General features: G+C 36.5%; 2 protein-coding genes and 1 pseudogene across 3 annotated transcripts; all 3 read right to left on the reverse strand.

Moving 5' to 3' along the window:
• Positions 1 to 20348: 20348 nt before the first annotated feature.
• LOC131876746 (uncharacterized) lies at positions 20349 to 21272 on the reverse strand. The gene is made up of 2 exons (XM_059222218.1): positions 21101 to 21272; positions 20349 to 20830 (listed from the first exon to the last, which is right to left on the reverse strand). Exons 1-2 carry the CDS (start codon positions 21270 to 21272, stop codon positions 20349 to 20351), a joined length of 654 nt encoding a protein of 217 aa, XP_059078201.1.
• Positions 21273 to 28266: 6994 nt separating this feature from the next.
• LOC131055012 (2-alkenal reductase (NADP(+)-dependent)-like) lies at positions 28267 to 50321 on the reverse strand (annotated as a pseudogene).
• A 6359-nt stretch (positions 50322 to 56680) lies between these two features.
• LOC131055024 (serine/threonine-protein kinase AFC2-like) lies at positions 56681 to 61070 on the reverse strand. 2 transcript variants are annotated; one of them, XM_059207526.1, is made up of 12 exons: positions 60796 to 61070; positions 60147 to 60366; positions 59874 to 59900; positions 59272 to 59425; positions 59033 to 59081; positions 58773 to 58887; positions 58469 to 58553; positions 58176 to 58342; positions 58011 to 58075; positions 57273 to 57370; positions 57072 to 57177; positions 56681 to 56980 (listed from the first exon to the last, which is right to left on the reverse strand). In XM_059207526.1, the coding sequence occupies exons 1-12, from the start codon at positions 60895 to 60897 to the stop codon at positions 56834 to 56836; spliced, it is 1335 nt and encodes a 444-aa protein (XP_059063509.1). In that variant the 5' UTR covers positions 60898 to 61070; the 3' UTR covers positions 56681 to 56833. The 2 variants fall into 2 exon arrangements, with proteins under 2 accessions (XP_059063509.1, XP_057845618.2); XM_057989635.2 differs by having other exon boundaries at positions 58176 to 58341; positions 58462 to 58553.
• Positions 61071 to 72089: the final 11019 nt, after the last annotated feature.

Below are 72089 nucleotides of genomic sequence, written 5' to 3' on the forward strand. Positions count from 1 at the left end.
CTTCTTTGTGGCACATAGTAAATGCCAGCATGAGATTGAACAAACACACAATTACAGTCTAAAATGTGAGTCTCTTAGAAGAATACAGCATAATATATACTTTTCTTTGCAATTAATGCAGCTTTGATATCCATATTTCCAGATGTGTTGGAAGCAAAAAACAACTAAGAATCTATTATTGATGAACTATTACAGCCCCTTCATCATAGCATTCTACAATCGGAAAATTAAATGGTATTGGACCAATCTAATCAGGAAATGTGTAGTTTCAACACTATACACCTGACCCAGTTCAATGGGCAAATTGAGGAATTGTTAAGACATAAATCAATCATTTTACTCTAAATTTGTTGCTAAGACAAAACTAACAAGGAGGATAAGGGCTTGAATGTTGATCCAATATGTTAGAAGTTTAATTATCTCACAACTACAAGGTCAGATATCATGTATGATGTTAGCTTGATTTTAAGGGTTATGGATTCACCTCAGGTCTCCTACTGGCAAATTGGAAAAAGGATGCTAAGATATGTTGTGAGAACAACAAGATATGAAATTTCATATTCCAAGAGTAATAATTTTGATTTGATTGGTTTTTCTGACAGTGATTTTGCAGAGAGCATTGATGAAAGAACACTTTTGGACATGTCTTTCAATAAATAATAGGTGCAGTCTCATGGGCATCAAAGAAGCGACCCATAGTGACACTTTCATCAACTGAAGCAGACTATATAGCAGCCACATCAGCAGCATGTCAAGAAATTTGGATGAGGAGAATATTGACAGAACTATTGCACTGTTGGCAAAAAAAACAACTTTCATCACGAAGCATAGAGGAGTAAACACCAATCTTTTGTGACACCAAATCAGCAATTAATTGCATTATCAAATACCTTGAATTTTGAAGATCAGTTGATAGACTTTTTTACTAAGACATTACCTAAGGAGAAATTTGAGTGTCTACAACAAAATTTGGATATTATTGATGCTGAAGCTGTTAATGAAAGATATTAAGGGGGAATGTTGGAATAAACTAATTTTTAAATTGCACGTATAACTAGTCATTAGACTGTTTCCCATGTTTTGGAAATCTGTTAGATTTTTGTCCAGGTCTCCTAATCTGTTCTCCACGTCTCATAAACTGTTATGTCATAGGTCTATAATTGGTTTATACTTGTAACTGCTAAATGTGAGTCGTATGCAGGAAAACCTCTATAAATGCAGAGATAACTGTAATTTATATGCATCAATAAAAAGGTTTTTTTGGTATGCTGAAGCATTCGCATCATTTTCTTCTCTGTTTTATTTTCTTCTCTGCTCTCATCTTTTGACCAACAGTATCTAATTGAAGAATTTACTGAAAGACAAGCAAATCAGAATAAAAGAACAGCAAATGAGACCTTTAAAGTCGAGCAAAAACCTAGAATTTTATGATGTATTTTGCAAGAACAGCCTAAAATTTAATGCTTTTATAGTATAAGTAATGACAAATACAATGTTTTCCTTTTATCATATAAGAAACTTTAAAAGCGTTCCAGAACCAACCATTTCTCATACTTACCAATATATAAGATACATATTTTTGCCTCCAAATTTTTTTTCCATGTTTTAACTTATGTTCCCTGGCCATCTCCTGTTTTCAGGAATTTCAAAGACGCATGCCTAAAATTTTCTAACTCTGCATCTCTGACCTTGGGACACAGATATGGCAAGGGAAGTTCCCTGGCCATCCCCTGTTCTCAAGAATTTCAAAGATGCATGCCTAAAATTTCCAACCTTAGAACACAGATGGCAAGGGAAGTTCCCTGGCCATCCCTGTTTCCAATAATTTCAAAGACGCATGTCTAAAATTTCCAACCCTGCATCTGTGACCTTGGGACACAGAGAAGGCAAGGGAAGTTCCCTGGCCATCCCCTATTCTCAGTAATTTCAAAAACACATCTAAAATTTCCTACCCTGCATCTGTGGCCTTGGGACAGAGATGGCAAGGGAAGTTCCCTGGCCATCCCATGTTCTCCAAAAATTTCAAAGACGCATGCCTAAAACGACAGGTAATGAAGCTGGCATCTTGGGGATATCTAGCCATCCCCAAGTGTTTGGTAAATGTCTAAAAATCTCCTTTGTTCCCGTTAAAAACTAAGTTCTTCTACTTTCTGTTTCAAGCATCTCTTTTTCTCTAATTAAAAATGAAAGTTTTTCTAATAAGCAGAAAAAAAGAGTGGGGAAGAGCTACAAGCCCTCCCGTGCTCCTTATGAAACCAATAAGATAGTTTCTAATGACTTTTACATATTAGTGTATTTCGTTTTCCTGCAAATCATTTTAGTGCATAGCTGGTTTTCTATTCTATAAATATTTCATGTTTCCATGATTGATATTCCAGTGATTTTAGACATAAAAACATCATGTTGATTCAATCTGTTCATTAAGTTCTTGTTCTATGAAAATGCACTGCTAGAGCCATTGCGCTCCATTATTTTACCTTTCATTGAAGAAATAAACTAAATTATTAGTTTTTACTCTTATGCTGCATTGCATTGAATTTTTTTAATCGGTTTTTGAACTTGTTAAATACTTTTGGAACTGTTCCAAGCTCTTACAAAAGAGTTAAAGGTCAACTCGTAAATGTGTCTTAATCAATATTATAAATTCATGCTTGAACCGAATTATGGATTCAGTGTCATGCATAACTTGTTTTAAAACAAATGATATCTGTACATTTATGAAAACTCATATACCAAAGTTAGCCATCCAAATTTTCTGGAGGCTCTACTTCCTGTTCCTTTCATACATCCTATACACTAGATTGACTATCTGATAGCCTTAGGGAAGTAACCAAAACATTGGAAGGATCACGAAATTATTAAGAGATTATTCTAACAGCTGTTGTCCATGTTCTTTATTTATCATTAGTAGAGGTCTTTGTGCATCTATAAAAGAAGGAAGATTCTTTCATATTTTACAATGTTGGACAGTCTATATATAGATCGATATATGACTTATAGTAATATAAGACTACTTCATATTTCTTTGAAAAACACCTAACTATATTACAAACTAAACGTACATACCTTAAAATATAAATCATTCTTAATGGTAACAACCCTTTCATCCCCAGTCTTATAATACTCAGTTTTAAAGTTTGATAAACAGATCTTCAAACTAGAATTGAACACATAAATCCAATAATTAATTCTACCACATATGCATTCTGATTCTATACAAATAAAATAATATAAGGACGTGCGATACTAAAATATTGAATTAGGAATCAAAAGAACACCATTCATTCAGGATATGGAAGAGAAATAAACATATATCTCATGAGTTATATTTGGAAATGCACCTCATTATATATTGTTGAAGATGGGGCATGGCTGGCTATGCAGCCGACCAACAGAACATGTCAGGAATCTACAGTCACCTGTGCCCACACTTAATTAAACATTATTTTATTCTGGATGGCTAGGAATGTTGGAATTCCAGCCCCACTATGTAAAACTTGATTGCAGAGTCATAGTCACCCAAAGACAGGGCGATATGGGTTCCAAATCAGGTTACTGGAGTGGCTGATACATCAGAAAATGTGGGTACATGATATGGGAACCTAATCCTTGTCCAATATAATTGTAGATCATTGAACTTTAACTTAGGTCTGGTTAAAAGCCCAAGCCCGCCAGAAGACAGTCTAGATTTATCACTCTGTCTACTATTGCAGACTGAGAAGACGATGGCAGCAGGTGCAGCAATCCACAGATCAGAAAAAAGTGCATTTCAGTTTATGTGACTATTTTTTTGGGTCAATTTGTATTGATTTCTATATCATAGCAATGGTTCATAAGAATTCATCTATAGAAATGAAGTATGAAACTTTCCATAAACTCATCCATAGCAATACTATTCTAAATTTCTTTCTAGATCAAACTTAACTTATGACCCAATTTACAAAACAGAAACTATCTTTCAGCAGACCAACAGTACAATTAATATTTATAACCTCCAACCTTTTCAGTTCAATTTATGCAAGCCAATAAATAGAAAAGAAGTGAATTCAGACTATGGAAATGTAATTGTACCGAGGATACTAACTAAAAATATAGCCCCAGCTCAATTGTCTGTACAGTGAGTGAATAACTTCAACCTGATGCAAGAAATATAAGATAGAGTTTGAAGTAATTCAGTTTAATACATGACATGGACTCATAACCTGGTTCAAAATTTTCAAGCAAAAAGAGTCTCGTCATAAATAAAATAGCGAGGATTTTATGAAAGAACAGAATGCAACTACGTAGTTACAGAAATCAGTTTGTACCAGATGTTTTAGCCATCGTACTTCTGATTATTGTTATAATGTTTTCATTTATTTTTTAGTGTTTCGTATATTCATACAAGTTCAAATTCTAGATAAGCAGAGTTAGATACCTCCTGTATATTGGGAATTTGGGAAGTATCATATACTGCAAGTGATATATACATCCTAAAACAGATTGTTTCTACTATAAAATAGAATTAATTTATTTATTTATTGAGTAATTCATTTTATTTTTGATGTAAAGGCAGAGTCATATTTATATTAATTTTGGTTAAATGCATAGATTATTCTCTGAGTTCCATAACATTTCAAAAACATTTTTTCTCAGAGAGCTCAACATAACATAGTTCCCTCCAAGGGCTGGAGACCTTTAGGCTTATGGTTTAGCCATTTTATTAGAGTCGTAAAAAATTTAATAGTCTAGAAAAATAAAAGGACTATTAACGATAATGGCAGATTTCCAACTGTCTAGAACCAGAGTATTTAAACATGAAAGTTTAAAGCCAAATAAAAATATACAGATATAATTAAGTATCCAGTAGGCAAAATGAAGTATCAACAAAAGGGCCTAATTTATTGAGTAATTCATTTTATTTGGTAGAAGAGAATAATTGTAGAGTGGAGTGAGGTTGTGAATGATACAAGCTAAAACACAACGTTTTTTCTTTCAGATTTTTTGTGGTTTAACAACACTGGAATTTTGGAAATTGTACGGCTTTTTGTGTGGAGCTTAGCCCCTTTGAATAAGATGTGTTTTAACCCTTGTGATTGGTTTCTCCCATATTTTATCTAATGGTGGTATAAAATAGAAAATCTTAAATAAATAAATCTATCAAATTTCAAATTTTCAAAAGTGCAACAGTTAAGCAATGAGATTAGGATTGTGCCTTAAAAAAAGATTGTTTATTACGTGACTTAAGCTCATGCTCTTTATAATAATATATAGCTAAAATAACTTAAGATCCTTATAAAAGATAACAAAAAAAAATTAATAATTGTATTTTATGAAATTATAACTAAATTTAACTTTAGAATTACTTAATCCACATAGAAAGAGCACTTCCCTTATTATTAGCATTCTCCATGTTACAAGCACCTAGATGAATTACATATAAATGACATGTATAGGGTGGTCAAGGTTGGAGGTATAATAATAATAACAGCATTTTAACATAGAGATGGATAGGTGTAATGAACCCAACACATACAATCTCTTATCAATTTAAAGTCCACACAAAAGACAAAAGGGCTTAACCCACTTCTTTCATTTTTTAAACTTTATAAATGTGTACATTCATCCATCTTTGTTCATGCACTTGATCATCAATTGATTGGATTCTTTTGTCTATTGGTCCACCACTTTATACTAGTGTCATCTTATTAGTCTTGACTTTAAATTAAAAAATTATGAAAAAGTGGAGTCTATGAGATATCATAAGAAAAAATAACAATAATTTTTTAATGTAGATTTTTTTTCAAATAGTTAATTTGATAAATATGTTAATTTTTTTTAAAGTCAAACTTCATCAAAAGGTCATATTTTTATAAAATGTTAGGTTTTTTTTCATTTTTTTATCACTCGCAAAAAAATGTCTTATTGGAGAGGATTATCTCCCTTAATGCACCATATATTTTAAAAATCAATAATCAACCTCATCTTTGAATATATCAACTTGCAATAATTTTTTTTAGAAAATCATGATAAACTAATCAAAATATTTTTAAAAATTGATTATAGATTTGGAGCTCTATAAAAGAGCATTTTTAGAATTTTTTTAAATGAAGCCAAATTGAAGAGTTTTAGCAAATTGTTGGAGAGGTTTTAAGTGTCAAATGAGATGTCACATAGGCAGTTTTAGCAAAAAACTATTTTGATCGGAACTATTTCAATCAATAAGGTTTCAAATGAAACCCTTTCTACCTAAACAGTATATATCAAAATGACGGTGTTAATTTTTTATAATTATTTTTAATTTGATTCTATAGACAAAAAAGTGAAAAAAAGGAACATAAAAAGATTATTTGTTTTCCTAAAATCCTATGAAATTTTAGGTAACAATATAAAAATTTGTATTAACAAATTTAATATAAATATGTAATTGTTGATTTTTTAAAAAAATTAATATAAATCTTTTATTACATTTTATATAATTTTTTTAATCTAATTTTCTTAACAAGGAAGTGAAAAAAAATTATATACAAGGAAGTTTTTTGTTAAAACCGTACAAATTTCTAGGTAAATATATAATGATTAGTGTTTAAAACATGTTATACATGTTTTTCAACAAAAAAAAAAATCATGTTGAGTTTCATCTACACATATGGTCATATAAAAAAGTTATGACAATATAGTTAATCCAAATATAATCATCCAAATACAATGTATAAAAAATACAGGTGTAAATTGTGGAAATTTGAAGAAACTTTTACTACTTAAAAATATAGATCATTTAATGGAAGCTATTTGAATATGAGAAATACACAATGAAGTTAGGAGTTGAATAGAAAATTTATTCTGAAAAAAAGTGAATTTCCCTACAATGAGTTTATGAATAAATATTGTAGTGTCATATATCCACATATCTAGTATTGTTATGGTGCAAGATAGTACGCTAAACAATTTTGTGATTCAAAGAATTGTTTTTTGTCAAATTGTATTTCCTCTATTGTGGATTCTGTTAGAACTATACATTTAGTCCTCAATTTAAGATTCAAAATCAATATTATCATTTAGAGCAAGTCACAATCTTTGTATAGGTTTGTTATAAACATGTTGAGTTACACATGTGGAAGATGTAAAAAGTAGCCTAGATGGATGAATTATCAAGGAAGAGGTTCACCTTTGTATTAATTAAGATACTTGATATGACAAAATCTATGTACCTCATTGTTTTTGAATGTTTTTTAAAGATTTAAGATGTTGTGACTATAAGATAATGAAGATGAGAAAAAATTATGGTTAAAAGCATAAAACAATAGAAATTAAAGCACAAAACTATATACCTTGTCCTCTTGCTTGAGCCAAAGTGAAGCACTATATTCACTTGATTTGCACTTGATTTTTAGTTGAATGTGGACTACTCTCCAAGTAGCATAACAATATGGATTCTATAAGGAAAATTATAGCATAATAATGCATGAATTCAAGTGATGATCCAATGAAGAGAGAGAAGGGTACAATTTATAGATTTCTTGATGGAATAATAAAGGGTCAAGATACAAAGTGACATGAAGTACATACATTGAATAAGAGGAGGTGAATGGGATTGAAGGCTTAGCCTTGTGACAAGTGTCACAAGGTGGGAACATGTGAGAATGACACTTGCCATGGGGAAGAGAAAAAGGTGTCCTCACACATGTGAGCACATATTGGGAAGAACAAAGAGTTGACAAGTAGAAACAAAAAAATAGAAAAATTGGAAGAGATGTAAGATTGGAAAGATGACAAATGGAGAAAAGAGTAAAGTGTAGGGTGGCTCTATTGAGAAGAGCGCTCCCACACGTGAGAGCGCCAAATAAAATATTTGGTCAAAGGATGACATGGAAGTGGGAAAGTGACATGTGCATGCAAGCATTTATGAAGGCTTCAAGGACACATGTCATATGACTACAAGTTGAGGATTTGAGAGACTTAAAAAATAGAGAAAATGTTAATGATGATTAAGGAAATAGATTAGTTAATTATTATATTAATTAACTAATTATGATTAGAAGAATTTAGGAGGTGGGACTAAGGTTGGATTCAATTTAATTAATCAACCTATAGGAAGAATAGTAAAAAATGTAATAAATTGCAAATTAATTATGAAAATATCATAATTTATTAATATAAATTAATTAATTATTGGGATGAGATGAATTAAGCTAAATGAACTTGAATTAATTAAAAGGTGTATTTTTAATACATTCAAGTAGTCGAATTTAAGGTGTCTATATTTTGTTAGACACAATGTACCACTGAGAGGGGGGTGAATCAGTGGTTCTCAATCTTTTCCCTTTAACTATCTTATGTGTGTATACTGGTTATCATCTTATTACCTAATGGGTTTAATGATAAGATAAATCAAGACAATGCAATGCAAGCATACACAAGGGCACATCCCATAACACCAGTATGTACGAGGAAAACCCAAGATGGAAAAACCCTTGATGAGCAACGTTGTTGGAGTTTGCTACTTCAATCCAGCCTCACAACGAAATCTGCTACAAAGTTTAGGGCACCAACCCAAGGAGCTACAACCCTTGATTTAGGGCACCAACCCAAGGAGCACCAACCCCTTACTGTTTAGGGCACCAACCCCTAACTGATTTAAGGGCTACAACCCAAGGAGAACCAGCCCCTAATTGATTTATGGGCTACAAGCCTTGCTAGTTTATGGGCACCAACCCAAAGGAGCTACAACCCCTGCACCGAGCTACAACTCAGTGATCACAATGATGGCATCAAAAATAGAAGTAGTTATGCTGTTACAAGTGAATCTTGTAACCATTGCATATACTTCACTCTATCGGTGAGACACCTTCCCTGCTGCACCAGTTCACCTCTCTCTACTGCTGCTTTACCAGTTTACACTCTACTGGTTACCTTGCTTTGCATCTGCTTTTTCGGATCTCTCCTTCATTGTTCTGCACTTTAGCACCCTATGTTTTCTTCCTACCGGTATAAGCACCTACCAGTTATCTTCTCTAATGCAATCTAGCTGCTTTACCGGTTGCTCAAACCATACCGGTTAAACCCTCTGTTAAACCTTATCACTGGTTTAACCTTCACTCACTCAGTCACTGTTATTTTCACTCTGACTAATCTAACTCTCTCATGCAGCTACACTTAACAATATCTTTGGCTTGCAAATTTATAGCCCAATCTTCCTGCCAAAAGCCACATTCAAACTTGGTGCCTTTGGGTTTTCTCCACTGATCACGAGGCACATTGAATCCAATCAAATATGATCGGATCACAACTCAAAGATGTCTGCCTACACAAATCCGCCATTTTCGTGCCTTCCAGAACACATTTTCCTTTTTCAGCAACCTGCAATAAATCTGTCGGCTCACCTCTTGGTTAATCACCAATAATGGCTCGATGGATTACTTCAACAACTTCGATCTACATCCAGACATTCTACATCGATCAATGCACGCCATGGATATGGTCATATTCATCCTGCCTCGAGCCGCAACCCCTCTGCAATCATCCCTCGAGCTTCGCAGTCAACATTAATGCTGGACCAACTGCCAACTACCTCATCGTCACTCTACACCAACTTGTGCAAGTTTGCCACTTCACCTCCACGTGGCATCATTATCGTTATCCACCTCGGCTAAGTCATCTGCGTCAATTCAGACAAGATCACCAACCATCATGCACTACCGATGCACATCTATCGATTCACCAAGCCCACCGATATAATAACCCTGTCGGTATATCATACTTTATCGGCTGACCTTCATGCCATCACCTTTTCTATCCTGTCAGTTTATACCTTTGTTCATTTTGCAGCAACATCATGCACATCTTCTCTTGATTGACAACATATTCTTTCCTTCATGTCGGTGAAACACCTTTGTAAATATGTTCACTTGCCGGAAACATAGCTACTTCGACAACTCTCCTTAACCTTTAGTTTGTTGCACTCCTCTCTATCAGGTGAGAACCTTATCTTCCTTGTCTCTTCTCTGATATTTCACCGGTTGTCATAACATGTCAACTATCACCAATGCAGATTCTAGTAGATGTGTGTCGGTGGACAACATACTTTCCTTCTTGCCGGTGAGACCCATTGATAACACCAAGTCATCAAACTCCAACTGGTCTGCACAAACCTTCATCTGCATCCTGATATCACCATGTATGTTCCTACAGACTCACTAGTGTCCTTCTTCATCTAACTGATTCTTCTCTCAATTGATTTGTCAAGATGACAAACACACCATCTCAACTCCTCATTCTTCCTTCACTGTCCCGATAGCACACCTTGTTTTTGCTTGCTTATCTAGTGTGCATTTCTAATCTCATGCTCTAGAGGCTTCCTCATCTTCCACTTGTTCATTCGGTCTCTGCATTCAATCACATGCCTATCTCAAGGAATCATTATGTCGGTACAAGTGTGACTTCACCGAGGGGAGGATACATCTTCATCTTGACATATGTCTCAGTCTCTTTCCATGTGTCAGCCTACTCACAGAAGCATCATACTCTATCAACCTATTACTTAACCTGTGATAGATTCTTCATCAGGTGGGAGTTCTGCTAGTTAACATCATACTAGCAATCCAGTGACCTACACAAATCATCTCTGGTGTTGATGTGATTCAAATAGCATTCCGCCTCTTCATCACAATTAGCCTCCCAGTATGCCTTATCTTTCATGTTGGTTGTATGCATCACTATGTCAACAACCTTTTACTCACCGGTCTCTTAACTACACCACTAGCATACCGGTACATACCGGTTCTGTACATACTGGTTCTTCCTTCTACATGAAGATGGTCACCTGGTTGTCACCAATGACAACACATCATTTCTTCCCCATACCGGTCCATCTTCCATTTCGGTTGACATCAAACTCTAATGCCAATAGCCTCTTGTTCACTAGTTGACATCAATGGCAGTGATACCGGTAACATCCTATACCGGTTGACATCAATGACAACACAATGCCAACATATTTTGCCCCTCTTTGAAGGTGTTGTGAAATAAAATCATGTCAAGAAAAGAAAAACATTGCCCCATTGAAGTATGAGGTAAGTTGGTTATGCACCCTCAAAAGGCCACCCAAAAAATTAGTTTTTGGGATGAGTTCTCAACAAAATAGAAGAAAATTAAAGAATGAAGGTAGCAAAGAATAAAGCATTTTGGTGAAGGAACATAAGGGAAAGATAAAAAATATGTAAGAATGGCAAAAAAAAGAGTAATTTAATTGGTGGGGCCAATAGAGGAGGGGGTTGGAGGAGAGAAAATGGGCTATAAATAGGCTATGGGGGGCCTATGAAGGTCATTTTTACTCTCTCATTTGCAAATTTTAGAGCTCTCTAGTGTGATTTTTTAGAAAAATGGTGAACATTCCACGCTATAAGCATCACATGAAGGAGGTTCACGCTTTCAAGAAACCAATGAGGTGAGGGCACCCAGTATTTATCTTAATCCATGCAATTAATTTCCTATTTTAGGGAAGTTATGGTAGGTTTTTAGGGGTCAAAGTGAAGGTGGTATTTCATGAAATGGTGCCTACTTAGGCGAAAGTGTCTGTGCAGGGTAAAGTGTGCAAACACCTAGAATGACGCTTGCGTAGGCAACACTTTAAGGAAGTGGCGTTGGCACTTATAATGGTGCATGCACGGATTAGCACTTGTGCAAAGGTAAATGGTGTTTGCAATGTTTAGTATGAGCATGGAAAGAAATGGTGCTTGCACCATGGAGGGATTGTTTTTGTTGACTAGATATTTGGTGTGTAGGAGAGATTATCCATTGTGTAGTTGATGGAGCATTGACCATTTACTATGAAGCTACAAGTGCAACTTACAGATGTTGACCAGGAGTCTCTGGTAGAAATCATTTTGGAGTGGGCAGGGAGATGACCACATATTAGGGCACATCGAGTGATGATGACGACATTAGTAGACTGTTGTCATAATGAGACCATTAACTTCCATCTCCCTACTGGGGAGGTCAGTATCACTTTGGAGGATGTTTGGACGATACTATGGTTGCTTATTTGGGGTGCCCCAGTGGAGTATGATATTGACACTAGCGACTATTATCTTCATTAGCCATTTGTAGGAGATGATATTCCAGTGAGAGTTACTTGTATGAGTTTGCAATTAGCAATGCAGAGGGGTTTGTTAGTATTGCCTTTATATGTTGCTATATTGATCAGTGGATTGCTAGTGCTAGATCTTGGTGGTCACGAGTTTCCTATGGGTTGGTTGCGGGTATTATATCAATTGTTTGAGTGAGGGACAATTTATGCATGAGGATATTGTACATTGACTCATCTCTACGGAGACATGCATGTAGTCATGTACCAGAAAGGAAAGAGCCTGGGATGTGGAGTCACTCTTTTGCATATTTGGAATGGGAGCACATTGTAGTGCTCAAGTCAATTTCACCTCGACAACAAGCGACAAGGGAGCCTTTTGTATTTTTATAGGATGGATCCATCAGAAACACAAAGGTGGGACAACTAGGATATAGGAGGAGGGTGATTGATGAGATGATTGAGATCACATGGAGGGCATGGAGACTTTGTGAAGCCTGGGAAGATGACGATGAGCACGTTCTGCATACTCATACACCATGTTTTTTGATCAATTGTATAGTTCATGTCAAGTATCTACCACACCAAGTGAGGTGATAGTTTGAGTTGCAGCAGGGGTGACAAGTGGATATATTATCTTTTCTCGGGTTACTCATGAGATTAGTCCATGGGAAGTGGTTATGGTTCAATTTGGGCTAGGTCATCCTGGAGCAGCATGCAGCCTGTACCATGGGATTTGAGGGCATATGTGGAGGATGCAAGTATGTTAGGAATTAGGATCTTAGGCTACTAATCATTATAAACAAGATATAAAACAATGCATTAAAAATCATACAACCATAAATTAACACATTACATAATATATATACATGGAGAAAACTCTTTCGGGTAAAAAAACTCATAAACATCATTTTATTAAAAACACTTACAAAATGTTGTCTATAACAAAAAAGACTTGAACCTGGAGATACTCCTCCAATACTTCCACATGGCCAATAATACATCTTGTGCATTGTGATGTAACTCACTATAAATCTCCAAATTCCCACATCTCTCAAATAAGAGTGAGCCTCCTTAAATATACCTGAAGGGTGGCTTCACTAGTCACACCTTTTCAATAACCCCCATCCATAAATAATTAATAATCTAGTAGTTATTAGATTATAATTATTTCATATGGGATATGCTTATAAAGCATATAATATATATAAGGTTTTATATTCTTATATTAGAACAATATATAAATGTTATAAGGTTGTGACCCCTAATAACATTATGTTCTAACAAGGTACTATTGTAGATTATGGAATAGAGTGAGTAACAAAGAGGCTACTATGACAGAGAGATAGGCATAGTAAAATAGACTCAAGCAACTGAGGAGAGAGATGATGGTGTTGAGGAGGAGGCGGGTGATGACGATGATGACAATGAAGATAAGGATGGTGATGATGGGGATGACAGTGGTGATGGTGGTCTCCATATGTAGAGATGGGGGAGGTGGAGGGAGAGGTTACCCAGGTATAGGCTTTAATGTGTAGGTAGATATTTTGCAGCTAGATAGGGATACGACTATAGCAGACAAAGATCAGGAGAGGGCTAGTGTCGATGGATTATAGGTGGAGAGGGATTTGGCTATAGCGAAGAGAGACTTATTCAGGACAAAATAAGACACCTTACAATCTCATTTAGATGGTATGGGGGATGATGGATAGGTACAAGAAGCTTTAGCAGAGTTGGATGTAGCTCGCATTTTACAATAGAGGGCAGAGATAGAGGTTGCTCATTTGAGAGAAGAGAGGGATACGATGACGAGATTAGTGGCAAGTCAGGGGTTATCGCAGGCCTCATCTGATATGCTCATGAGACACACACAGACAAATATATTGACTAGATAGCTTCAATATTATGGGTATTTATATTTTACGACAGTGCATGCAGACCATAGAGCTCCGAGTTATATAGAGAGCAGTAGGTCAGGGAGATCGAGATCAGCTCAGTCGGGACCATCAATAGGTATGGAACCTCCACGACCACCATCACCACCAAAAGGGGGAGCCATAGGAGGATCGGGAGGTGAGGAGCATCACTCGCTCAATTAGAGGGGGCGAGCACAAGATAGACTTTGATATGCCTTCGAGCCTTTATGTATTTTAGACATTCATACCTGCTATGTAAACATTTTTGGTGATGTTAATGTGTCATGACTTGTTTATATATATGAGATATGATTCTTTTGGTAACGATTATCTATGGTGTATTGATGGACATTATTTATTATGGGTTGTATATGTTTATGCATTTTATGATTATGATTATGATTATGCATTATGATGGGTGTGATTATTCTAATGTGTTTTATGTAGGTTGTGATGTTTTATTATGATGGATATTTATCTATTTGTGATGCATAGATATTGATATACATGAATGAAATGTTATGAGTGTCATGCATGGCTATTATGTATATTTATCATGATGTATTTAACTAATATTGTGCAGGACGTGATGTTGTATCATGTTTATGCTTATGATGCATGTGAGATGAGATGTTGATGTTTATGTAATCATTGTGCTAAATGAATCTAGTGTTTATGAGATGAATGATGCACAATCAAAGTGAACCCTAAAAGGATAATGATTCTAAATGTGTAATGATACTAAATGGATAATGGTACTAAATGTGAAATGATACTAACACTAAATGGGTAATGATTCTAGTGTAGTGGAAGTTTGTTAAAATACCTAATAAAGATGGTATTTGGAAAAAAAATGCCCTATATGATATAATTATGTCGAGAGGCATCTACAATGACGTACAAATCTCTATAAACAAAGAATTGATTTTGAATAAATTTGACGTGCAAATGGCAAGTAAATACATGCATGTTTCAGTTTCTCTAAGTATATGAAATTGTTACATCTTTAATGAGAGTGAAAGAGTGCAACATTATTCAGCTCCATGTCCTTGACAATTAATAAACATGCAAGACAATTATGTGATATCTCTCAGCATTATTTTACATATATTTTTTTTAGAGTATAGGTATACTAGTAATGGTTACTAATGGATGAAATGTGATGTCTAATTGTTCTTATATGGTCTGTCACGGGGCTAGGTTTTCCCATGCGGCACTGCCAATCTTTTTGGTACTTGTCTGTGAGATCCAAGCACTTCCAAGAACTTAGACTACGCCTGTAAGCACTCCCAAGCTCCAGAACCTGCACAACACGTACAAACTTGCACAACGGAATCCTTACACAATAACACAATGTTGGGGCAATAAGATAGCTTTATTGATCTGAAGAATGGCCCCTGGCCCGGTCTACAAACAATTCCAACAATATCGTTGGTCACTACCTGTTGTGACGTTTTCACACATTGCCCCATTGCAAATGGGGACCCCTGCTTTTTTCTTTTTAGGGTTTGTTTTTAGGTCTTTTAGGGTTTTGTCCGTTGGCCTTTGCATTTTGAGTGTTGCCAAGGGGATCACATGGATAGCAAGTCCGGCTTGAGTGATGTCCTAATCCTGAAATTTGGCTAAGTCTGAAAGTCCTAATCCTGAAATTTGGCTAAGTCTAAAAGTCCTGATCCTGAAATTTGACTAAGTCTGGAAACTGAAAAACCTCAAGAAATTAGATTTTGCAATATAACTCCTGGAGGTCTGAAACCACTCTCAAACATCCTGAAAGTATATATGACATTTCCTTCTATCTTTCTTCTTTCTTATACTTAAATGTTATATTCCATAAAAATTATCCTGATAGAGAGTTCAAAAAGTCAAATTTCGCTCCTGTCCTTCACTTAGGATCCAGAGCGAAAAGCGCTCCTGTCCCTCTCCAAGGGTCCAAGGCAAAGCGCTCTTGTCCCTCACCAAGGGACCAAGGCGAAAAGGCTTATTGGAGTCATTCCTGGCCTTGTTTGGTCAAATTGAAACATCAAAGGCATGGTGAAGGACGAAATGAACATGATAGAGCATCCAAACTTGATCGAAGACGATGGAATGATGGAGTTTTTGCCTAGAAGGTAAAAGCGCTCTTGTCCCTCTCCAAGGGACTAGAGCGATTTTCTTTATATGCACAATTTTAGACCTTTCTTGGACATTAACTTTTATTCATAGCATGAAGTAAGATGATATCTTCCCTAGCAAAGGAATTTCAAGATGAAAAATGAGGCACTTTGGCCTAGAAAGCAAAAAGCACTCTTGTCCCTCATTGAAGGACCGGAGCTTGAATTTCAAATTTGCACTATTTTTGCAAGATTAAAGTGATTTTATGATTTGAAGAGGTCAAGGAAAACATGATTTGTGCGTTGAATATAATTTGAGTGGTCCACAAACAAGGAAATATACCAAGATGACAAAAAGTGCTCCTGTCCCTTGCTGAAGGCCCAGAGCGATTTTCTAAAAAGTGCAAATTTCTTGCAAAGACAAGGCAAGTGTTGTGATCAAAATGAATGGAAGACGACATGATTAGCCCATTGAAGATAATTTGGAAGGCTAGCAAAGGACAGACAAGCTTGAAATTACAAAAGTGCTCTTGTCCCTCTCCAAGGGACCAAGGCGAAATCTCCAAATATGCCCTTTTATCTTACATTTTGAGATGCTATTTTTTGTTTCCAAGGCTCAAGAAGGAATGGGGAATGATGTCCTACGCCTTAAGGGTAATTTGAGGATCGAAACAATCAAGAATTTGCACAAGGACTCAAAAGCGCTCCTGTCCCTCACTGAAGGACCAGGGCGATTTTTATAAAATCAACAATTTCCTTCAAGATTATGCTAAGGCAAGGTTGTGCAAGATGGAAAAGGGTCTTTTAAAGTGTGGTGAACAAGGATTTGCCTTCAAAATTTAATAATCCTAGCCTAAAATGCAAAAAGCGCTCCTGTCCTTCACTGGAGGACCAAGGCGAAAATCTTTAGAACACCAATTTTGCCTTGCAAAAAACAAGTTAAACATGCATAGAATGGATGAAAGGGGATCATCACTTACCCCACATTGAGAGTTGGCAATTAAAAGGACGAAGGAATAAGAGCAAAAGTAAAAAGCGCTCCTGTCCCTCACCAAGGGTCAAGGGCGAAATTGGTGATATCCTTCATTTTGACATTGTTTGAGCGTTGATATTCTTAAAATTCGCCAAATTTGCTCACTTCGAAGCCTTTGGAAGATTAAATCAAATTCACATTAAATTAAAGGCATTTCAATTTAATAAATTAATTTTGTACCTTGAAATAATCAAAATAAACATCTTAGAGGTATTAAAATTAATTTAAATAAATTAAAAAATTTACAAGTTGAGCGCACAAGGCATTATTTTGTCTTTATTTATCAAGTCAGCCTTCTTCTTAGTGTTTTTTATATTTTATTTTAAGGCTTATTTGCTAGGTCGGCCTTGGAGGGAAGAGGGGTGAGCGCTCTATATATTGGAGGTGTGTTTTTTCATCATTCAAATCATTCAATCATCCTTTCAAGTGCGAATTTGGAGAGCTAATTGAAGGTGTGAAATCTAGCTAGAGTGGAGCGAATTTCTACTAAGTGTGGAGACTAAGGAGGGCGAAATTCATTTTGAAGGCTATTGGAGAGGCGATTTTCTTGCTAGATTGGAGGATAATTTCCAGATTTTTGAAGAGGCTAGTGGAAGGTGAAATTCTTTTGAAGCTAGAGGAAGCGTGATTCATCCAAGAGGGGGCTATGATCTACACTTTGCCTAGCGAAATTCATCTATTTTTGCATCGTTTCTTAGAGTTTAATACTCAAAGGAAGGTATGAAGAATTACTTTTTTGAAGTTCTTATTCAAGACTTATTATGATCCCATTGTAATTTTGTAAAATCTAAGTCTTGAAAATCCAATTTCCATTCATGATTAATTTGAAAATGTATAATTCTTGATTTATCATGACTTTTTTCAAGTTAATATCTTAAGTTTTACCTTTGAAAGGTCTTAAATTTCATGCTTTGAGGTTTGATGCTCAAAAGACTAACTTTAATATTTTGTGTAGGTATCAAATGGAGATCCCGGAAGTTGGAAAATCAAGCCAGATCAAGGACGATCTCCTCCAAGAAGATCAAGCAAGGATAAGGGCGACTCCCTCCAGTCTAGCATCGACCAGGACGACCTTCTTCGATCCAGCATCATCAAGATAAGGGCGACCTCTTCCAATCCAGCATTCCAAGGCGAGGTACATCAATCATCCTGCAAATCAAGGACACAAGAAGTCAGAGCAAGGGTTCGTTGAAGAAGCAGATAGTTTCAGAAGAGTTAATTAAAGTTAGCTTCTCAACGTTACCAAATTGAATATCAACCAAGTGTCAGATGAGTTGGCATCCCAATCATCACTCCTCCAGTCGGATTGATCCACCTCAGCATGTCCAGATTCAATGTACCTAACTCATGGGAGGTGGCACAAACTTCGATGTACCTACCCCAGCTATCCATTGGTTGAATTTTCCAGAGAAGACATGTGTCCAATTAATACAATTTTATCATTAGTCAAGCATTAAATGTTATGTAATGGTTGTAACAAACCCTAATTAGGGTTTTCATTATTGAATCTTGGCCATTGATCTCAAATTGATCTCAGCCATCGAATTGTATTAAGGGCACTATATAAGCCTCAGCTCTTCATTTTGTAAAGGCAGTTGGAAGGAGTTAGAGAGAAGATAGATAGAGAGTAGTTAGATAGCAAATTAGTCTAGCAATTAGAGTAGAATAGGAGGACAAGGCAAGAAATTTTTGCCATTGATTGTAAACAAACTCCATTTTCATTGAAGTAATGGTGAAATGTGTCGTTTCTTGCAATATGTATGGTTTCTTGTTGAATCTTCAATCCTATATGGTAGATGTTTAGATGAATGGAAGAAATGTGATTGATTGATGGTGGAATTCGTATATCCATACTACTAGCAGTTTGTTGATTGCAAACTTGCCTTGTGTAGTCAACTAGAATCATTCAGCTTAAGCTTAACTTCAATTGTCGCTTCTTCATTGATATGCATCAACCTGATGGTGTCTATGCCAGCAGTGATGATTTGAACATCATAAAGCTTTCCTTTGAAGATCGCACTAACCTTGTGGAGATGGTCCTGGGATGTCAAAACAAGACTTAGTTAGAATTTCATCAAAGCTCAATCATTGCTCCTACATTCCTTAGTATTAGGATTAGATTCTTTCCTCACCCTCATCTTTTTTCCTTTTTTTCAAATCTAAGGCAGTAAAATCCTGTGTTCCAGCAAATATTCAAAGCAAATCAGAAGTTCAGTCATCAAGTGTAAGTCCCCTTGTGATTCCAGCAAATCACATCATACCACAGAGAGCTTATCCACACGTAGAGATCCTACAGCAAAGAACCTTGAAGTCACCCTGATTGATCCTTTTCGCGATATCTTCAGCATTCAGAGGCTTTACTCAAGAGAGGATAAGGTACCCTTGGGTATTTTATTCTGTGTTTGATAGTGTACAAAATACACGTCAACACTACCCCAAGTACTTCCCAAGCATCCGATTACAAGTTCCCGCCCCTGGATCTGCGTCCACTCTTGAAACACCGATACAGATACCACTGCACCTCGCCCCTGGATGTAGCTTCTCACATAGACTCCAAATCCACGAAGACCCTGTCTCCTTCGAAACTCAACCTGGTGCACCACTGACTCTCTCGTGAGCCCGCGACGACTTACCTAGTACACGACCCAGGCCCCCTCCCTGAACGGGGACTCCAAGTCACACTGCTACTCTCCTGCTGCTCCTACTTCACCTCTGCTTTGCAATCGCTCTGAACACCTTTGCTCGCTGGAATGTTGTTTTGGTCCTCCTTGGATTTCATCGCCATGAACCTTCGCATGTGGGAAAGTAAAGCACAATGTAGATATGTTCTCTCGTGAACGGTCGGGGTACTCTACTTCCCCCTATATAAGTTTTTTGTCCAGTTCTCACACATTTGTAGCTTGGCAATAACCATATGTCAATCACAACAACTTCCACCTGCTTAGAATAACAAGGGACTTACAACCCCAGAAGCCTACTGATCTCCCCAAGACAGCAGCCCCTTACATCCTCCCCCACTTAAAATAGGCGACGTCATCGACACCGACAACACAATCCCAAACTCGTGCTGCAAAGGCCCCCAACCTTGTTTACACTTAGAAGAGGAGGCTGGAGTTCCGTTCCAAGAACTCCAAAACCTTAGCTTCATATTTCCAGAGGTTCTCAGCCTTCTCCCAAGTCACCTCTTCTCGGGACTGGCCCTGCCAATGAACTAAGAACTCTCTCCACTTCCTGTTTCCAAATCCTCACTCCTTTATAGCGATCACTTCCTCCACATCTAGTCCCGACCTATCCTTGACAAATGTTGGTCCTCGTGTTGGTATGTTCCTATTGTTGTCCTCTTTATCCTGATGATACAGACGGAGTTGGCTGACATGAAAAACATTGTGGACTCTAAGATGTGCTGGCAACTTCAACTTGTATGCAACTTTCCCAATCCGCCCTACGATTGTGAATGGTCCGTCAAATCTACGACCAAGTGATGCACTCAACCCCTTGGGTGTCTTAAACTGAACTAGGTCCATCCTGAGGAAGACCTTGTCACCAACTTTGAACTCCACATTGCTCCTCCCTAAGTCTGCATAATGCTTCATTCTTTCTACGGCCTTGACCAAGTTATGCCTCGCATGATCCACTCGATCTTGCCACTCCTTCAACCTATCTTTTGCATCCGGACAGTCCCCGACATATCCACTCAAAACTGTATGAGGAGTCAGTGGTTGTTGACCTGTAGCCAATTCAAAAGGTGAATACTGACTCAATGCACTCTTCTGCATGTTGTAACTAAACTGCGCTGGGTCCAACAACTTTGGCCAATTGGATTGGTCCGACCAAACAAAGTGCCTAAGATAGTCCTCCAGAACCCCATTGATCCTTTCAGTCTGTCCATCTATCTCTAGGTGATGACTCATTGACATGAGCAACTTTGTCCCTATTAGCTGGAACATCTCCTTCTAGAAATTGCTAGTAAAGAGAGCATCCCTATCACTAATGATACTCAATGGAACACCCCAATACTTCACAACATTCCTGAAGAAGTAGTCGGCAACGTCCTCAGCTCTGCACGGTGCCTTGCACGGTACAAAAATAGCATACTTTGAGAAACTATCAACCACGACCATGATACTACTGTACCCATCCACATCCAGCAACCCTGTGATGAAATCCATACTCACGCTTGCCCATGGTCTCACTGGCACGGGTAAGGGCTGCAACAATCCTCCCAGAGGCTTTGTTACTACCTTATCCTATTGACATATGAGACAGCTCCTGACATACTCATCCACATCTTTCCTCATGTTCTGCCAATAGAAGCCTCTCTCAACCAATGCAAGGGTCCTCTTTTGTCCCGGATGGCCTGACCACAGAACATCATGACATTCGTTGAGAAATTTCCTCCTCACATTCTTCCACTTCAGAAGGTAAACTCGATCCTGGGTGAACAACAACAACCCATCCTTGATGTTGAACTTCCAAGTCCTACCCTCCTTAGCCTGTTTGTATAGCTCCGTCGCCTGAAGATCCATCGGATAACCTTCCTTGATAGACTCCAACACCTCGCTAGATAGTTCCACTCGGCTAGCCCCGTGTCGTGCCTCTTGGTCCCCTTCAATAGCAGCTAACTGTCCCTACCTGCTTAGAGCATCCGCTACAACATTCTTCTTTCCTGGGTTGTAGAGAATCTCAAAATCAAACTCTGCTAAGAACTCTTGCCACCTGGTTTGCTTTGGAATGAGCTTCGCCTGAGTCTTGAAATACGTTGAGGAAACATTGTCTATCTTCGCCACAAAATGCGTTCCCAAGAGATAGTGCCTCCAAGTTCGAAGACAATGAATGATCCCAGTCATTTCTTCTCATGGGCAGGGTAATTCCTCTCCCTATCCTGCAACTTTCTCAACTCATAAGCCACTGGATGTCCATCTTGCATCAACACCCCTCCAACTGCAAAGTCTGAAGTATCGCTTTGAACCTCGAATGGCCTTGTGAAATCAGGCAATGCCAACACTGGCACCGACGGGAGTCTCTCCTTGAGTGTCTCAAAGGTCGTTTGACACTTGTCTGACCACTTCCACTTCCGGTCCTTCTTTAGAAGTTCTGTTAAGGGCGCAGCACATCTAGAAAACCCTTCAACAAACCTCCTGTAGTAATTCGCCAAACCAAGAAATGACCTCACTTCATGAACATTTTGTAAGGGTTCCCAATCCCGGATTGCTCTCAATTTCTCTGGATCTGGACAAATGAAACATTTTCCAATGATATGCCCCAAGAAGTGCACCTCTTCCTGAGCAAACGCACATTTCTCCTTCTTGACAAAAAGCTTGTTCTCCCAGAGCAACTGAAATACTTTTGCCAAGTGTTGCTTGTGCTCCTCCATATTCTTACTATAAACTAGTATATCGTCCAGATACACCACCATAGACTTATCCAACAGAGGTCGGAACACATCGCTCATGAGTGTACAAAATGTTGTGGGTGCATTGCATAGCCCAAAGGGCATCACCATGAACTCGTATGACCCATACCTGGTCACACATGCAACCTTCTCCTCGACTCTCGCTGCAATCCTTACTTGATAGTATCCCTGCTTAAGATCAAGCTTGTTGAAGACCTTTGCCCCAGACAATCAGTCGAAACAATCAACAATAAGAGGAAGGGGATACTTATTTTTGATGGTCAACTTGTTCAGGGCCCTGAAGTCGATACATAACCTCAATGTTCCATCTTTCTTCTTCTGGAACAACACGGGCACCCCATACGGAGAACAGGATGGCTTGATGTAACCCGCCTCAAGCAGCTCCTCCAACTGCCTCTTCAGTTCTACCATCTCTAGACCAGATAACCTATACGGAGCTTGTGATGGTGGCTTCGCCCCTGGTACCATTTCAATCTTGTGATCTATAGTTCTCCTCTCTGGGAGTTGAGCGGGTAGCTTGAATGGCATAGTGTCCTAAAACTCCAGAATGACTTCCTCTACTTCAGGTGGAATGGGTGTCTCCTGCACATCCTCAAGTTCATCCCAACCTCCAAGTAGTGTTGCTAGAAACATCAGTTCCTTACCATGCTTCTTGGCCTCCTTTTTCATTCCCAATGCTGAAATCATCGGAGCCTTCCCAGACTGTCGCTTCTCTGTCATCTTCACCAAGCATGTCTGCTTCGGATCTAAAAACACCAATGAATCTAGGTGAGGTATCACCGCAACCTTGTCGATCTTCAAGAACTCCTAACCCAAAATCAACTTGAAATCATCCATTTTGATCACTGTCAGATCCATGCGACCCTGCCACGAGCCGACTTTTAGTGGTATGTCCCGGACAATACCATATATCTTTTTGAACGGGGAATTCAATGCCTTGAAAGAGCATGCATCGGCCTACACCTTCAACCCCAGATCTCTATCTCTCCCGGCTGAGATAAAGTTGTGAGTGGCTCATGTATCCACCATAGCCACTGTGTACTTCCCACTCAACTAGGCCTCCACGTGACACAACTTGTTGCGGTTCTCAAGTTCGGCAGTCGTTGCCTTAGGCTGCTCAGTGGCATTAACTGCACCCAAACGCTGGATCACACCCATCGCTACAATCTGACCATCCTGGTCTACTGCCATCTATGTAGAGTTCAACCTCTGCCTCCACAGATGAAACACCCACGCCCTCTCTTGTCATTCTTTGACTCGCCATCTCTCAAACCTTTGCTGGAACCTGTACCAGATGAGGACTTCCCTGTCCCGCTCTGTTTGCTACTAGAAGAGTCCCCCTTTCCCTTAGACTTTCCATCATCCTTGGGTTGGAATTGCTTCTTGTCTTTCTTCGGCGGATAGGATCCACCTGATGCACCTGGTGCCTTCGGCAAATCCTTGTAGTCAACCAGTCGATCCGCGACTGAAATGGCCTCCTCGACATTTGGAACCTTCAGCTTCTGTAGCTCGTTCTGATCCCACGGTACCAGACCCTTCAAGAAGTGATACAACTTAAGATCTTGATCCATATTTAGAAATTCCAACATAAGGACCTGGAAAGCTTTGATATAATCTCGGATCTTCCCTGTTTGCTTCAGGTCTGAAAGTTGTTTGAAGGAGGTCCAACCTGCATTCTCTGGCTTGAACTGCTCCTTGAGTGCGTCCCGCAACTCATCCCATGTGTCTACCTTGACTACCAGCCTACCAGCCTCCATGTCCTGAAGTCTGGTCCTCCACCAAAGCTTTGCTGCTCCAGTGAGGAATCCTATGGCCGTTTCCACCTTTTCTTCGTCCGTCAATCCCCTCATGGATTTCAGGTACCTACCCATGTCAAAGAAGAAATTCTCCATGATCTTGTCATCTCGATCACCCTCATACTTTTCAGGTGGTGTCACTCTTGCACCCTTGGTAATCCCTGCTTGAGAAACACAACTCTTGACAAACTCGATCTCCTGAAGAGCCTTCTTCAACTCGTCTTCGAGTCTAACTTGTTCTTGCTATTCATGTCCATACAGGACCTGGAGATCCTTGATCTCACCTTCAGCAACATCCAGTCTTACCTCGGCGGCCTCCGCACGCACCGGCAGCTCCATCTCTTCCAAAGCCTCCAAACGGTTTCTCACTTCCAGAAGTCGCTCCTTTGTCTTGGACCTCTCAATAATGTGAATATGGGGTGAGCCCTTCTCTCCTTCTGACTCCTCGTCAGCATCCCCCACTCTTGGCTTCGTCATGACTGATGTAAACTGAACTCCCTCTTAGTGTGCTAGCTTGGGGTATCAAAACCTTGTGCTCTAATACCAACTGTCACGGGGTTGGTTTTCCCGTGCGGTACCGACGATCTTTTTGGTACTTGTCTGTGAGATCCAAGCACTTCCAAGAACTCGGACTATGCCTGTAAGCACTCCCAAGCCCGAGAACATGCACACACACACTTGCACAACACATACAAACTTGCACAGCAGAATCCTTACACAATAACACAATGTTGGGGCAATAAGATAGCTTTATTGAGCTGAAGAATGGCCCCTGGCTTGGTCTAGAAACAATTCCAACAATATCATTGGTCACTACCCTGAGTACTTCCCAAGCACCCGATTACAAGTTCCCGCCCCTGGATCTGCGTCCACTCTTGAAACACCGGTACAGATACCACTGCACCTCGCCCCTGGCTATAGCTTCTCATGTAGACTCCAAATCCACAAAGACCCTGTCTCCTTCGGAACTCAACCTGGCGCACCACTGACTCTCTTGTGAGCCCACGACATCTTACCTAGTACACGACCCAGGCCCCCTCCCTAAACGGGGACTCCAAGTCACACTACTACTCTGCTGCTGCTCCTACTTCACCTCTACTCTGCAATCGCTCTGAACACCTTTGCTTGTTGGAATGTTGTTTTGGTCCTCCTTGGATTTCTCCACCATGAACCTTCGCCTGTGGGAAAGTAAAGCACAATGTAGATACGTTCTCTCGTGAACGGTCGGGGTACTCTGCTTCCCCCTATATAAGTTTTTCGTCCAGTTCTCACACATCTGTAGCTTGGCAATAACCATATGTCAATCACCACAACTTCCACATGCTGAGAATAACAAGGGACTTACAATCCCAGAAGCCTATTGGTCTCCTCGAGACAACAGCCCCTTATAGTCTACTTGGGGTGATTATGCAAAATGGATAATGATTTATGTTTTAATTTAGTCATGATACACCATTTTGGTGGTTCCCAAAACTGCTACTCCAGTTCCTAAACCAAATCTCACGTACAAGGCCAAGGTTGTTGTTAAGTAAGTAAAATTAGCTCATCAACATATTGTGGAGGGTTGAAGGTCAAGTCTACGAGAGTGGGTTATATCTCCTACATTTTGAGCTCATCTTAGACTTGAAAGGGTATTTATACCTTAACAAGTATTGAGATCACATCAAATGAAAAAAAAAATTAATGACAACCAAACCCAACTTGATGTCTTGGTCCCAAAGACTGTCATTGAACCAAGAACAACTGGCTACCTAGAAACCCCTATATAGCTGACAACAATATACAATTATAACCCACACAAAATGAATTCATTTGAGGCTCGCTTAAGATATATCCTTAGTTATATCACGAGGTTATGAATGTACTAAAGCTACTCCTACTCCAACACTACTAATTTACATTTTGTTTGTTGTGAATGATTTGATATTGGTCAAGTGGACTAGAGATCAATGCCTATCTAATGGACTTAAAGTCACAAATAAGAATAAAGGAGATAATGAAAGAAAACATATAATAGTCTATCTAGACAAATATGCCATCAAACTACAAACATTACATAGAGCGCATACTTAGTAATCATAACTGGACTACATGAATTCATATGTAATAAACAAATGATTATTACAATACCTATTTTAATATCTTGGAATGTTGTCAAATTATCAAATGTACATTACATTCATGTCAGCAACTATGAGAAGAGAAAACCTTTACAATTACTAAAGATTTCCCTAGAGAAATGCAAACAATAATGAAGACATCCTCACACAATATCTGATACATATTATCCTTCACATGCCTCATGGATCCATTGCCCTTTTGCAACTAGACATAGCATGGTTAAAACCTTAGACGAATACTTGCACCTACATACCCTCCTATTGCCATCACAAGAACCAACCTCCTCCCAAAATTAGACTCGTAACAAAACATATATCCCTAGGTTGAAACAATAAACCATCACACTATGGCACATGCAAAACCAAATGTTGGAGAAGAGTCTTGCCTGTAATGGGCGCTCTAGATTGAAGTAGGATGTCTACACTTACTTTAGATAGTTGGGTGAAATGGATCCATGAATGCTGGTAGGTGGAGTAGGTCAATGAGGAAACATGTCATTGGGCCCCAAAAAATCATTAAAATAATTATACCTCCCTATGTCGAGCCTCTGAAAGATAAAATGTTAAAAACGCAAACCCTCGACAAAGGAACAAGAAGTCATTGGGGCTTAGAGGGGCAATAGGAACCTATTAAAGGTTCCAACAGTACCAAAAACCATTGGAACCACTTCCATTATCTTTACCTTTTATCGCCTTTACCTTTTCTCTCATCATTATGCGTTTCTTGTTGGGGCTTATGACTGCACTAGGAACCCATTGAAGGTTTTATAGGAACCAAGAACCAAAGGTTTCAGGTGCCTATGAAAGCTCCGAAAACCCCTACTTAGCCAATTTTGGAAATTTCAACTTAGGTATTTGACTAACATAAGAGGGGAGAAAGATAAAACATCCAAAGGTACAATCAAGCAATATGACCTAGCCCACTTAGAATCTCTTAGAATGATTATGATCAATGGGCTAACAAAGGCAAAAAGAAGACCATAACAACAACAAAAGGGCAAGAATGAGACAACAAAATGGGGTGCCAACATCGACAAGGAAAGAAAAATGATCTAGTTAGATCAACTTTGATACTTGGCTGACCATCTCTGGACTACTTCTGTAATAACTTCATGTGTGAAGAAAAATATTAATATACTTTAACTCCTTTATCTAGTATGCATTATTAATATTGTTCACTATTTTAAGTATTAGTTTTATGATTTTATCAGATAGGATAGTAAACATGTTTCTCTACGTGGCATGATTAATAACATAAATAATAGAGATCCATGATGAACATTGACAATGGAAGTGTGATTAACTATTGTATAAGAAGCAGTTGGATTTAAAAAAGAAGAAGCAATAGGATGACAAGAACCATTTTGGTCCATCCCTGCAATACATGTGTGTGTATGAGGGGGATGATGAGTGATTAATAGTGATTCTACACGCAGAATGGTGATTTACAATACTTGTGTGTGGGTATTATGGGGTGGGGTGTTATTTAAATCATCCTATTCAATATAGATTTGCTCAATTTCTATAACAGCAATGAATCCCATATAATAACTTTTCTATAATTGTTAGCGGATGTTAGGTTGTACCAGTCTCTAATCAGTGACTCGATATCTTGGAAGAGTGCTTAACTTTTCTTTTATAAGTTTGAAACCTTGAGAGAACCAATGCAGAGAACCTCCTCCCAACTTTTTGAAGTTCTAGACATCTTGTAGTGTCTACTTTTAGAAAATACACTATTATCAAATCAAGATCTGTACAGAAAATATTTCTTGAAACCTAACTTTTCAATCTAGAAGAAAAGGTTAGAGGGCGAGAACTGAGGGTTTATTATGGATTACCAAAGGAAAATTGATTCTATTTATACAAAGGATTGTCAACAAACGGGACCTTAGCAGGCATTATCCTCATTATAGAATAAATATGTTACATTGGGAGTCTTGAAAACAAATGTGTCTACACTAGACTATATAGCTTAAACTTCTTGATACCAGACAATTGCTCTCATCAGACAGCCATATTTCCTTTCCATTATTCGTCACATATGTGTACAATCTGTTTTCCAATGTTTTTACCATGAAAAAGACCGACAAACGCTGATGGTGCATTCTCCAAACCATCTGCAGTATCTTCAATATAAACTATTTTTCCTTCTTTCAGATAGCCTCTTACTTTCTCAACAAACTCAGGGTACATATGCAAATAATCAGGTTCACAGAAACCTTCCATTTTTATCCGCTTATATATAAGTTGTCTTAGATTCTTTATACCTTTTCCCTCCTCCAGATTATATTGTGAGATCATCCCACAAACAGCAATACGTCCATGAACATTCATATTTTCAAGAACTGATTCAAGGATATCACCACCCACATTCTCAAAGTAGATGTCGATCCCATTTGGAAGGTACCTGGATTACATAAAAAGACACTTTTATCAATGTTTCAGTCATAATAGCATCTTGTCCAGTGTTTTCTTCAATGTTGGAAATCATTGTTTATAATTTTCTTAGATACCTTTTCAATATTTGCTACAAGGTAAGGAATCATCATTTAAATTGAAAAAAACATATTTTTAATGTTTGCAGCAAAGGAATCATCAGTAACATTTAAAAAAAAAAGATGTCAGCAACTTCTTTATCAACAAGCCCATCTCATATGTACTGCTTTTGTTTAACTGGAGCATTGATGTGTATTTGCATGCATCGGTGAAAAATAATTCAAGTATGCCATAAGAAATTAGAAATGGTGGTGTTTTCTTTTCTGAAGAAAATAGGAAACTCTTCATTTTACTATCATCCAAGTCGTGTGAAACTATTAAGCTCGTGAGAGGAAACATTATTCAGATAGAATGAGCAATTTGACTCCATCATAAAGCAAAAGAACACAGTGCACCATAACATGGTTGTCATATCAAATGCAAGGAATGCCAAAGTGAATACAGTTAAAAATGTATAATGGTTGTAAAGTTGTCCATATGCTACATAGAAACGAACTGTGAAAAAGTAAAATGATTATAAATCTGATTAACAAATGAGAAAATCAAAATGTGGTCTAGACAAAGTTTCTCTTTTCAATCCTTTGTAATGCGGGATAACATTTTATAGTATATATAGAGACTATTTCAGATCATTGCAAAAATCAAACGGATGATCACTGCTAACTTCACAACATACAAAGTGTAGCATGGCAGATGGTAACATCACTTATGGCTGAAAAGGGGAGTTTTTTATTTTGGAAAAAAAACTGTGTATTTCATATGAAGTCTTTGGAAACATAAAAATTGCTTGTTTGTACAAGGTGCAGGTAAAATATGTAAAGAATCACAAACTTTAAAAAAATATACTCACAATCTATCAACGGTATAACTTGACTAGATCTGGCATACCTGATTCGAAGATAATGGAAAGTTACAAGATAATAGTTATCTCACTGTAATATTCACATCACCCCCATTATGACGAAATCAGAATATGCTTATCAAAGATATGCCACTCCACTGTCTCTCAGAAATGAAATGTTCTTTCACCAAAGAATTATACAAGTTCTGAAATATATTTTATTTTGTTTTCTTCTGGTTAATTTAATTTCAGTAGTACATTCAAATTTAAGAAAGGGTCAAGGGCTAATATAGGCTATGCATAAATAAATAAATTTCTGTTCCAAATCAAATCTGTCCTGTCATTGCATAGATAAGTTACTTCCTCAAAAAATAGTTAAAATAGTTTAGTGTTTTTTTCCTTTTTTATGTGGAGTGGGATGAAGGGGTAAAAGGGGTGGGTTTAGTAGTCTACAGTTTTCTGAAAACATATAGCTTTTACTTTAAAATGCCAGCCTCACATATCTGAATTATGAAATTATTTTTTCATCCTTGTATAACACTCAACTAACTGGATATGCATGGCCTTCACATCACTGGATGTCAACTTTTTCTCTCATAAAAAAGAAACAAGTACCAATAGGCTGCTAACATGCTCTGAGTCTAGTGTCCCCATGGATTGGGACAACATAGGTTGAGTAGGCTTCACAAGCTGTTATTGTCAAGGATGCAAAGGATAGTTGAATTGAGGATGATCATGATACTCTATAGGGTTGACACTCTACAGATGCTCAAGACTCTTCTCAAAAATATCTTGAGAAAGGCTTCTAGGTTAAAAGGTTACAAGATGCAAGTTGATTTTTTCATTGATGTCCATAGCTTAGGGTTCAAGATGTGAATTAGCCATAGCCTAAGATTCTAAGTTAGTCTGCATATAAATTTCTCACCCAATTTTAAGCAAGAGAACCTTGTTGGTATTTTGGTATGGTTTTGTCATTGATGTCAACACCTATCAACACTTATCAACTCTGGCACTTTGGAGAAATGGTTATATTCACCGGCAAGCAAGTGACTTTATGCATAGTCACTGGTATCTGGTACACTGGCAGGATATATTGTTCACGGGCACTTTGAATGACATGGAAAACATCTGGTTATGTCGAAGACATTGTTTGGACACTTTGTCTTGGAGATATGTTCATTGGATTATTTGTGTTTGCATATTTGTTGTTACTGGCAAATAGGTCCAGATTAAGCACCGGTAGGCTTATCTATTCCAGATCAGCACGGCACGCTTTGGAGATGATTTTGTTGTTATTGTAAATGCATTAAGCCGACATGTTGAATCGGATATTGCATCGGTTATTGATTTACTTCTAAATTGATTTTATTGTAATATCTTTTAGAGCCGACCTACTAAAATTGGTCTTAGGTTATGGTATATATGTAAGATCTTATTTGTAAGATCGATAGGCGATTGGGAAAAAGAATTATAAGAAGGTATATGTGAGAATAAGCAAAGCTATACACGCAGACATCATTTAAGGTGAAGCAAGGTTTTTGTGAAGGCATATCAGAACTGAACCGGTACTGAATCCAGCATATGAAGATGTTATTTTGAGCAGTACATTATTATTGGATTTAACCATCCAATTGTATTCAGTGTGACTCCTATTTGTGTTTGAGCAGTGAGCTCTAGGCGCTTGGCCTTTTTGCATGTGCAGACCCCATTTGTATACACATACTATCTGCAGTAGTATCATCTGATTGTGGGTAAGGTTTCCCACCGTGGTTTTTCCCTTTACAGGGTTTCCACGTACAAATAATGGTGTTATGTGTAGTGGATGTTATTGTCTTTCTGTTTCATACATTAATCTTTACCGGTACTGTAATTAACTGATAAACTATCTACCGGCATAAAATTTGATTTACCGGTATTAAGCATTAAGGTTGGTTAAGTTGTTTTTTGTTTGAATTTATTAGACAACTGATTCACACCCCCCCCCCCCCCCCCGCTCTCAGTTGTATCCGGGACCTAACAAACCTCCTCTATCAATCACAATGGTACATATTAGGAGTAGTGTCTCTATATCTTCTTGAACAAATTCATGTTCTGCCCAATGATCTTAAAGGGAATCGAAAAATGAAAAAATGATAATATTTTATAAGATAATAGCTAATGTGATGGTTAAATTGTGGTGTTGTGATTCTTGCCACCAAGGTTCAAATCCCTACCAGGGTGTTATTGTTGAGTGCTCATGTTGGGGATAAGGTTCCCCCGTATGTGGCCTTACCAGTTCATAGCTCCAGTCAAAAAGCATTTAACCCCAAATTTTAAAAAAACGAAATTCAAAATTCTGCACAGTTATTATCTTTTGTAGATGGTACCATTGGAAATCTTGTAGGAATTATCATACCAAAAAGATAAATTAAATGAAGTTAACAGACATACTGGTTCCATTTTCAATTTTCAAACAACTATAGCTCTGACACTAAATGGCAAGTAATAATAGGAAGTAATACAATAAACTTAGAAAAAAGGAATAAAAATAATAAAGCATTCCAATTTGGTTTCTTGTTGGAGTATAAAGCATTATAGTTCCATTTCAATATTCATAGAAGAGACAGACAATGTATTGCATCTTTTGATCAAATTAATATTATATCACAAGGATTGTAAGCTAGCCATAAAGTCTTGTTGAATATGCATTACCTCTTGAGAGTAGCATTTAAGTCCGATTCTTCTTTGTAGTTGAATGCCTCATCAAAACCGAACCTATCTTTCAATAAGTCTACCTGCATGACAGAGATCTGGAGTCAGCATAGCCATAGTCATTCATATTCATGACCTCTAAATGCAGCCAAACTGAAGCATTACGATTAAGTCCATAGTTGACATGATTGATGTTGATTTGAGGCAGTGGAGTAACTATATGTCTATCAGGCACCCATATCCTCACTATAGCTTGCAACTTGTGAGCTTTAAAAAAAGTAAAACTATAACTACAATGCTGAATGGTTTGGGTGACCTGGCACTTTTGAGTAAAATCCCTCGTTTACGTGCCCAGAAGAAAGTATTTCAAATTGTGGAAGACACAAAAATTAGAAACAAGAAAAAGCTAAATGTAACCTTCTGTTGGGTGCCAGCACTCCCAACAACGTAACAGCCAAGCAACTTGGCAAACTGGCCAACAAGCTGACCAACAGCCCCAGCAGCTGCAGAGATATAAACACTTTCCCCTTTTTTAGGGGAGCTTACTTCATAAAACCCAACATATGCTGCGAGTCCAGGCATTCCTGTAAGATAACTGGCATCAGAAATGAGTACTAGAAATTTCTTATTTGTCTTCTGAAGACAGAAACCCCACCAATTCCAGAGACATTTAAACCTCATAATTCTCAACAATTATCAGTATCTTGACAGCCAAAGAAACTAGCCAGAGATACAGCCATAGATTTCTGATTAACATAATAAATGTGAACAGAACTTAAAGCTTATATTCACCATGAGTTTAAAGATTATTGTGAACTCTCATCCAGAAAGAATTTTTAACTTGAAACATTTATATCAACTCTTATATTTGGTCTGGGAAAAGAAGGCATAGTTCATATTGCCTGATACAATCTATGCAACTCAAGTTGCCAAAATTGCCTTTATCTAACCATTCAAAGTTTAAAAGTGTTTAGAATTAATGATACCGAATGCCAGTATCAGTTATCACTCAACTACTTGTTTATTTTGAAAGTCAAAACTTCATAAAAACAGGATATCTCTCGAGCACATCCAAAGTTGCTATTATAGAAAAAAAAATATTATTCCATCTTTCTCACCACCTTCTACCACCGCTTGCTTTGTTTTTATTTTCTCTTTCAGGAATCAGGGCAACCAATCAACCACTGCCAGCCAATCAGGCCTGAAATTTGATGGTCTGTAGCCTGTATTTTTGGTTTTTAGGCTGCATATTACTGGAAAAGTAGACCGTAAGTGTTTACAGGCTGTAAATTCAAATAAAACAATATTTATTCATTACCTCAATTTAAAATTTGATATTTATTTCCTCATAAAATTAACCATTCAGAACTTTTTAAAACTTTCACAGCACTCAAACTCAATGAATGACAATTAAAATACAGGTTAAAAATAAATTTTAACAGTCAAAAAATTTCTTAAGATTTCATGTGCCTGAATGACCAAAACGATCTGCAAATTTCCAATTGACAAGCATGGTTAATTTGAAATCATATTCCTGCTGCCAGCAAATCTGGAACTATAGAGCAGGCATTCCCATTAATAGAATAACACCAATGAGCAATTCTTAGAGCAAACGAGGAAGAGATTGTTAGTCTTCCTGTAAATGTGTTTCTACAATAATGAGAATTATAAGCTAGTTAATGCAATAATGGTAGAAAAAATTATCATTCATTGCGTTACAAGTGATAAGTCATCATTGTATGTGTCAGTAGGCAAAGAACTTCTAAATTTGATGCAAAAGAAACAGAGAATGCTAACATAGTGGATGAACAAATTCTTATACTTAAGCTTCCCATTGTCAAAAAAAAGGGTGTGCCAACTTTCTCCATAAAGAGCTTGACAATGGCATATATAATGTTTTGGGCAGTAAAAGTATTTATACATATCAAATGCTTTATGCAGATAACTCATTGAAGAGGATCGTGATTTCTGTGAGGAAAATTATATTGTCCGAGTAGTAAATGTCAGCAATTGCTGGTGAGAAAATGTCTATGGAGACCCTGCCAATAAATAATGAGCAGTGTCACTTCAGTATTGAGAAAGTAGATAAAGAGGCCTGAAGATTTGTCTGAGGAAGCATCTGAAGATTTTCCAGATTGGGGGCCTTATTGTCAGGAAGATGAATACAGCACTCTCACTTTTTTTCAGTTTCTCTCTATTAAAGTATTTTTGATACTCAGCTGCATTTTGATCAGAAAATGCAAGGCTTCTCATGTTTGTATGATTTTTACATTGTAATCTCTTTCCTTTGCAATATACAATTGTCAATGGCACATTGTTGCTATTCTCTATAATTTTTCTTGGTGTGCTAGTTTTCCTCAATAAATGCAGCCAACAATGGGGTACAGCTCAGTCTTATGTAGTATGTACAGTGATAATAATAATGTACTCAGGGAGCATGCTAGCAGGTCCAAGCATCTCCATCATCAAGCCAACTGTTTTCTTACCTTGCTGATACATAATTTAGAGCTTTCTAATTTGTTGAGTCATATCAAGTTTTTGCCAAGTTTTTTGCCAAATATGAGTTCAAGCCAAAAATGTGTCGAGGGAGACTAGCCTGAGTTTGATACCAAGACAAGTCTAAGTCTCAATACTATGAAGGGAAAAATAAAGTTGCTTCCATCAGTATAATCATACCCACGTTTATCAATTATTCTTTTGAAAAGCAGTTTAGAACTTTAGAGATCATAACAGAATAACCATCGACCAAATACCTATTTACTAAAAAAAATCATTCAACCCCAAATGATAAGGATTCTATAAACAATAAATGCATATTTGATCAAACAACATCTCATGTAATCCAAACAATAAGGATTCAAAAATAGGAATATGGCCTGCTATGCCATTACCTAAAACTCCCAAGTAATATGATAGAGGTACATCCGTATACTTGATCTTTTCAAGTTGATGCCGCCTGGTATAATGCTGTATTCTTCCCATCCAGTAAAACCCGATACAAAATCACCCTGTTCAAATTCAGGGTGATTTGAAATGATAACTTTGGAGATGCCAAAGCCAGTTATGACCTGCATATAGATCCGAATTCCTTAATTATAATCATTGCCACGAGTCACCTTGGGTTATTTGTTTTCAATTCTAATTGACTCAATCTTGAACTAGTACAAGAAAAAGTTTATTTCATTCAAATCTAGTGCAAGATGAGACTGAAAGAAATAGTGCCAAGTGATATAATTCTGCAGTTATGAAAAGTTCAATTTTTATTGGCACAGAAATTAAGGTAAATTGGATATATTTTGAACTCTTCAGGAAACAATATTCAGGTGAGTAAATTTATCTTCATTTTCTGAAGTATCAGACTTGATCCTATACAGTAAATACAGGAAACTATTAAATCTAACCTGCAAAAGTAAAAATATCTTTTTACTCATTATATATCACTCACTAACTAGTAAGTTATCTAATGCTAAACTGAAAGGTTTTTATCATGGGATTCCCTTCATTGCCTCAAAATTCACCAACTGAATCAGCATATGCTACTTAATCTTGCATCCATTTCTTTCCACCGATGCGTAGGAAAACCAGAAAGTGGTACATTTTTCACATGAAAGTTAACTGATTTTTCAGTAAAAGCATTAAGCAAGAAAATCTTACAGATCCAGGCATAAAAGGGGCTGAGTTGGGAACATTATTTGCCATGCGGAATCGCATATAAGGATCACATGATAAATACAAATTCTTTACAAGAACATCTTGTGATACATCACTCAGTTGCAAGGTTAGTTTGTTATATTTTAATGACATGTCGGACTCCTCTGGCATTCCAGTAACAAAATCCTTGAAGATTACTTGTTTATTGATCACTTCACTTCTAGCCATTTGAGTAGAGCCACCCTGCAATAAAGCGGTTACATCAGTTACAATCTCATAGTAATTTCCCTTTTAATCACATTAAAAGTATCACTCTTCTTACAAACAACTTTGTTCCAAAAGTTTTTCAAATAAACTGACCTCAAGGTAAGTGACCATGCTACAAATGTACTAATGCAATAAAGAAAGAACATAAGAAAAGAAATAGTCTTTTAATGGTACTACTTAAAAGTGTCAGCTTGCAACTTGTCTATCACACATGGTTATTGCCAGCATAAGCATGAACAAATGCACTATCCGAATCTTTTAAAAAAATTAATGTAATGAATGCTATCCTTCACAATCAGAACACACACCAATGCAGTTTTAATATTACTTTTATGCTTCAGAAGTAAAATAAGCAACTCAAAACATCATTAAGAATGTAACACCTAGATCATTATCATAAAATATAATTCAACATATTACAGAATAAGTATAACAACACCTAGGAAAATAAAGAGCGATAGTTGCATTTCCAATCAAACAGAACAGAAACATATTGAATGATGCAAGAGCATCCTGGCTGCCCGTGCCAGAATGGAGAGTTAGTAACTGTTGCCAGCATCCTGCCTCCCTGTGGGAATTAAAGGCAGCGCACCTTGTTTTCGACACTGGCAGGTGATATAGCAGAGTTTGTAACAGCTTTCTCTGTGCCTTCTTGGAGGCATTGAAATAGTAGTGGCATTTTATTTTTTTGGGAAGGAAATCAAATTCCTAAAAATGGTATAAATACAGAGTAGTGGGAGGCAGTGACCACTATAATAGATGCTTCATTATGGAAAATGGAAATCATTTCAAATCTGCAAATTACAGAGGGAAATTAAAAGATGGGGCTACGTGAGGAAATGGATTCTCATTCTTGGGTCATTTATATCAGCAAAACTGAAAGCTAAAAAGGGCAGCAAACATTTAAAAAGAAGTAGGCGCACAAGATAAGGAGGGAGGTGTGGGAGTAGTGGAGAAAGTTGCCACTTTGGAGCTTATTTAATTCAGATATATATATATATATATGGGCAGATGCTGCTACGTGAGACTGGGTGGGGGGGAGGCTGTTATAGCAGCATTGAATTAAGATTTGATAAACAGAAAATTTGAACAGAGAAGAGGTAGGAAAGGTGGGATGTGGATGGAAGAATGAAGTGGATAAAGAAGTAATAGAAAAGAAGGCATGGGAAAAGTGGGCTGCTAAGAAAGATAAAGTAGGATACAAAGCCAAGAGGGCAGAGCTGAAGATTATGGGAGAGATGAGAGATGAAATATCAGAGGCCACGAAGGCCATTTTTGTAATTTGTATTGTAATTTTTTTTGTCATTGAGTTATTTTTAGTTGCAGTTGTTTTAACTACATCAGTGGTATCAAAGCGAGAGTTCTTGAGTGTCCAAGCAGAAGCACCGATTGGAGGTAGTTTGCACTAGGACTCGAGGGTGGAGAGTGTGTGGATATTTGCTTGTAGATGAACGTGCATGCAAGAGGAGATACTTAGAGGCTTTATGTTGAGGCCTTGTGATTCTTTGAGTATGGAATAGAGAAAGAGAAAGAAGACTTCTGTCATTAGATGGATTTAACAATTCCTGGACTCAAAAAAATGAGAGAGAATAAGAGATCAAATGAGAGAAGAATTTATAAATTTGAAGCAGCAAGTGAAAGAAATATAAGAAGGGTTGGAAAAGAGAAGAACGCTTCATCACAAAAGAAGTGATGTTGATCCTTATTATTCAAATGATGTTTTGAATGCAGGAAAGAAAGAAGAAGTAGCAGAGTGTCATGCATGTGACATAGAGGATGAAAATGAAGAGATTGATGAACTTGAAGCTGAGGAATGTCTATTAGAAAACATGGAGGATTAAAATACAGAGGTTGCAGCAGCAACAAAAGAGTTGAGTGAAATGGAGGATATTGAAGGACAAAACAGCCAAGTTGCAGCCATAAAAGAAAAGGTAAAACTTTCATTTTGTGAGTTTACTGATGATTCTGATTTGCATGTGAATGATGTGAATGAAATGGATGGATGTGAGGAGATTGAAAATTGTGTTGCAGCAGTAATGAAAGGAGAAATATCAGATTTTGATGAGGTAAGTGCCAAATTTGATTTATGTTTCAATGATACAATGATTGATACTGAAGAAAGAATTGCAATGGTGAAGGTAAATCATGTACAATTTAATTTTTCTAAATGTTATTATGGAAATGGATGTGAGGATAATGAGGTTGCAACAAGAGAGAATCCTTTAGAGGATACATGTGAAAATGAGAAAGATTATTTACTAATCTAGATTGAAGAAGAATGGGATAAATTGATTGTAGGTGGAGCGAAAGTTGCAATAGAAGGTAATGAGGTAAACTCAAATTTTCATGTATGTTTTGATAAAAAGGAGAATGTGGAAATAGAAAGAGTAAGAGATGATTTGTTAATGAGGATTGCAGCAGTGAAGGTAGAGTGGAATGCATTGGTTGCAACTGAAAGGGATGATGGAGTTGCATGTCTTGTTTAAGGCATGAAAGAAGAGAACAAAGTTGAAGTTGTAGTAGAGGTTGATCGAGGACCTGATGAAGACGACCCGTTGCTTGGAGAAGAGATCACTTCGAGTGAAGAGAATGAGAAAGAAGATGACTTACCAAAGGAATTTGCAGTTGCAGTGAGAGGTGATGAAGAAGATGTTGCAGCAGAAGAGGTAAATTTTTATGAATATTGTAATTAAGAACTTGAGATGGATTTGTCTGCTAAAGTGAGTGAGAAAGAGGATGGTATAGTGACAAGGTGGAATATAAATGTTGCATATTTGTATGTGGAAGTTGTGAAAGGTTGTATAGGTGAAACTTGGTGGAGGTGGTCAATTCGTGGTGGATTGAAATCTGCGAAAGAGGGGAAGAGTGGAGAGGATATTTGGTGGAGGAGATCAATTGATGGTGGGTTGGATCACACAACGAAGAAGAAGAGACAAGAGAGCCATTGTGGAAGAAGGGTAACAGTTTTTCTTGTGAAATGCTGGAAGAAGAGGAAAAAGAAATAGTTTCATGTGCAATTGTCATAGTGAAGGAGTTTGTTGTAGATTGTTTGCAATCTCAAAGGGTGATTCTATCACTCAACTCCACTTTTGTAAGCCTATGCTCACAAACTTTCTACCAAGTGCCTCTGATGTGGGAGCAGCCTGCTTGCCCGTGCCAGAATGGAGAGTTAGTAACCATTACCAACATCCTACCTGCCTATGGGAATTAAATGCAGTGCACCTTGTTTTAGATGCTTGGAAGGTGATACGGCAGAGTTTGTAACAACTTTCTCTATGCCTTCTTGGAGGCATTGAAATAGTTGTGGCATTTTATTTTTGGGGGAAGGGAATCAAATTCCTAAAAAATGGTGTAAATATAGAGTAGTGGGAGGCAGTGACAACTATAATAGATGCTTCATTATGGAAAGTGGAAATCATTCCAAATTTGCAAATTACAAAGGAAATTAAAAGATGGGGCTACATGGGCAAATGGATTCCCATTCTTGGGTCATTTATATCAGCAAAACTGAAAGCTAAGAATGGCAGAAAACATTTAGAAAGAAGTAGGCGCACAAGATAAGGAGGAAGGTGTAGGAGTAGTGGAGAAAGCTGCCACTTTGGAGCTTATTTAATTCAGAAATATGTATAGCTGCTGCTACATGAGACTAAGTGGGGGGGAGGCTGTTATAGCAGCATTGAATTAAAATTTGATAAACAGAAAATCTGAATAGAGAAGAGGTGGGAAAGCTGGGAGATGGATGGAAGGATGGAGTGGGAAAAGAAGTGATAGAAAAGAAGGCGTGGGAAAGAGTGGGCTGCTAAGAAGATAAAGTAGCATACAAAGCCAAGAGGGCAGAGTTGAAGATTATGGGAGAAATGAGAGATAAAATATCAGAGGCCATGAAGGCCATTTTTATAATTTGTATTGCAAATTTTTTTGTCATCAATAAATTAATTTGAAGTTTTGTTTTCCTTTATGTTGAGCATTGTGAGTTATTTTTAGTTGCAGCTATTTGTATTGCATCATTGAATTGGGCCCCTTTTCCTCCAATGTGTCAAGTGTTGCCGATAGCTTCCCACAATGGGCAACCTAGTTGAGAGGTGACGGAGGCTCATAACATTAAATATCTTGAAAGGACTCATCTTGATCATGGAGTGGAATTTAGTGTTGTATCAGTACCCTGCCAAGTACAACCCATCTATCCATTTACCTTGTTTCTGTTAAAATTAAGGTGTCATTCACCTTGTAAATCCTTTGTAAAGACATTTTATTATATTCCAACATCTTTGGAAAGTGTACGTAGACACATAAGGTGTTAGGGATAAAAAATTATCTCCCAAAAATTATAGTAAATATATTCATCATGGAAAGTGGGGTTAATAAATAATAAGCAACTATAAATTGTTATTGTGAATTGATTACCCTTTCCAAGGTGGATGCCTAGGAGAGGAAAAGAACAATCAAGTGACTGCTGGAATCCCATATTTTGTGTTTTTTTGGTTCGACAAAATGGAATGCCTAGCTTGGAGGATAAAGTGACTATTCATATTCCACAATTGACATGTAATAAGTTACAAGCTTATCTTCTCAAGTTGGGTGTGGATTTTTGGAGGGAAAGGTTTGGAAGGTCAAGAGAAACACGTGACTCTTCAATTCACATTCCCTATGGTTTTGGATACCCAAGTTGGAGAGCTATAAATGTGTTGGGAGAAAAGAATAGTCATGATTCAAAGTGTAGTTTGCAAGTCTGAAGAACTATTTTGTTATACAGGTTATTGAGCATTGAGGAAGAATATTTATTGTACATAAATATTGAAGTAATAATAATTCTTGGCCTTTGTCGCTGGTGGAGTTTTTTCTGCAGAGGGTTTCTCCACGTAAATGTGTTTATTGTGGTTTGTTCATTCTATTTTCTGCATTTGACATTCTACAAAAATTAAGAATCCTATTTGGATTGTTTTCTATTTAAATACAACTTAACTTTCAGATTTACATGGTATAAAATCAGATTTCATTGTAGTGGATTTAATCTCATAGTTCCGATAGTTTGTCCTCTAGCATACATCTTAAGGCATCCCTTAAGAACATTTGTTCACTGCCTATATTTTCCCATCTATTTTTAGTAGAAGGATGGGCCATGTTGAATTTTACCCTTGTGAACTTTAAGATTTTCTGCTAGAAATGGCTCCCTTGAAAATTCAATCTTGATCACAAATTATACATTGTGAGATCCTATGCAAGTTACACACATTCTGAAAATATACCTTCACAATCCTTGACCTAGTTGACCCAAATTTAGTTACAGGAAGGAAATGTACAAACTTGGTCAAATGATTTACTAAAAAAAATATATCATCTTTACCTTTGGATCATGACAATCCCCAAAGCAAGTACATTGAGATAATTCGTCACTTTTGATGAAGGATAGCATTTGGGTGATGCAAGCTGAGAGATGGAATGCTCTCCAATTTATTTTCCTGGTAAGTATCATAGTCAGCTACAAATTTGAGGTTGTTAGCCTTTACATTCTGGCAAAAGAAGATAGCAAATTCCTATATGTTTTTTGAAAACCTAGATGCCCAACAATGGACGATGAATGCCCATGTTCATGGGCCTTCCATATAAGAGGTTATCCCATTCAAAAGTATATGCATTCTTGAAAGATTATTATGCTATTCTTGATTGACCAAGCCTTCTCTTTCTTTCCTTCAGCAATATCCTATGTGGGCTGAATGGCAGTGGTGTTATTGCAGTAGTCTTGAAGAAGTTACACCAACCAGGTGGGTTGGTTTATAAAGATGTAATGAATGTGTGTCAACTCAACATGACAGTGTCTGCAACCACATTATCTTTCCCCATCTTACACAATATGTCAAAGTGAAATCCCCTGCAATTTTTCAATTCATTTTTGTTGCTCCCCTATAAGAGTTCCTTGTGACAAAAGATGTTTCAAACTAACATGGTCAATCTTGATTGAAAAACTTACTGCAAGATAGGAATTGATGCCATTTAGCCACTGCATATAGGATGATCATCGTTTCCTTATTATATGTGGACATGTGCTTCTCTCTGTCATTCAACTTTCTACATTTTAAATACAATGAGTCAATTTCCTTGTGAGAATACTACATCAAGCCTGAATTGGAAGAATCACATTCAATTTCAAATGTTTGGGAAAAACAAGAGGTTATTAAAACAAGTGCTATAGCAAGGACCCTTTTGAGTTATTCAAATGAAGCCTATGCCCTTTCCAACCAAGAAAAAGAATCCTTTTTGGTAAGGTCAATCAAGGTTTAGACTATAGCCAATGCACAGGTGATGGAGTTCAACCTTCTTCTTGGATAAGACCTAAGTTGTCGATATAGGTACGGGATATGGTTATGCCAATACAGAATTTTTTTCCCTTGGGTATATATATATATATACAAAAAATTGAAAATTTAAAGAAATATACAGAACTATAAAACTAAATACATTTGATAGTATGATACTTCATCATTGATCAATGCTAAATGCCAAAATGGTAGTGATAAAGATAAATAAAATGTCCATTGACAGTTGAATATTTAATATTTATCTTTATCAATAGGCATTTAATAGTGGTCATTTTAGTTGTCCAAGTTCTTGATTCTAGTCTCCACTCCCAAACCCCCTCATTGTAATCAGATTTCTTATATGACAAGAGATCACAATAACTAGTGGGGGTTTGTGAGTAGAGACCCTAATGGGTTTGAGGGGCAGCAATGATAGGCTGCACAAGGTGTTAGATGTGAGAAAAAACCAACGATAGAGGGGGTGTGGGAGAATGTTTCGTTCCCCTGCGGGCCAAAAGTGGGGGTTAGGTGCCCCCCCAAGAAAATAAAATTAGATAAAATGAGAAAAGAGAGAGTGAAGAGAGAGAAATGATGCTTTTAGGGGTATTTTAGGTTTTCTGGATGCAAAAAAAAGTCAAAAATGTCTTTTTTTGTGCTAAATGCCCTTGGGTGCCCTAAGTATGCCTGGGTATGCTCGAGTACGTACCTTGGGTGTACCCGAGTGAACCCATACCCAGATGTACCTAGTACAGGCTAAGTCACCAAGTTCGACCGAATTTGAACCTTGAAGTTCGAAATTCGGCGAACTTGAAAAACTATTCAAAAAATCGATTAAATTCGATTAAATTCGGAAAAAAATTTAGGGTTTGTTAAAGTGTTTTTTTATTTTTTTGGGTTTGCGTTTTAGGGTTTTTTGGCGGATTTTATAAAAAGGCGGCCGCAGGAGTTGCAACCACACCCACGCGAGTTGCTAACGGCGCCCACTCTGCCCGACCGCCACGCGAGTTGCTAACGGCGCCCACTCTGCTCGACCGCCACCAGTCCGCGATGCCACCACCAGTCCGCGACGCCACCAGCTCGCGTCGCCACCAGTCCGCGACGCCACCAGCTCGCGTCGCCTCCAGTCCACGACGCCACCTGCAGTCCGCGTCGCCACCAGCCCGCGACGCCACCTGCACTCCGCGACGCCACCGGCCAGCCTCGACACGTCCGCGACCTGCACAGGTAGGCCGCCATTTTTTTTAATTTTTTTTTTTTTTTTTTGTTTATAATGTTAAATTGTTAATGTTTAAAAATTTATGATTTATATTAATATTTTATAATATAATATTATATATTTTTATATTTTATTAATTTTTTTTAGGTTTAATATTTTTTATGTTTAATAATTAATATTAATATGGTGTCAATTTTTTTTATGTTTATAATATTGTTTAATGAAGAGAATGGAAGATTCCCAATGTTATATCATATATGTCAAATCATTAAAATATTTATTATTCTTTAATGAAGCCAGTCATAAATTGAGAAACTTCGTCAACTTACCTTGAAATTAGCCACACCTCAATATGATATTAATATGATATTATATATCTCTGCTTCATTTTTTTATATGATATTAATATGGTGTCAATTTTTTTTATGTTTATAATATTGTTTAATATTATTATTATATAATTTATAATTTTATATTAATGGTTTTTTATTATATTGTTTAATATTATATATTTTTAAAAGGTTGAAATAAAAATAGTGTGTTTTTTTATTTTTCTTTCCAAACATGCAGATTTTCATTTAATGGCTCCTCCCAAATCAACTTCTGAGGCATGGAAGCATGTGACCCGAAATGGAACTCACATCAAATGTAACATATGTCAGGCAAATATCATTGGAACTTTAACAAGGCTTAGGGACCACTTCCTTGCTAATACAGGGGGTCCAGGTGGAGGTGTTCAAGCATGCATAGGTGTGACTCCAGAACTTAAAGCTATTCTAGAGAAAGAGTTGGTTGCTTCAACGGTAGGCAAAATGAAGAAGGCACAAAAGAAACAGAGAATTGAAGGAGATATATCTAGATTCACATCTGCCATGTCTTCCTCTTCTGTGCAATCCGAAGCGGCGAGTGTACCAAAACAGAGTGGAACACTGAACAACTTTTGGAAACCAGTAGAGAAACAACAGGTGGATGATGCAGTTGCTGATTTGTTTTACACAAGTGCTATTCCATTCAATGTTGCGAGAAATCCTCATTTCCGCAATGCAGTTCAGAAAATTGCAGAGTTTGGCAAAGGGTACACACCCCCAGGTTCAGAGGCTATCAGGACAACTCTTTTGCAGAGGTCAAAAGATAGAGTGACTGAAAAATTAGCTGATGTCAAAGCCACTTGGAAGGAAACAGGTTGCACTATATTGAGTGATGGATGGTCAGATATGTGTCAAAGGCCATTGATTAATGTTTTGGTGTCTTGTCCTGAAGGTGTTGTGTTTTTGAAAGTCATTGACACCATGAACCACAAAAAAACTTCAGAGTATATTTTTCAAATATTAGAGGAAGCCATTCTTGAAGTAGGGATGGAAAATGTGGTTCAAGTGGTAACTGATAGTGCAGCAAATTGTGTGGGAGCTGGGAGGCTGATTGTAGAGAAGTACCCACAGATATATTGGAGCCCATGTGCAGCGCATTGTCTCGATTTGTTGCTTCATGACTTGGCTAAATTCCCATGGATAAATGAAGCTATTCATAGAGGGAGAGCAATTGCAAATTTCATACGGAATCATCGTCTCACATTGAGTATTTATAGGCAGCATGCATCAAAGGAATTGTTGAGGCCTTGTGAAACAAGATTTGCTTCATATTATATCACTTTGAAAAGAGTGGTTGAAGAAAAAGCAGCTTTGAGGTCTGTTATACGTTCCAATCAGTGGGAAAGTTCAGTGCTTTCTAAAGGCCCCAAGGGGAAGAACATAGAGCAAATCATCCTAAACAGCAATTTCTGGGAAAGTGCAGCAAAAGTCTTGCTTGTATGTGAACCAATTGTTGACGTGCTTCGTATGGTTGATGGTGACACTCCTTGCCTTGGCATGCTTTATGAAAGCATGGACCGGTGTAAAGAATCTATTCAAAAAGCACTAAACAATGAAGAAGCAGAATATATGCAGATATGGGAGACAGTTGATTGCAGATGGAAAATGATGCACACACCTTTACATGCAGCAGCTTGCTTTTTGGAGCCTAAGTTGTTTTCTATTGATAGAAGGGGTGATAATGAAATCATGGCAGGGCTTTACCAAGCCATTAGCAGGTATGTACCAAATCCAGAAATTGCAGCACTAATCAGAGATCAAAGTTGGCAATACAAGAGAGGAGAAGGGATGTTTGGAGGGGCAGAAGCCAAATATGACTCGCCACGTATGTCTGGATATAGATGGTGGATCTCTTATGGATCATCAGCTCCTGAACTGCAAGAGTTTGCTATTCGAATTTTGAGTCAGGGAGCAAGTTCATCAGCTTGTGAGAGGAACTGGAGTTGCTTTGACCACATCCATTCCAAAAAGAGGAACAAATTGCTGACTGGAAAGTTGGGAGATCTTGTCTATGTTCGCAGCAATTTGAAATTGTTGATGAACAAATCAGCAAAGAACACTTCTTTACAACAAACTCTTGAAGGCATGGCAATGCTAGATGCAGATGAGCCTGACTTTGCAGATGATGAACTGAGTAGTGATACAGATGATGATGATTTGGCATCCCAGCCAAGTGCTCTTGATGACTTAGAGTTGTTTTAAAGTTCTAAAGTTTTTGACTGTTATTGTACCTTTTTGACAAAAGAACATCTTTGCGATAGTGAAAGCATATGTTTCCTACGGTTTATATTTTATAAATGTGTCATCTTTTTGTAATGATTTCAAATCTATTTATCAATGTTAAACTATTTACGCAAATTTATAGATATATTACATATATTTATTAAAAAAAAATTTAAAAATTACATATGGCGAATTTAATTCGAACTTTATACATTTCGAATTTTTTCCGCATCGAACTTCATTCGAATTTCAAAGCTGTCGAACTTCGAATTCGAATTCGAACCTGGTGACTTAGAGTACAGGTGTGGGAGGCCTTAAGGGCATACCCGATAACTTAGGATAAGACCATCAATTCAACATAGGGACTTTTGCTAGGTATAATAATTCCAATTTCTAGCAATTCTTGTACAAGCCTTTCAGTTTTCGATTTTTGGTTTCGATTTTTGGAAGTGACCTCACCTATGAGGATGAACAACTACAAGCCCCCTCACTGGATCAATCTCAATGATATGCTTGAATCTTATATCTGGGAGAGTACATCTTGATAAATAGCTTGATACTTTCGAAGCAACTTTGGAAATCCTAAAAATTGTTCTTGGCAACTAAAAAGGTCAACATCCATGCAATATAGGTGGTCCATGAAGCCAAAATACCCTTTCTTCAAGATTTCAATTTGACTAAAATTATCATCCTTGATTTGTTTTGATAGTAAGGACTTGATAGTGTACTCATGGTCCCCTCACTTGAATGTAAGAAACCTCTCTTGATGATTTTTGGAAAATGTCCTAAGTGACTACAACCATTGTACACCTAAAACAACATCTACCAAATAAATTGTTTCTTTGAGAGTATAGCTGCCATTGTTGGCTCCAAGTTATCCCACCACATCCAAGCATTGAATATTTTGGTGACTTGGGATCCACATGAAGGACCAAATTGCCGATCTGTCTTTGTCGACTACAATTAGGGTGCTTACTGGATCCACCATGACCAAAACCACATTCTCTTTAATATGGGTAAAAGATTTGAAGGCATCAAGGCAATCTAAATGAATCATTTCTGCTAGAGATGCAAAGGGTTCCCCTATTTGTACCATAGGTGCACAATGGTCTTCAAGTTCATTCTCAACGTGTTACTCTAGAATTTTGTCAATAAGGAGTCAAACTAGAACTCAAAAGGACACATATCTTCAGCCATGTATTATGACAAGGGTTTGTAATAGAAACATCAAGACTTGGGTTTGACTGATGACTATAAGTTTCAAAAATAAGGACTCAGATTTTCCTTGTTCCCTACTCCTCTTTCCAAAGGAAAAACATTCCTTAGAAAATACTAATATACCCTCCTAAGGAATTCAAAACGTTTTTCATCCCATCTAGGCTCTAGCAACAATAATATCTCAAATCGGCTCAAATTGTCGTATAGCTGCTCTTGTCAAAAAATAAAAAGGAGCCCATACAGCAGGGCCCATCTGCATATGAATTATATGATGATATAACCTCCTTGTCTCACAGTTGTCATGACTTAATGAATCTATATCTGCATAATGCATGCTTGTACATGTACTGTCTGGGATGCTAGGCATGTTGACCAGCCTTAGAACTCAGTTGCAGTATCCAAGAAAATTGCCAGCAACATGATTTGGTTAAGGGATTTTCCAACAGCCATTATTCATTTTCATAATTTGTGCATTTACTACTTGTTTCATGCATGAATCTTGCATAATGATAATATAAAGTACTTTGTTAGTCTCCTAATTGCTATAATACTTAGTTCTCACTTCTATGCTTTGATAAACAGATCTTTAAGATAAGATTGATTGCTTGAGACTATGAATTAAATCATTCCTAACACAAATTATACTCATATTGGGGTTTGTCAAGCAAAAATATTGTGTTGGGGATGAAATCAACACCATTCACTTGATTATTGAAGACAAAAACAAACAAAGATCTCATGGATCTTATTGAACTTACAATTGGGGGATACACCTCCGTATATAGATCTAAATAGGGGTTTTGGGAGACTGCATTTTGATGTTAAGATTTTCTTGGATGGTAACAGGTGTGCCTTGCCTGGATATACAAGCCTCTACTCAATATGTTAGAAATCTACAGTTAATCCTTCTAGGAACTCATATATACATTAATTTTATTTCAAAAAAAATAAAGAAAAAGGAATGAGAATAAATGTTGGAATTCTAGCCCCCTATGTTAACAATTGATTGTAACCTACCAGAGACATGGGGATGCGTGACATTATTTTACACCAGGTTATGGTAATGATTGAATGGGGGTGTATGTATATTTAGTTGCTAGATGTGGATACAGAGGAGGCATCCTTGTTCCTACACTAGAATTTCGTGGCAACTATAATTCTATGCTATATTAAACTTCCAGCTATGTCTGTTTAAAGCCCAAGCTCACCAGAAAAGTGTACCGGTTCATCAGTTCGGCTATTCTGTTAAGGATTTCCTGAAGGAGAAGGGAATGGCAATCATTGCTGCCATGTATAGACAAGAAATGAAGTGGTATTTCAGTAATTTAACTTGCACTATGCTAAATTCTGTTTATGTCAAGTCAGTAAAATACTGTCAACACACTCTCCAAAGCAGTGTGGTGTAATGGTGAAGGGTTATGCAAGCAAGAAACCTAAGTTCAAATATCCCTACAGGAACTCTGTGACAAGACTTCAGCATGAAGAACATACTTGCAAAGATTATAATCCATTATGAAGAACCATATTTTCTTTTTTTGGGTGAACTCTGTATCACAAATAGGTCCACAAGCATTGATTACAACCAATTCTTAGGGCATTTACTTATCCAGCAAATGGTAGATATCATCTCTCCATCAATCAGTGTATCAAACTTGACACCAATTCCTATATTCAACTTTTGCAAATGGTTTTTCAATATCTTACCGCCACCTTGCACACCAATTGGACTACAACCCATTGGGTTGATGAACTATATTTCAAGTCGTCTAATTTTTAGGGCATTTGTTTGTCCAGCAAACAGAAGATATCATCTCTACATCAACCAGAGTATCACCCTTTACATAAATTCCTACATTCAACTTTCGCAAATGGTTTTCAACATCATAACACCAATCGAACAACCACCCATTGAGTTGATGAACTATAGTAAAATATCATAGAACGTGACCCAAACTAAACGTATCCAACACTTCTCAAAATGTTAAAAATGTGCCTAAATTTATCCCATGCCACCTTAAAATTACTCGCATCTTTCATCTAAGATTTCCCAAACAAAAGAAAAGCTATCCCACGCTAATTCACAGAGAAACCATAATTTAAGTAACATACCTTATACAGAAACGTTGTTGCAGTACAGGCTCGGCTTGTGGCGTTGTATACGACCATGAGAAGCCTCGTGAAGTTATTTGAAGGTAGTGGGTGACCAATGTGCTTACGTACTTGGCATCAATCATGTCTCATCAAGGAAAACAACAAAAATATGTGTTTTGGACGCATGTCACGAACTATAATGGAATATTATCCACTTACTGGCCATCCTGAAATGAGAATATTTATCGTATTCCTTGGAACCCCAAGTAAAAGATCCCGTGGCATGAAGTTCAGAGTAATCTTAATTGAATATATACTTTAAGCAATAAAATTATAAGATCTTAGGTACATCTACTTTAACCAAAAATAAATAAAAATAGAAAATAAGTTTTAAATATTTTATTTAAAAAATTCAGCTGCTGCAGATCCATTAGAGGCGGTGTCTGTAGCTCGTGCAGCTAGGGTTTTTTTCAGCTCGAAGAACGTGGTTAAAAGTTCTCTGTCTACTTTCTTCCTTCTCTGTTCGCTTTCTTCTAAAATCTTTCTACTGCTGGAAGTTGGTTTATTCGTCCATTATAATATAGGGTGTCATTTGGGGTGTTGTTTGAGACCCTCCCTTGCATGTGCTTCCTACAATTCAAGGTGCTTGTTTAAGGATGTATTTCGTGGCAATTATAATTGTATGCTATATTAAACAATTCAAGATCCTGGTTCAATTTGTCCCAAATTGTACTTTATGGATCTATACTCATTCTTTTCATAATCTATCATTTATACACACAATTTATGGATCTATACTCATTCTTTTCATAATCTATCATTTATACACACAATTTATGGATCTATACTCATTCTTTTCATAATCTATCACTTGTACACACAAGAGAAGAAAAATGATGTTGGATTGATAGGGGTTCTCCTAAGTCAGCCTTTAGGTTTGGAATTAACTTTATGATGAATGAAATGGAAAAGTAATAGATCTAGAACTAAGATGTTGAATTGGAATGTTATACCTTCTTTATGAATATCCTTTTCCTTGACGCCTTTGTAAAAAGGTTGATGTTGTCATGTAGGAATTCATGGTTGTCTTCACAATATATTGATCATGGATATCACCTTGAATGTTTGACATCTGAATACTTGACCTCTACTTCACTTGTTTGATCGATTGCTTACTTGAATTTTTGAATTGCTCTTAAAGAATCGTAATTGAGAAATGGTTGAGAGATGTTCCATAAAAGGGGTTAAAACTTGCTTTTATACATATCCTCACGAAACTTGTGGAAATTATGAAGAAGGTCGACATCATAAATCAATTCCCACTCAACAATTTCTGACCATTAGAAGATTCAAAAATGGGCCCTTTCGGTCTAGACTATGGCACCTAGCACCATAGTCCAATCCATCTCGATTGAATAAAGGTCCAAAAATCAGAGCAGAGAATGAAAATCATAGATTTGGCACTAGTGTGAGCGGAATTAGGCATAATTAGGGCAAAGAAGGCAAAAGCACTAAAGTGAGGCCTGAGTATTAAATTGTATAAGGATACAATTTATGACACTACATTTAGCCCCCACTTTAGTGGGAGTATGAACTTATTCTCATACTCTTGGTAAAGCATAGAATAGCATCAAAACATTTCCACCAAGATATCGAAGAGACAAAAAACACCAAGCCCCCAAGGACTTAGGATCTTATCAATCTAATATCAGGATAAAAGGAGCAACACATGAAGAGAAGAGAGAAGACATGAACTCTTGGTCTAGTAAGGATCTACTTACTATGAGTCATGTTGGCACAAAGAAAGAAAAGCTTGACTACAAAATGGACGTTGCAGTGTGCACCAAGCACAAAGATTATAAAATAAAGCCTCAACTTGGAAATTAGCATGAACAAAGATTGACTTCAAAATGGGTGTTGCAGTGTGCGCCAAACATGTCTGGTGTGTGATCAAAGTGTACAAACCAAACCTTGATGGTATGTGTACAAAGTGTAACAAAGAGCAGAGTGTACACCCCCACATTAAAGCAATTGTATATGCTTACTAAGAGCAATTGCTTTAAGGTAGCATACATGCATCCAAAGACAAGCTCTTCACAATAGTGAAATATCCCCAAACATGAGAAAATCAAAGGCAATGGTCACAAGACAAAAAGATAGAGCACATAAAGGATCCACTAACTAGGGTTAGTATGCGCATCAAATTAATTATGTATATCAAGTATGATTGTATTGAATTGACCTCATCCCCCAAATGTAATGGAACTATGAGCACAATGAAATAAGAGCACATAAGATGAACAACACAAGTCTTTTTGGGTCAATATGAAAGAGACCAAAAAGAGAGATCTCAACATTTTGCATTGTCCCCAAGTAGACAACACAAAAGCACATTTACAACAATACCACATTTATGACATAACATAAATACAACATATAAAAGAATTGAGATACAAATGGAGGAATTTCGCAACAAGTTTGGTCCCTTCATCACCTTGCACCTTCGAAGCAACAAGGGGTCATCCAAAGAGAGATTAACATAACACAAAGGGAAATCAATCATCATATAATGTGGGAAACACGTCAAATGCAAGCAAACACAAAAAAGAGTCCAATGCACAAATGAAGCTAGTCGAGCAAATCATCTCACTCCCAATCTTGCTTAACATCATATAAGGATGGTGGAAAACATGCAAGAGGAGTTGTAACAAGCATGGTAGAAGGAGCTATCAAAAGTTCCAAACAAGGACCATGCTCTAATGATGAATCACTTTGTTTGTCACTGGGAGCTAGTATTAAAGCTTTTTCAAATCTCAAAGATAGCTTGTGATTAATTTCAATAACCTCATACTCATCATCAGAATTGTTAGTATCCACATTATTATCATCAACATCATCATCCAAATCAATCCCAATAGGATCTTTAATGCACGAAGGGGATGAAGAAGAACAATAATTTTGCATAGATAATTTTATTTTCTAGTGTGGTTGATTAAGATAAAGCTCCTCCTTAGGGTCAAGCGAAGGTTGGGAAATATGGGACTAAGTCAACATTTGATATCTTAGGGGACAAAACAATTTCAGAAGAAAGTCACGAGCCTTGGCACGACGTTAGCCCGCTCACGCTTTGGAATGAGAAAAAGAAAGGTGGAATTCATAGCTCTTAACATCTATTTGTTATTCTAAGACTCCAACACCTCCTCCCTCAAATCTAATTTTATAATGCCCCAAAACTCCTAGAAGAACTTGATTGGGAAGTCATCTGGGCCCAGAGCTTTCCCTGTCTTCATTTGGAATAGGGTCCTTTCTAGTTCATCTAAAGTTATAGGGCTAATAAGCATCTCATTCATTGCATTAGAGATTACCTAACGGATACATTGTAAACTTGATTCTCTTCATCAACAACCAAAAGAGAATCTTCCATGAAAATATTAGAATAAAATCTAATGGCCTCTAAAGAGATATCATGAAGGGAGAGAAGTTGGTCACATGTTTATTTGAGGAATGAGATCATATTTCCATGTCTTCTAGCCTTCACCGAGTTAAAGAAAAAAGATATATTCTTATCCCCCTCCTGCAACCAATCAGCATGGGATTTCTACTTCCAATAAATTTATTCCCTTAATTCCCATGCATTCAACTCTTTTAATGCTAGAGCTTCCTCCCTAAGGGAGTTCTTGGAAGGATCAAAATCTCTATTATGCCTAGTAATAGAATCCAACCTGCCTTGAGCTACAACCTTGGCCATAAAAATATTACCAAAGTAAAGTTTGCTCTACTTTTTGAGCTAATATTTAACAAATTGAAATCTTTTCACAAAAGAATACACTGTAGTGTCATACTCAATTTTTCCTTCTCTCCACCAAATACCCATAAGGTCATTCAAGGAAGGTTCCCTTAACCACATAAGTTAAAATGTAAATGAAGGCCTCTTTGATGGTCCAAGCAAAGAAGTAGACAATTTGATTGGCCAATGTTGCAAGCCTCTCCAATAAAGAATTTCGGAATATGTATCCAATTGTTTCCAACCCAAAAGTCAGAGACCAAGAATCTATCTAATCTTTATGAGATAGAATCTTTCCTGCATCTTATATTGCTGCAAGTATACATCCCATTGGAGGGTTTAATATCAATCAAGTTCAAGGGGAGGATATTATCCTGAATCCCCTATGAAGAAGGATTTGATCTACTTACCCCACCTCTCTTTTCCTCTAGACTAGTAATTGCATTGAGATCTCTAGCAAGGATCCAAGGATTATAGGGAGCCATATTATGAACATACTAAATATGAGACCACGGGCATTTATTTGTCAACAACATCAGTTGGAGCATACACATTGGAGAATAGGCACACTTCTCCCGAATCAAGACAAGTGGTCATCACTCACATCGAATTTCTGCTAGAGCCACCAAATAAGAGAGATCTTGTATGGGTCCCATAAACAGACAAGGCCGCTACTCTCGTTTTATGTGTAGGCGCACACTCGCACTTTACTCTCTCTACTTAGTATCCATGGCAATGATAAAGAGGATTCAAGGTGGTCATGACTTGTGACTTCAATCAATTCCTAAGCGAGAATATTTATATTTATTCAAGAATTATACTATTTTAGATGTAAGTCCATTTTCATCAATACTTTTCTATACTAATAAAATAAATAATATGTGTAATAAAACATCCATGCCGTTACAATTAATCTCAAATCAACATTGTACTTATACCTTTCATCAATATTAATTAAAATCAAAATCTCCAAAACAAATATCTTTTGCTAACTAATAATTTGCACTAGTATAACTATCTTAAATACATCTGTCTTCAAAAGGCCAACACATCAATATTCAACTGTTTTATTTTCACAAAAATATATAATAATATATAAAATTTTATTCTTATTTTTAAAAAATTATTTCAAATATTTTTATCCATTTTATTTAGAATTTAATAATATTATAGTATATATTTTTTAATTTATATCTTTGTGTTCCTTAACTAAATAATCTATAAAATAGCCTTTAAATTACATATATACACTAGTTATAAATTACTTAATGTTTTATAAATAATATATTCAAATTATTTGTGTTGATTTAAATATATATTAAATATTATAACACTATATCATTTGAGACTGTTATAAATCATATAAATTAAAATTTATATAATTGTGAATATCATTTTGTTTAGTTAAAATTAATATAAAAAAAAATCTATTTTCTTACCGGTAACACATTATTTATTAACTTTACTTGAACTTTTTTCTATAATAATCTAAAAAATCAATTTTATAAATAATCAAAAATAATAATTTTGAAGAAAAATATATTTACATTATCTAAAAATGAAAAAAAATCTTTTTCAAAATTTAAAACATAATAGATATTATACATTTAGATAAACAATAAATTAGCATAACATATATGTTATATTTATAGAACTTATATTTTTCTATATTTTTCTATCTATATATGTTATTTGTTTTATATTTTTTTCTCAAATGAGTTTACATCTCAACTTATTTTGCTCCTAGTTTTTAGGGGGTTTAATAGCTAGGAACAACACATCTTTGGCTATCAAATGATTTTCTATTTTTTATTTCAAGGTTCATACTTTATTTGGTTTTATTGATTTTCTATTTTTCATTTGAAGACACATACTTCATTTTAAAAAATTTGCTAACACGAAATTATATGTCACCCTTTGCTACCATTGCATTTAACATTTAAATGTGTTAAATTTGAAAAACAAAATTCTCGTAACATTTGAAAAACAAAATTCTAAGATGTTATGAGATTGGAGGTTAGATTTGGGTCTCATTAGAAGATTGGAGGTTAGTTTGAGGTCTCATTAGGGTCTTAAAAATAACTTTAAAGAGAAGGATGTACCATGTAACACTTTCTACAAACTTAAGAGGGTGAAAAGGGTGGTGGCCTTAAATTACCCCACAGACTTAAACTTCAAAATAAACACCAAATATCGAACGGTGGGTACCTTAAAAATTACCCCACAAAATTCAAAATAAACATCACAATAAAATAAAGACATTTTAAAACAAATTTTTTTTATTTTAGTAGACATTAAGATTCTTTAATTCATTAAAGAAATATATTTTATAAATTTTTATTTTAAATATTTTTTATTAAATAATAATAAATAACAAATTTAAATTTTAAATATATTTTTTAAATTATGTATTTTATAAGTTTTTATTTTTTACAAATTTTTAAAATAATGAAAGAAATTAAAAATTAAAAATTATAATAAAAATTTGTAAATACAATAAATTTGAAATATAATTAAAATTAAAATAAAATACAATTTAAAATAAAACAAAAATTATTATTAAGTAAAATAATAACAATTGCTATATTTAGATAGATATAGTTAGGATATCTATTAAACTGATTTATTACTTTGAATGGGACCACTCCCTTTAAAAAATCGAAGGAAGCCCCCATGCGACCATGAGGGATCATGCCACCCACACAGTTATCAGCCCTCCCACTTTTACATATATTTTTCCTATTTTAATTTTGATTTCCATATATTCAAAATTGAAGATGCATCTTTGAAATATTTTATTACTTAAAAAATAAACCCTGCCAATTGGATTTTAATGGCAGTCATTTATACGTTTGTTATATCTTGGCGTGCAAGAAAGCAATGATACAACAAACGTATACAGCTGTATGTTCATTTGCAGAATAAAAAATATGGAAAACTTAGAAATTGAAATCCAACATTTTTTAAAAATATTTTATTTGAAAAATCTATAAAAATATGTAACTTGTGAAGTTTTATACTAGATGGCAAGTTAAGCCTACAAATTGCGTTATGGCAACCTGATTAAAAAAAAAAATTAAAAAAATTGCAAGCTGAAGTATCAGTCTGGTTAAAAGCCAACTCCCTTCCTCGATTCCTTTCTTATGCAAAATCGTTCTATACAAATACAAGTGAACCAGCTCAGCCAATGTATTGATGACTCCCGATGGATATGAAACATAACAAGTTAATGGTGGTTGCATTGTGAGTTGAACGACAATCAAAATCTCCTATATTCTTGTGCAAAGAATGGATGATTGAGAGCTTCTTCAGCTTTCAGGCGCTGTAATGGATCAAATTTAAGAAGTCCTTCTAGCAAGTCTATGAGCAAACCAGCAGAGTGATCAGCATGTTCCATTACAAGATTCTGCAAAAATAGCCAAGAAAATGTAAAGCGCTACTCAATCAGAAAATATTTTCCTAAATAACCAAATATGGTATAAGATTATAGTATATACCCTAACCCGAGGTAACTTTTTGACAGCTCTAATGCTCTCTTTTGAAGATGCTCCTTCAGGAAAATTTAATCTCGTTCCATGTCTAAAATATTTTGCAGATCTCATTCTGATAGACAGGATAAATCAGCTGTTAGATTTAACTAAAAGCTTCTAAAAATCTGCTATACCAAAAAGGAAGCAACATAAAAATAAGCAACTCACTCTGCTCTGCGAATTATATGTTGGGCCATAGGCCCTAGTACCCTTTCCATCATGGCAAGATGTTCAAGATTATCATGCGTCTGAAACAGAGTTTCTCCCTGCAAAATCAGTTTGGAATTAAATAAGCAGCATTAATGACTCAATGAGTTCCTACTCTCCCTAAAAGAATAGCTTGTTTCGTATGCAACTCTCAAACATTAGATAAATGAAATGCATCAAAATAAATCAAGTGGCCAAGAATAAGCGCATCCTCATCCTCATCCTTCTCAGAACAGGTTCCTATGTTTTTAATAGAGAATGATTTTTTGATGACAAGTAAGAATGCATTCTTGCTCTTGTTAGAGCATCAGATTCACATCTTTGGCAAGAATTAGCACATTCCTCAGAGACTTGTTATTCACTACTATGGCCAATAATAAATCTATTCCCACTATTTTTTTTAAATAGCATCCAACATTGGCCTAGATTTGACCATCCTCGCCGTTGTTGGAAACATAATCCAAGCTTTGGCCAACGAGGAAGCCACCTTCACTACTACGATAAAATATGATTGAAATTTGGACTAAACAAACGTGTCATCTTCTTTGTCATTATTAATAGAATTCCAATATTCAATGATTTGCCCATGTACCCTTTTATTAATTACAGGTTCCCAAATCAACCAGACCATCTTCTCTAATACTTAAAAAGTTAAATAGATTCCACCATCTAATGAGTTATCTTAATAAGGTATCTTACCGAGCATAGCTCTACAAGTATGCAACCAACGCTCCATATATCTGCAGGATAGCTCCACCCAAGGCCTGCAATAGAAAGCCAGAAAATTGATCCACGCATGCAAATTTTATGGCAAAAGAACTCAGATGAGTATCAAGCAACCACCATACTTAGCTCCCAATTTACCTAAAATGACTTCAGGTGCCCTATAATGCCTTGTAGATATTATAGAGCTATGATCCTGATCTTCAAAAGTGGCACTTCCAAAATCAATAAGTTTTATGGCAGTTTTCTTTGGTAACTTCATGTAACTTGTTCCATCTAGAGAATTAAATGACCTTTTTGAACCGTTCTGATCAAAATAATTTCAATCAGCCAAATTCCCGGTTGCATAGAAGATGCAAAAAGATAATAAAGTGTCGGGCTAAGAGTGCTCATAAAATCTCAAATAAATACATGAAGGAACATCTACCTTATAGTTTGGAAACTTCTCATACTCAGAAGAAACAAATAGTATGTTTTCTGGCTTTAAATCAGTGTGAATGAGATTCAATCTATGCATATCTGTGAAGGAGTGAAAAACCAAGAATTAGCAACAGAAACATTAAGTTAAACTGTAAACATCATCACCAAGAGCCAAAAATTTCAATTACTAGCTTGAGCAAAAAATTGATTGATTTAAATTCATTCATTTATAGAAAATAGTACTTGCAAATAGTTTAAGACTTTACTGAGTTTTGCCTAAATTAAAAAGGAAAGTTAATTAGAGTTTTGTCTACACACATGCCACAGACTCCAAAAGCTGTCTGCCAAGCTCCCTAACAACATCAATGGGAAATGGAGAATAATTATTTTTTCTCAGACAATCATATAAACTGGGCCCAAGCATCTCAAAAACCTGTCAAAAAATAATTCCAATCAAAAATTTCATCTTTAGACGAGCCTTCAGTAATAAGGTGTTGTTCAACACCAACATAAAAGTTGACCGACTCCTTTAACCAGAAAAAAGAAACGCGAAATTCTCAAAGAGATGTGACGCTTACAATGCAGGTGTGATTGCGATAGTCAAACCAGTTCGGCATCTTAACACACCTACAACAAAGAATTTACATTTACATCATAAGAAAGCAAATTTGAAAAGACAATAGAAAGTAGTTATAAGAAATCGTAATGGTTAAGGCCTGGATTTTAAAAAATAAAACTATTCAAATGACAGCAATGAGGTAGGAAGCATTTAAAAACCTACATCAATGAAAACTTTATGAGTTGTTCCAATGGTTACCTTGTGCCATTTCGATCATATTTGGCAACTTCGCGAAGCACACTAATTTCAACCTTTGCTGCTTCACGGTACTTTTCTATGCCACGAACAATTTTTATAGCAACATATTCCCTTCCTTCTCTATCCCAACATTCCAAAACCTGGCCAAAGGTTCCTGCAAGAACAATTCTGGCTATTTTAAATATACCCGTTATCAAGATGATTTTCAACACTACGAATCTGGTGGCTTTAAACATATCCAAAACATTATAAAATACTACAACAATAAAAAATCCAGCCAAGTTCTACATGCCTAAAGTCGTGCCAAATTTCGACATAGGCATGTCTAGTACATTATGCATGCCCAAAGCATAACGGTTTACTGAAAGCCCAAATCTAGTGGTTTTTACACATGCCAGAAAGGCAAGGAAATTCTAAGCACACAGAAAAAGTCATGAATAATGCATCATGAATTTTCCATGTGCAAGCTTTAAGGATAAGATCCAACAAAAAAAAGGGCTTATGGAATAGTTGGCAGTTGGCACAATATTTATTGACATTCACATCATATATTTAGCATACAGAAAAGAAAAAAAAGTGCCAAAGATGGAATGCGAGCTTACCTTCCCCTATTTTTCTGACAATTTTGTCTGCACAAACATGGAAGAAGATATGTTAGCCACAATCAACGGAAAATTAAAACCATTTGTCCAAAACAGAAACGAAATCAATGCTAGAACAAGCTGCAAATCACTAAACACAAAACAAAGTTCCTGAAGTGATCAAAGACTCAAACCAGAAGCCATCCATCCATAGATCTAACTTTAAAAGGGGTTGCAAACCCCCTTTCAAACCGAATTAATACTTGGGGATTGATAAATAAGGTGTGTAATTACAGCGAGGCGTTAAATTTTCTCCCAGAGCAAACATGTAATGGCCATCTTTGTCATCTTCACGCCATGGAGGGGAAGCATTGCGGGCAGTTACTCGTTTTGAATACAAAGATGATGAAGAACAATTATGGTGGTAATATGAGGGAGCCCCATGGTGCCCACTTCCAATTCCATTCCCAAATCCATTTCCAACATCTTGACTAAAATAAACTGATTGCTGGGCCTACACATAGCCATATATGGAGATTTTGAACCATCAAATATAACCAATTTTTCAACTTAACAACCCTCAAACCCTTTATTCAATACTAAAATTCCCAAAACAGAATCTCAAGCCCTCGTTACAAAATAAAATCCACTATCCCTTATTCAAAATCAAAAATTCACCTACTCAAACAAAAAATCTCGACAACCTTCACTAAAATCAAACCCTTTTCCAACATTAAAATTCTGAAACCCGTAAACGAAAAAACCAGATCCTTTTTTGCGCCCTTATAACCCTTGTTATACAGATAGGTTAAGGTCACAAATAAACCACGGATACAAATGCAGATACTAGAATATAATAAAATTGGTGTGCCTATAACGATCTCATCAATTAAATCTTTCCGGATTTCGGTTGCAGCAAAAATTAAATAAATAAATAACTTACCCTATCATCATAGTAACCGATGTCCCGCGAACTTGTCATTCTACGGCGCTTTCTGGGATGCTCGTCCATGAAATAAGGATAATACTCTGCAAGGATTGCCATGCCAGACGCACAGGATCTCGATCCAGCAACCTCAATGAAAAAAAATATCCTACTGTTTGTCCTAGGGTTTGTTGGTTGCAATCAAACCTTGATCGAAAATAAAAAAGATTAGCTTAGTTGTACCATATTTGCTTGCGAATAAAATGTTGAAGATACGGTAGCCATGCGGTAGGTTTTCTACGGTAGATGCAATATATAGGAGGTAGTTTGTGAAATAAATAAATTTTTTATTTAATAAAACTTTTTAATTATAAATAAATAAATAACCTTTTAATTAGAGTTGTAGTGAAACACTACTCCTTATTGCTTTATAAATGATTTCATAAAATTGTTCCAGATATAAGAATTGCATGCAAACTATGATAGTAACATCATGTTCTCATGCAGCCAGCTCTTAAGTCCATTTTCTATTTTAAGCAGTTGGAGTTCGAGTGTTCTATAAGCCATGGAAAATAGGGGTTGGAAATAAGAGCAAGTGTATATTGTCAAAAAATGTCAATATTACTAATATTATTAATACCAATTTTAAGATGATTCATGGGGCACCAGCTCCACAAATATTTTCTAAAAAAAGTTGAGTAACTCCTCCTAGCCAAAATAAGTTAAGCAACCACATGGGAACATGCCCTAAGTTGTTATAGTTTGGGTATTTGAAATGTTGTGTTCAATTTTTAGAAAGATGATGAAGTTGTGGTCTAATTAAGTTTCTAAAAAAAAAAAAGAATGGCAATCTTTATCTAATAGTTTTATCAATTAACATAGTTTCATTTTGTTTTCTTTGCTTTAAATATGATCCAAAAAAAAAAAAATCAAATATAAGAATTGCATGTAAAATAGGAGAGTAAGTTGTTATAGTTTGGGTATTTTAGGTGTTGTATTCAATTTTTAGAAAGATGATGAGGTTGTGGTGTAAGGAAATTTCTACAATTAAAAAAAAAAGTATGGCAACCTTTATTTAATGGTTTTATCAATTAATATAGTTTCATTTTGCTTTCTTTTTTTCGTATTTTTTTGAATTGTGCATATTTAAAATAAAAAATTCAATTGAATAAGAAAGTTGTTTGGGTTGTTGAATTATATTTGTGTGCTTAGTTTTTGAATAAAATAGGAAAATAAACTTACTCTACATTAATTTGGATGTTAGATCAATCAATGTAATCAATTTATATACTAATCTGGTTAAATGAGCTAAAAATGACTACTCAAAGAGAAGGGGATATGATATTGCTTAGATACTTCATTGTGACTCATCAATTTTGTGTCCTTAGGTTTGTAGATGCACTATACTTTGTGTGACTGAAATTATATTTAGTATGGGAATGATGTCCAAGAGGTGATAACAAACTAGATTGTTTTGTTGTTATAGAGGAATCCACACTTGTGGTATTGTCCTTGATCTGTGGTCAAATCTCTAAAATGTTTGTCCTTAATGCTTGCAAAACACAAAAACTTATTTTATTTTACTTTATGTAGTTGCAAATGATATTTTCCTCGATCAAATGTGATGTTAATGATCACCTTTGGGGTTTCTCATGCAAGAATTAAAACACAAAAATTTCTTAACTATTAGTCAAACCCCTTAGTTATTTCCACAAGATCAAAGATAGAAAATAGAGTCATGCAAAATGCCTAAGATGAATAATTGAGCTATTATCTATTTGTACAATAATGATGCAAGGTGTAGACACATAAATGTGTCCACTAATTACATAAATATTTAATATTTGTTTTACACTAATATTCTTTTATTAATTAAATTCACATTTAATTGATTCATTTTGACCCCATTCTACTATTTTGATTAAATAAATTTCAAAAAATTATTTAAATTAAAATTACTAACTATAGTCCAACTATTAAATAAATTGATTAAATTTATTTAATTGCCCCTTCTTCTCATTTAAATAAATTAAGATTTATTTAAATAAAATCCAAAAGTTACATGCACATTTAAATAAATAAATAAATATTTATTTAAATCCTATTTACCCTCACCCACTTCCATTCTCGTCCAAAACCCACTTGCTCACTAACCTTTCTTCTAGAATCTTTTAACCCCTTCTAATTAGCCTAAATCCACTTCTAATCATTTGCACATTCCTAAACTAAGGATTAGGAAGGAGTCACTTCTCAAAAACATTTAAAGCCATTTTCTCTCCAACAAGTTAACCCTCAAAGTCTCCCAAAGACATTTAAGGCTCTTACAAAGCCTTAAAGGCTTTCCCTTCTTCAACACACTAACCCACATGGGTCTTGTCCCTTTGGTCAAAGCCTAACCATGGGTAAACCTTCCACAAGAGTTTACCCATTGGACAATAACTTTACCATTAGATAATAGCTTTATCCAATAACCCAGCCACATGAGGTTACCCTCATGTCCCCACGGGCATTAAATGTTTCTTCCATCTCCTCTCAAGTCCTCTCATATTGACACTTGTCAACATGGGATTGGTTTGAAAACTATCACATGGATTGAAGATCATGCAATCCTAGCCCTCCATAAGCCAAATCAATCTTGGCCATTCATTTAACCATTTTGCCTATAAAAGGAGCCTCATTCCTCAAGCAAAGGAGAAAGCATTTTTAGCATTGTTATTATACTTGTATAGACATTTTACTTGAGATTTCTCATAGCAACATTACTCTTTTGCATTAGCATGGCAATAGGAGCTCATATTCAACCATTTCAATACTCCATTTGACATCCATTGCTTCATGCTAAACTTAGAGCTACACTCACACATTTGGATCTTGGGGAGGAGAAAGACAAGGGAGAGCTATTGAAGGGCATCATTGGGAGCATCTAAGGGATTCTCTTATCTCTTCTTTTCTTGTGTTGGGTTTTATTTTCATGCTTTTTAATCTCTTTTGGTATGCATTTGAAGAATTTTAGCTCATTTGTTTTGGATTTTGGTTGGAAACTAACATATTGAGCTCTTGTTTTTTGCTTGTGTCCCCTTTCATGTGCATCATTTTGGTGAGCCTGATATCCATATTCAACCATTTAAACCATTTCATATAGCAATAGGAGTTCATATTCAACCATTTCAATACTCTATTTGACATCCATGGCTTCATGCTAAACTGAGAGCTACACTCACACATTTGGATCTTGGAGAGGAGAAAGACAAGAGAGAGCTATCAAAGGGCTTTATTGGGAGCATCTAAGGGAGTCTCTTCTCTCTTCTTTTCTTGTGTTATGTTTCATTTGCATGCTTTTTAATCTCTTTTGGTATGTATTTGAAGCATTTTAGTTCATTTGTTTTGGTTTTTGGTTGGAAACTAACATTCTAACACTTGAGCTCTTGGTTTTGATTGTCCCCTTTTATGTGCATCATTTTGGCGCCCACCGTGGGGCCCTTGTCCCATTTTTAATACTAATAAGTAAAGATTTTTATTTAAAAAAATGAAACTTGCAAATTTGCACGCACGGGTCACGTTTTGGCGCTTTTGTCACTCGATATAGCATTTTTGTTCTGAGTTTGGTGCCTTGAGAAATCATTATTCTAGCACCTTTGTTTTACTCTAGCACTTCTGTAACTTCTTATAGCGCTTTTGTATTGTTTTGGCGCTTTTGTTGCTTCTTATAGCACTTTTGTCATGATTCAACACTTTTGCTCCAGTGTAGCGCTTTTGTTTCCATTAGAATAGCACTTTTGAAACGAATAGAGAGCTAATTTTTGTAACAAAAATTAAAAATTTAGGCTTGTAAGCCCACAATATTGACTAACTTTTTGAAGGGTTTTTGTAGGTGCTAATGTTTGTTCATTGTTTATTGCAAGTCAAAAGGAGTTAGATTAGATTTTTACTTTAAATTTTTCAAGTTTTTATCTTACAAAAGATAAAAAGAATTCACTTCTTTTCTTGCAAAGGTTAAAAGGAACGTCACACTTTTTTTTTGCAAAGTAAAAAGAACCTCGCCTTGTGTTTGGTGCTTTAAAAAAGAATCTCATCTTCTTTTTTTGTCAAGGGTTAAAAAGAATCACAAAACTAAACTTTCCTTTTTTTCAAGCAACTCACATTGTCTTTTGGTGCAAAATAAAAAGAACAAAACAAATTTCATATTTTTGTTACAAAGGGATAAAAGAAGACAGGCCACATTTCATTTTTTTTGCAAGGTAAAAAGAACAAGCCATTTTTCCATAATTCAAGTTATTGCAAATTTGTTCAAATTTCTCAAGGTTTATTATTGCAATTTTTGGGCTTAAAAATAACATTCACTATTGTTATCTTGGATAAAAAGAACACCATGTTTGTTGGAGCAATATCTCTAAATAGAAATTAGATCACATTGCAATGAGGGGATAAAAAGAACAAAATTTGTCTATCGTGCTTCAAAAGTGATAGGTATATGCTCTCCGCTTAATTGGGTGATCAAAAATCTGGACTCACTCTTGTTTTTCTTTTATTGCAATTAGGATAATTTTTTTAGCAGGTCTGCCCTCCCGAGAAGCCCATAAGGTCGATGAGAGGGGAACGACCTAAGTGGGGAACGACTAACACCAAGTATTCCAACCCACTATAATCAAATGTGAATTGTGATGAAAATCGCATCCAACGGTTTTGCTCATTGATTAGCCTTCCCCCAGTATCCCTAAGATACATAAAGCCTTTGTTCTAAAGGTTGGGAAGGCTCCTCGGGGAGTTTATCATTGAAGAACGAACGAGCCTTACTAAAAAGCTTTAAGAGTAGAAGCCAAACTAAGTCAGTTATCCAAAGATTTGTAATATCATTATGCAAGGGTGGGGAAGAATCCACTCCCAAGACACTCACCATAAATCTCCCAAGAAAATGATCCAATTTAGGAGCAATTCTCTTTGGTTTAACTTCTGAAAAAAGGCAAAAAAATGGGTGCACCTTAGGGTGTGACAAGGTTGTTTGAGTTGAAGGAGTATCAGGATGTGGGTTATGATATTATGAATGACCTTTTTGACCTTAGGAGAGTCTAATTGATTTGTATTTTGATTATTCAAAACTTGTGAAAAACAAAAGAGGATTTGAAAAGATCCTAAACATACACATCGAATTCAAATCAGTTATTAAAGAAAAGAAGTGTTATATGTGTTTGTGTGCTTGACGTGTCTTCTTGTCAAAGAATCAAACATTTGAAACAAGTTATACCCCAACAACGATCTAAACAAACAAAATAAACATTCTTGAAAAAGTCATCAATGCTTCGTGTTTGGAAATCTCTCAAATATGCCAAGAAATCAATTTATCGATGGACCAAAAAGAAGCAAAGTGAAAAGAAAACCCAAAAGAAAAGAAGCTTCTTGTACAAGAGCTGCAAGCTTTTGTTGAAACGTCGCACCTTCCTCCATCGCTATCACGATTTTTCTCATGATTTCACTTACGATTTTTAACTAGAATCCCTCACATCACAAGCTTTCTTTAAAAGAATGGCTCTATCATGTCATCACAATCACGGTCAACACATTCCTCCATCATACATTCCACAACCCGCAATCACTTATTAAAGATTCCTAGGTTCACCTTTCCTCTTCTTCATTTTCTTGAGTCATTCTAAAACACACATCTTCATCAATCATCAACTCAATCATTTAGATGAAGTTCCACGGTTTCACATTTCATCTTCTCCATTTTTCAATCAAAATACATCTTCCATATATTCCACCAAGAATCAAGGCTTTACACGCATTCCAAAACATAAAAATTCCATTCAACTCTCAACATAAAAAGATTTGTCCTCAGTTATTTTGGATATTGCTACTCACATCAATAGAAATACTCTCTAGTGTGTCTCTACATTTAGGACCAATCATCCTAAGTGGAATTACTAAGCATATAGATAGGTTAAAACTAGTTCATGAGTGCATCCTCTCATAGATAGGTACCTTGTGCTTGTAACAACACAAACCTTTCTACACCTCATCTCATAATTGTTGAAAAATCAAGCAAGCAATTTCAAGCAATTTTAAAGAGGACTTTGTTAACATCCAACCTTTTGGTAAAAGAGATCACTCATCCATAAACATTTCAAATTCATCATCATCATCATCAAATCTTGGAATCATAAGAAGGGGATCAACCACCCACTTTTCACCCACCTCACTTCCACAAAAATGAACTTCAAACATGGCTAGGACTAGGTCTCAAAGTCAGAGACATCTGCAAAATGAAATATGGGAAGAGGAAGAGGACATCAACCCTTTTGCAAAATGAGAAGACCCAGAAACTCCTACACAAGCAGAAATAGAGGAAGCAACTAGTAATCCTAGGTTCAACAGACTCTTCGATGAGATTCTTAAAAGGAATGCTAACTCTCATTCCTAAGACTTGCTCAAGAGGGTGCAAAACTCCCCAAAGACTTTGATGTATCACAAATTAGACACGCACCAGAACAAGCCCAACACAGTCATCGACAAGAACGAAATCAAGACGACGGGAGGACAAAGAATACCCACAATTATGACAACTACTATCAACAAGGGAACATCTCACCTCCTCCCATAAAAATGGATATGTTGAGACAACAAGTACAAGACCTCGCCCAACAATTAAATTTAGGGAAGGCACAAAAGAGATATGCTCTTGAAGATATATGTCCTTGTCCATTTGATAGGACTGTGGTCATGCCCCCTTTCCCATGAAATTTTGAGACTCCAAAATTTGACAAGTACAACGGAAAGGGAGATCCAAGGGACCATGTGAGAGAATTATACTTCACTTTCTTAGAGGTTGCATATGATGAAACATACTTAATGTGCCTCTTCCCTCAAAGTTTAGGAGGCTCATCTATGCAATGGGTTTCACACTTGCCCGTCGAGATCAGGATATTTGACAACTTAGTGCAAGAATTTGTCACTCATCATGCACGCAACATAGAATGTGATATCTCCATGGCTGATTTATGCAATACTAAACAAAAGAATGGAGAATTATTGTCAACATTCTTGCATAGATGGAGACACCTTTCTAGCAGACGTTCCTTACCCATTCCAGAGGAACAATTAGTTGAAATCTTCATTTCAAACTTAAATGAAGAAATGGAATTCCTCTTGGAAGTCAAATGGTCAGATTCTTTCAAAGACGTAATAGCCCAAGGAATCAAAATCGAGAAAGCCCTTATCAAGAAGGGACTTGTCAAAATCTACAAAGATAACAATGACGGTCCACAACTAGCCTACAATAGTGACAAACCCAAATTTTGGACCAAGAATAAAACATCGTTAACGATAGTATTGTGGACGCAAGGATTGTCAAAATTGCCCAACCTATAGTCAAAATAGTCAGGCAAGTGGATAATTGTAACAACCACAATATCAATCAAAGTAATCCCCCGAACGATCAAGGAAATCAAGCTCCCAACACACAACAAGAGGCGCCTAAAAAACAAGTACCCTACCTACAAACCAAATTGAACATACAGACCCTCGGGAGAACCTCTTGAAAAGATATTACGACAACTCATATATTTTGATTTCATCACATTGCCTAAAACATCAAACTACAAACCACAGGCTAAACCTTCATCGTGGAGAGATAATGTGTGCAGACTCATTCCACCAACTCAAACAATATCTGATGAATCCACCAGTTTTGGTACCACCGATAGCAGGCAAGCCACTCATCCTCTATATATCAACAACAGAAGTATCATTGGGGGCACTGCTAGTACAAGAAGGTCCAATAGGAAAAGAAAGGGCTATCTATTACATCAACAAGACTTTGAACTAATATGAACTCAATTATACATTCATCGAAAAGGCTTGCTTAGCAGTGGTGTTTGCTTCCCAAAAGTTTTGCCACTATATGTTAGCCCAAACAATCAAGCTGGTAGCAAAGATCGATCCTCTCAAGTATCTACTCAGCAGGCCACTCTCAAAGGAAGATTAACTAAATGGGTTATGATCCTAAGTGAGTTCGACATTCAGTACGTAAAATGACGAGCTATCAAAGGACAAGCAATTGTAGATCAACTGGCAAAAGCACCACTACCAAACCAACACCCTACAGGTGGAATTTCTAGATATGGATGTACTCACTATCACATCCAAGCAATGGACCCTATACTTTGATGGATCCAATACACAACATGGATCGGGTGTCGGCATCCTATCTGTCACTCCAAAGGGGCACACAATTCTGAGATCTTACAAACTAATGTTTCCATGCACCAACAACAGTGTTGAATACGAAGCCTTGGTAACAAGAATCAAAGTAGTTGTAGAATGGAGAATCACAGAATTAAGAGTCTATGGGGATTCTCAATTAGTTATCAATTGGATCAATGATGACTATTAGAGAAAAGACAATAAGCTAATGTCTTACAAGAGAATGGTGGATGACTTCAAAAAGTACTTTGTGCACATCACCTTTGAGCAGATTCCAAGATTGGAAAATAGAGTTGTCGATGCAATGGCCACTATCACCTCGCTCCTACAAATTCTAGATAAATATAATCGTTATGAATTTCTGGTGGAGCAATTGTTTTCCCCGGCCTATGACAATTCAACATCCCAAGTCATCTATGCCCTGACCGGTTCTAATTCCCCTCTATATGGGAAGATATATGATTATCTCAAAAACAATACCCTCCCACCCAAGCTATCTCACAACAAAAAACAAAGCTTCATCCAACAAGTCGCCCATAATACCTTAACTGCTGACACTTTACCGCCAAGGTCTAGATGGTACTCTTCTTCGATGCCTCGATTGTAACGAATCTGACTTCACCTTACATAAGCTTCACGAAGGTATTTGTGGTACACATTCAAGTGGTCCTACTCTTGCCAAGAAACTTCTAAGAATGGGATATTACTGGCCGACAATGGAAAGAGAGTCCTATCAATTTGCTAGGAAATGTCCTAAATGCCAAATTCATGGTAACCTCATACATGCACCAGCACAGGAGCTACAACCATTCACCACATCTTGGCCTTTCTGTCAATGGGGACTTGATCTAGTGAGAAATATTCATCCTTCCTCTTCAAACGGACATAAGTTCATTATCACCGCCATAAAGTACTTCAGCAAGTGGATCGAAGCAGTCCCAATGACCACCGTGACTGGAAATTAGATCTCATAATTCATCCTCAACTATATCATTTGCAGATATGGCATTCCTAGTTCCATTGTCACAGATAATGGATGTCCTTTCAAGAATCAAGATGTGCAAGAGCTATGCGAATGATTCAAAATCCAACATCGCTTTTCCACACCATACTACCCACAAGGAAATGGCCAAGCAGAAGCATCAAACAAAAAAATCCTGAAAAATCATCAAGAAAACAGTGAATGATGCTGGCAAGGATTAGCATGTACAACTCAATCTGACATGTTGGGCCTATAGAATGAGTATCCACACACCCACATGGGGCTACACCATATTTTGAGGTAGAAATACCATCTCTCCGAGTATCTTTGAAGGGCCTCATACCAAATGAGGAATATCGACTGAATAGGTTGCAGGAACTAGAGCTTCTTGATGAAAAATGACAACGTGCCTATGACCATCTCAAGGTGTATCAGCAACTAGTGCAGGAGCACCTTTCTAAGGTCTTTTCCCATGTGACCTTTGTTGGAATTTTGCTTCTTTAAGAAGCCATGTACATGTAATAAGAGCTAAGAGCTCATTGGTTTTGTTTAGGTCCTAGTTTAGGTCCTAGGTTCATAAGTCTAGGTTGAGTTTTCTTGTGTAGTAGTAGGTAGGTGTGCCTTTGATGTGTTTGGGGTCCTTTGACATGGTTGTGTCCATAGGATAGCCCAAGGTAGGCTCAAAAGCCAAGAAAAGCAACATTGTAGAAGTTGCTCAAAAGTTGTAAAAAGCTACATGACAACTTTTCAAAGTTGTCATGCAACTTTTCCTCCAAATAGGTGATAACCTTAGTTTGGAATTAGGAACCCTAACCAGGGCACACCAACTGAGGCAGAGACACTATAAATCATTGCAAACCCTAAAATGAGGGGTTGGATGTCAGATTGTACGGCCAAGAGAAAAGACCTTGATTGTGACTGTGTTTTTGTTGCCAGTCGGCACAAATGAGACATTAACAGGTTGATAATGGATTCTTTTATGAACTAAACAGTGTTGTGAATCTTGCATTGTATTTATACCTTTGTTTTGAGCACTTAGGGTAGGTTCTTGTGCAGGTTTTTGTGTGTTTGTAATTATTTTGTGAAGTACTCTGTCACTGTCCAGATTTGGACTGTTTTGTGTTATGGATTAATAACTCCTATCCCCATTGTGGAGACACCATGAAACCATGGGGAAAAGGAGTGAAAAACTTGTACAGTATTCCAAAACAAGAAGGGCCCTTGAAGATGTAGGAAAGTCTTTCAAAGACCCACTCCTAGGCGAAACTAGACTGTGCCCGACTAGGAAGGGTTGATGTTGCAGAGGTCCATGAGAGCAAGGTAGGACAAGGAGGGAGGCACCCTTTGGAGGAGGTGTAGAGGGATGTATGAAGCACCGTTGGTGAGAAGGAGGAGCTCCCACAAATCCATATAAGGTGGAAAAGAAAATAAACCATCACTGTGGCCCAGGCAGGCCTTAAAACACTTGTAAAAACCCTCAAAAACCCCAAAATTCACCTAGGGTAGTGTACGGACACTTGGAGGCCCAAAACCAGGAAAATCTTTGAGCCCTTGCCAAATGATTAGTAGTCCTTTTGGGAAGATTCACAAGTGTGTGCATCGTTTGCAAGAGGGAGCCCTAAAAGTCCGGAATGGAGGCCTAATTGGGCACATTCCTTGTAGCCCTATTTTGTAGGAAAAAAACAAAATAGTGAGATCGGTAAGGAAAAGGAAGGTTAAAACCTCTTGGGGGCACATGAATGGATGGATAACCATGTCAGAGACCTATCCTAACCTTTCTAGGACCTAAGAAGGTGAAGAAGGAGCTAAACCCTTATTAGTCTATGTGAGGGTTTTGATGCTTGAGAGTAGGTGTGACTTAGGGAGGAAAATCACAGATTGTTGGTGGGTGGATTGGGCAAGGTCAAGGGATTCCACAAGCAAGGGAAGTCTTAGAGACCCTAGGGTGTGGTTGAAACACCTGGTGATCCAAGGAGAGGATCAAGGAGCATAGACTAGGCTAGTCTATCCCATAGTCATTCCCATCAGCAACGAATGTGCATAAGCTATAATCACAAAGTCATCCCAAGGGCTTTCCAAATTGGTGATCTAGTTCTAAGATAAAATCCCAGAAATCAGCAAGACCGAGAGAAGA

The sequence above is a fragment of the Cryptomeria japonica genome, chromosome 6 (assembly GCF_030272615.1).
Source record: "Cryptomeria japonica chromosome 6, Sugi_1.0, whole genome shotgun sequence".
In the NCBI taxonomy this organism is placed as follows: Eukaryota; Viridiplantae; Streptophyta; class Pinopsida; order Cupressales; family Cupressaceae; genus Cryptomeria; species Cryptomeria japonica.

Bases quoted from the DNA above. Each gene is read 5' to 3' on its own strand.
- LOC131876746 (XM_059222218.1), bottom strand. From the start codon at position 21,272: ATGGATTTCATCACAGGGTTGCTGGATGTGGATGGGTACAGTAGTATC. The intron at 20,831-21,100 runs GTATCATTAGTG...AATTGGCTACAG, and splicing joins GTATTGGGGTGTTCCATTGA to GTCAACAACCACTGACTCCT.
- LOC131055024 (XM_057989635.2), bottom strand. From the start codon at position 60,897: ATGGCAATCCTTGCAGAGTATTATCCTTATTTCATGGACGAGCATCCC. The intron at 59,082-59,271 runs GTAACCATTGGA...TCTTTGTTGTAG, and splicing joins TATGATCGAAATGGCACAAG to GTGTGTTAAGATGCCGAACT. The intron at 58,554-58,772 runs GTGTGTAGACAA...ACTCCTTCACAG, and splicing joins GCTTTTGGAGTCTGTGGCAT to ATATGCATAGATTGAATCTC.